This window comes from Rhinolophus sinicus, linkage group LG03 (genome assembly GCF_036562045.2).
Source record: "Rhinolophus sinicus isolate RSC01 linkage group LG03, ASM3656204v1, whole genome shotgun sequence".
Classification (NCBI taxonomy): Eukaryota; Metazoa; Chordata; class Mammalia; order Chiroptera; family Rhinolophidae; genus Rhinolophus; species Rhinolophus sinicus.
This window is the reverse complement of record NC_133753.1, coordinates 9,495,244-9,565,598: the sequence shown is the minus strand read 5'-3', so window position 1 is coordinate 9,565,598 and position 70,355 is coordinate 9,495,244. Positions and strand designations below refer to the sequence as shown.

The 70,355-nt window shown below is 51.7% G+C and overlaps 2 protein-coding genes across 21 annotated transcripts in view; one reads left to right on the top strand and one right to left on the bottom strand.

Annotated features, from left to right (window-relative positions):
• The window catches only part of UNC79 (unc-79 homolog, NALCN channel complex subunit), a 233,123-nt gene extending 227,069 nt beyond the window's left edge, over nucleotides 1-6,054 (top strand). For all 17 annotated transcript variants that reach the window (XM_074327017.1, XM_019745590.2, XM_074327014.1 and 14 more), the window contains 2 exons: nucleotides 3,151-3,192; nucleotides 4,878-6,054. In XM_074327017.1, coding sequence (XP_074183118.1) covers nucleotides 3,151-3,192; nucleotides 4,878-5,078 — 243 coding nt within the window. In that variant the 3' untranslated portion in view covers nucleotides 5,079-6,054. The remainder of the gene's footprint in view (nucleotides 1-3,150; nucleotides 3,193-4,877) is intronic.
• An 8,643-nt stretch (nucleotides 6,055-14,697) lies between these two features.
• Nucleotides 14,698-69,255, bottom strand: PRIMA1 (proline rich membrane anchor 1). Of its 4 annotated transcripts, none has more exons than XR_002138516.2 (6): nucleotides 68,554-68,650; nucleotides 67,770-67,894; nucleotides 60,206-60,341; nucleotides 28,298-28,427; nucleotides 21,154-21,298; nucleotides 14,698-17,823 (listed from the first exon to the last, which is right to left on the bottom strand). XR_002138516.2 is itself a non-coding variant. In XM_019745648.2 (5 exons), exons 2-5 carry the CDS (start codon nucleotides 67,860-67,862, stop codon nucleotides 17,721-17,723), a joined length of 462 nt encoding a protein of 153 aa, XP_019601207.1. In that variant the 5' UTR covers nucleotides 67,863-67,894; nucleotides 68,726-69,255; the 3' UTR covers nucleotides 14,698-17,720. The 4 variants fall into 4 exon arrangements, 2 of the variants coding, with proteins under 2 accessions (XP_019601207.1, XP_019601201.1); XR_012494551.1 differs by lacking the exon at nucleotides 21,154-21,298 and adding an exon at nucleotides 19,248-19,340; XM_019745648.2 differs by lacking the exons at nucleotides 21,154-21,298; nucleotides 68,554-68,650 and adding an exon at nucleotides 68,726-69,255.
• Between the last annotated feature and the right edge of the window lie 1,100 nt (nucleotides 69,256-70,355).

The following is a 70,355-nucleotide window of genomic DNA, read 5'->3' as shown; positions in this document are numbered from 1 at the left end:
GAAATGAACACAGTCCAACCAAGCAGGACAGCTTCGATTTATCCTGTAGCATAAACCAAGATAAGAGAAAAAGGTGTCACCTTTATTTGGTGAAAAACAATCGAGTTTTTTAAATGTCCTTCAGTTTTTCAGATATTGTTTCTGGAGAAGAAAAATCAAAACAAAACAGAACCCAACCAACTTTATCATAACATTACAGAGCTTAAAATACATTAGATCTAATTCTTACTGACAACTTTGTAGGAGCCAGTAGCAAAAGGGAACTGAAATGAATGTTACTCAATAAGTCAAATTAGCATTCCTAAAATAGGATGACTGCAGATTATATAATGCTATCAATAATCATGAGATTTAACCTGAAGCTTTAGTCATGTGATTTGTAAAGCATGAACCTGAAGGTCCTTTGGAGGTATATTTTAGAGTCTTATGGTTAGATGGTACATGAATGGGGAAATAAAATACAAAAAAGCCTTCTAAAACCAACCTCTCTATTGCCTTGATTGCCTCACAGGCCCTTAACCCCAGGGACAGCACTGGAAAAGGTGTCCCCCAGGGTCAGAGTACTCAGTGCTCCCTGGTCCCTGCCCTCCTGGTCCCTCAGGGTTCTTAACTAGAGGTTAGTTCATGTATTTCCCTAAATATCAAGAGACATATGGGCCTGCTTCCATATCCAATATATCAAAAGTCAGTAGAAATCTGTAGACGTTAGCACCCTCAGGGCTTAGTTCTTGATGTATAAACATTGTGGAGGAAGCGGTTAGACTCATTAATTCTTTTCGCATTGAGAATGCCTGGATGAGCCAGTTCTACCAAGAGTCAGGAGCATAGCCTTATCTGGCACAGACATGTGTAATCCCACAGTTCTATTATGAGTGTTGGTGGCAGAGGGAGGCAGGGAGAGGGTGTCACTTCCTGATATTTTGCATTTTAGTCCCATTACATCTTCTGGGGCACACCATCCTTCATTTCTACACACAGTATTTATGTTAGAGGCTCAGTAGTAACTGGCTGCCGCGTAAACACTGTTTTTAGGCGTAAACCTCACTGGAAGTCAAATTAGCAAATGATACACATCAGCAGACTGTTGAGAGCAGAACAACAGTCACATTTAGCCTTGGGAACAAAAGCACAGAGAGAAATGTCATTTATCACTTCAGCAAGTTTTTTTTTCTTTTTTCTTTTTAAAGTTTTGTTGAATTAAATGAGACCAGCAGCCTATGGCCATGACTAGTGAAGAGAGAGGTCATTTATACACTGTCCCCCATCCCCAAGGCTCTCTTCCTGGTTCTCTCATTTTATTCATTGCATCGCTGTCTTCCAGTTTGCCACGGCGACAAACCTCAGCCTTTTCTTTGGCTTTTCCTCACTCAAAGAGCAAACTAGTCCTCAGATGCTCACAGATGATCTCTGCAGGCAGCATCCTGCTCCATCCCAGAAGCCGTCTCTGCTCTTACCTGGACCATGGCGGCAGTCTCCACCCTGGGCCCCTGCCTCCTTCCTCCATCCTTCCTCAGTGGTCTTGGCCCGTTGGAGCACGGTCTGCTCGTGCTGCGTGGGCTCACCCATTGAATTTGGAATAAAATCCAAGCTCCTCATGTGGCATCCCAGGTCATCTGCCGGTAGATGACGAGAGGCCTCCCCTCTGCTTTTCTAACCTTGTTTTCCGTGGCCCTCCCCTGAGACCCATACCGTCCCGTATCGTGTGAAACCCTACCACCTCCTCACCTCTCCACACACTCCTGCCTCTAGGGTTTGCTTCCTGGGGTGCTCTTGTATTTCTTTGCTACAGCTGCTGAAACAGTTATGACACATTAGGTGTCGTAAACAACGGAAACTTATTATCTGCCAGTACTGGAGGCTGGAAGTCCAAGATCAAGGCGTCGGCAGGGCGGGTTCCTTCTGAGACTGGGAGGGAGCCCCTGCCCCAGCCTCTTCCCCAGCTCCGGGGGCGGCTGGCAGTCTTCAGTGCTCCTTGGCTTGTAGGTCTCTGCCTTCCTCTCACATGGCGTTCTCCCAGAGTGTGTCTGTGTCCAGACTTCCCCTTTTTATAAGGGACACTGGTCATACTGGGTTAGGGCCCATCCTACTCTAGAATGGCCTCATCTTAACTAATTACATCTGTGGTGACCCCATTTCCAAATAAAGTCACATCTGAGACGGGTAGGTTACAATATCTACTTGAGGGGACACAATTCAGTCCATAACAACTGTACTGTATTGGAATAGAGGGTTAGGAGGAGCAGGGAATGAAGTGATGTGATGCATAGTAACGTATTGAAGATCCAAGCAGCACTGAAATACAGAAACTAAAGAAGTCTGGTCCAAATCCGAACTCTTCGGACCATAGCCCCCCACCCCATTTAAATCCCACCAAACTAGAGTTCCGTGGGACACACGTTGGGCAACGTTGTCTTCTGTCCCTGACTTCCGGGTTTAGGAGGGCACAGGTATTTATTTACGTTCCAGAGGGCTGAAGTGTAGCTGAGAGCAAAGCAGACAGAGGAGCGCTGCTGCTGGAGGCTCTCGAGGGGCCGGGCACCCTGGGCCCTCCTGGGAAGGGCCTCAGCAGAGGGGCTAAGGGCCAGTCAGAGGTGGCAGAGGGCAGGCACCGCAGCCCTTCACTCTGACAGCCTCTCTCCCCGCCCACACTGCACAAAGCCCTGGCCTGACTCACTCTGGCCGTGTCTCACCTTCCACATCACAGCCAGGTGATTTCAGGGCTCGTCTCTTCCTGTCACTGAAGCATTTCAACCAGCCACTTCCCGGCAGTATTTTCTTAATGACTATGGGCAGATAGAGTCGCCACGCTCCTCGGAAACTCAGTTCTAAAGCTCCGTGGAGGAAACTGTGTTTCAAGAAAGTGAGGATTTAATTAAGTAAATACACATTTAGTTTCCTGTGCTTGGTCTCTTTCGAGAGACAATCCGTCGTTTAAAGTGTGTGTTCCAGGCACTCATAGGGTTCTGATTAATCACCAAATGCCTCCAGCTCAACAGGGTTTGGCCTCAGGGAGACGTTTTTCTGGTAACGGGTAACTCTGCAGGAGGGGCCCACATCCTTTTGCAATGTTGAAGGGATCTGTTGTGACCCGAAGCTTAGGTGGGAGAAGGGAGACCAGCAATAACGAAGCCTCTGTGTTTCTCCACACAGCTGATCCCTATGTGGTTGCCAATGATTCAGTCAAATATCAAGGTGAGTCATGCCCGTGGACCAGAGGCTCAGTCCCTCCAGAGAGTGTCACGACATCACAGGGCTCGTTCATGCTCCACTTCCTGTGGAGAAACATGCATTCCACCTGCCCCTGGTCTTAGGGGGCTGCTAGTGCAGCAGACCCTGTGGGCCAGGTCAGAGGCCTGCGGGCTGAAGTGACAGTGGGAGCCATTGTCCTGCAGTTCACTGTTGATGAGGATGGAGGGGGGGCGGGGATGCCAGAGTCTGGGTGAGTCTCAGTTACTGACTAGAATGGAGGCTGGACAGCTGTTCTACCTTCAAAGGATACCTGTGGGATCTGGGCCCAGGCATGTCCAGTGCTATTTCCTGGCCACTGAAATTGACTTTTTGGGATGGGAAAAATTCTATTAAGAAAGGATAGCTTTGAATGAATGGCAGAATTGGGCTCCAAGGAACCTGCTTGCCCTCTCATTCTTTTACACATGAGAAAAAGTCAGACGAGAAGGAAGAGTCGCTTGGACAGGGCCCTGCAGGCAGGAAGGAGAATAACCTGATAAGTGTATTTCCCACAGCCAGGTCCTACCTCGAGTGACACATCATCACGGTAGGGCCAAAGCTACTCCATGACCAGTAAATGCAGTTACTGGGGCTTGACATTAAGATGACAGAGCTAGCCACCAGCTCCATCCAAAACTGGGCCCTGTCTATGGAACTAGGAATATGAGGGTGGGGCAAGGGGAAAGATGGAAACCTTCTTGCTAAATTTCTTCTTAGAGTTGGGGAGGGATGCTAGTGGAAGGAAAGCGGGGACCTCAAGGTCCCCAGACACTGAGCGAGAAACGCAGCTATCAGCAGTGACTGCAGGCTGAGTCCTCATTCATGACGTTGTCCTGTTTGTGGCCACGGGTGGGTGCGTTGGCACTGCTAAAAACCTCATCTCATTTTTATTGTGCCAAGTGCTTGTCCTTCCACCTCAGGACATTCTAGGTTGCCTCTCACCCTGCCTGTTGGTAACCTGGTGGTTGACATTGCACGGACTGCTAAGAGTAGGCCCGCAGAATTGATGAAAAGCTCAGAAAATAAGTAGTTTACCACCTAGCTTCTTTGTGGGCATTAACATGAGAACAGAGATTATAACCATCACTAAAATGTCGTGAGCACTTACTGTGCGCCAAGTTTTGTTCTAAACCCTCTGTTAACGCATTTATTTTTACAAAAACCCCATGAAGTAAGTGTTACCAACCCCACCCTTTGCCCACGAGAAAATCCAAACAGACCAAAAAAGCTTGTTTTTAAAGTTGTCCACAGGGAAGCCAGGATTTAAACACAGGGAGCCCGGCGACAGAGCCAGGCCACTTCACCACGACACTAGGCTCATATGGTGACTGGCTCCTGGGGGACAAGTATAGGTCTCAGCCCCATACCTGGATGTCCGCTTTAAGTTCCTGTTGCAATAAATGAGTCAAGATGGGAATGGCATGGTTTGGATGGATTTGGGTCAGATTGATTTTACAAACATGGTGCTGGCCCATGTGCCCTGCCCAGAGCATTGCCACATTTGAGAGTGGGCCCTCTTCAGGCCAGACAGCCCCTGAACCATGTATAAGTTCTGCCTGCAGAAGTAGTCCAGGCGGGCAGTCCCTGGGTTGACAGTGAACGTTAGGGAAGCAAGAAACTAAATGGAATGCCTTGCCCTGTCTTAACAGCACCTATCGGCGGGACTCCAGCTTCGCCTCCAGGCCATTCAGAACAACGTCAACCACCACAGCCTGAGGACGCTGCCGGGCTCGGCCCAGAGCAGTGCCGGGTTGGTGGCCCTCCGCAAATGGCTGCAGTGTACCCAGTTCAAAATGGCGCAGGTGGAGATCCAGTCCTCAGAAGCAGCCTCTCAATTTTATCCTCTATGAGTGGACTCCTCGGCTCTCAGTGTCAACACTCTGGTTTAGCAATAATGGGTTTAAAAACAAAACAATTTGATCCAAGCAGGTTGGGGAACACATTGGTACTGTACATTCTCTTTCTAGTTTAGTAAAAGACGTGCAAAGGCCGGAGAGGGCCAAAAATGAAGCTTTCTTGCTACACATATTTCTGATGACTCCTTGGGCTATCTGATTAAGTGTTTCCTTACATTATTTTTTAAAAAACCAAATCATTTTTCTTTAACTAACTTCTATTTTTTTTAAGAAAAAAAAAATAGACTGGTGGGTACTCACAGAAAAGTTGTATAAGTCCCCCTGTTGCTATTTTTGATGATAGAGAATAAATAGGGTTTTTGAAACCTTTGTAGTGTTTTTTCTTAAAATCCACTCTTGGCAATGCAATAAAAAACCCGTCACCATAAGCCAGTGACACTTGACTGAAGCTTTTTGTCATTATCCTGGGAAAAGTGGCAGCTTGCAAGGACCATTACAAAGTGCACTTAGAAATTAGGTGGTTAAACTGTGCCAATTGGTTTCTTTGTTTTATAATATCATTTTCCAAAAGTGTCCAGTGAGTTTCATTCTTTTTCAAACTAGTTTTTCAACTCATTCGTTCTAGGCTGTACTTTCTTGTAAGCTTTATGATAACCACTTTAGTTTTGTGAATAATAAATTTTATTCTTTTGTTAATACTTGTATACAATTCAATTTAAAACTGTAGATTGCATACTGGACCAGACGATTCCCCACGCTGGCACAGAGCACTGCACCTGGAGTTATGTTTCATAAAACAGAATTTTAATAGTGTAAGAACACCAAGATTTAGCAGCACTGATACTTAGCATTTGACTGTGCATTCACAAATGGTATTTCTCTTCTCTCCCTGTAATGCACTGACTAAAAGAAGACTTAATATACATTTAAGCTGTGTACTGACATGCTATTAAATGCATTTTTTATTATCTTTGTGAGCCTGGGGTTTTTTAAAATCAGTGTATAGAGCTAGAGTTCAGTTCCTGACAACCATTTCTTCTAAACTTTTAAAACTCCTAATGTCCCTTAAGTACTAAAGTACGATTGTTGAGGATAAGGCTTCCTTTCAGATCATTTGGTGAGAGAAATACACAACTGATTTGAAGTCCATTCTCTCGGAAGGACTATAAGTGCATGAGACATTTTCTTAATGTTGGTGATTAAGAGGCTTCTCTTTTCTTCTGAGAAGTCTGATTAGCTTCATGCTTCTCAGGGGAAAACAAGTTCTCAAATGTTTAAGTGTTTCACGAGTTCTAGAAAGAGAGGTGGTAGATCATTCACCAGTGCGTCCCTATGTTGAGGGTACAGAAATGATCGTTCTGATTTACTAACGAACTCTTCTGAATGGCCTTCCTGCAGTCAGGACGCTCCTCTGTCCCAGTTGTGCTTGGTCATGCTTCCGTGAACATTTTATCTGGTATTTATAGGAAGTTGTGCATATATTCATCTCACTTGTAGACTCTGACAGCGTTCAGGGTATGTCCTGTCTCTGTAGCCCCAGGGTTTGGCATGTAGTAGGTATTTAACTAATGTCTATTGAACTGAATGGATTTGATGAAGCAACAGGTCTTTCTTGAGCTACCCAGTGGGCTCAGCAAGGGCTGAATTGTGGCATTCTCTTTTTGTGCAGAGGAGGAGGCCCTGGCTACTTTTCCTGTGAGGGTTTGACTGGCTTCCCACCCGGTCTCAGCTGGAGGCCCGGCTCTTGGCTAGTCCTGAGCCCACCCTGCCACGGGCAGCCTCCTGGATCTCGGTGGCCACCTCTTACCAGTAGACAAGGTCCACAGTCATTCACAGCTTCTCCAACCCCCTCTTTGCCTCATTCTTTGAATGGACTCTGCCTCAGTTTCCCTTTGTATTTGCATCCCCCCCCAAGGGCTGGAGATGAGCCCTTAACTCAGCCTTCTTGCCTCAGCCACCATCTAATGCTTCCTGTTTCCAGACCTATTCCTCTGTCCAGTCAGAACCTGGGGTCTTGGTCCTACCCAGGCAGGTCTCCCTCCTTGCTCCTGAAGACTGACCCATTTTCCTGCCAGCCCGACCCAAATACTGTCCCTGCTGGGACTCTGCCACTTCCCTGGCTGTTAGAGACCAGCCACCTTCTCTGGCCTGCGCTGTTTCCCATCCCCACGTCACCCTACGTCCTCATCTTCTTTCTTACCTCATTATGTCAGCCTCTCCAGCAAGTGGGGCTCAGGCCCTTAGAAGTCAAAAGTCAGGGAAAGGGGACAGATGGATGTTTTGCAGGATTGGCCCTAAGAAGTAGGAGAAGCCCTTCACCTCGGTCGGGGGTCAGCAGACGACAGCCCACGGGCAACCACAGCCCACTGCCTGTTTTTCTCAAGTTTTATTGGAACACAACCCAACCCGCCATTTACATATTGTCTGCGGCTGCATTCGTGCTGCAACGGCAGAGTTGAAGAGTTCTGACAGGCTGTATGGCCCTGAAAGCCTAAAGTATTTACCGTCTGGCCCTTTACAGGGAGCGTCTGCTGACCTCTGGCTGCTGAAAGCCAGTGAGGAGCGCTGAGCTGAACCTTTGCATGGATGTATTTTCCCTACCACCTCAGGGTTTTTTGAAATTTCACTATTAATGTTTCCTCATCTGTAAGATGGGGACAATGACACATTCTACCTCATACGGTTGCTGAGATGATAAAAGAATGCAAGCAAAGAGCTTAGAGCTATGCGTGGCCCATGGTAAGCACTCAATAAAATCTATCAGTTGCAATTTTTATTTTATGTGAAAGCCTCGAGAAGTAAAGCTACTTGCCCAAGGTCACACGGCTTGTAAGAGGCAGAGCTGGAACTCGACCCCAGGCTGTCCGACCCTCGGACTCTCTCTTACCATTGCCCGTGTTGGCTCCTGCAGCTCCACCCCCAGCCCCAGGTGACAGCGCTGACAGCAGCGAAGGGCAGAGAGTCCCCCAAACTATACCTGATTCTGATTGGCCAGGACTAATTATTGGCTTGGAGAAGGACCAAGGAATAGACTCAGTTTTCCTTCCCTCATGGAATCCTGCTGGTTTCAGAGTGTGAACAGCGTATTCTGAGATTCCCAAGGGTGGAGTGAGCCCAAATCTTCTTCAAATGTGTAGATTCCATGATTCTTTACAACGGGCATGCCTCTTACTAGTTTGGTGACTTTGGACAAGTTATTAAACTCTCTGGGCCTTTTTTGTCCTTATCTGTAAAATGGCACTATATACCCATCCCCCTGGGGCTGGTGCAAAGCTCAAACAGGTGGAGGACTGAGATGGTGCCTGGAGATTGTACCAGAATCTGTGAACCTCCAGGAAGACTGCTGCCACCTTATGAAGACCACACGAGGGGACAGCTCACAGCTACAGGCTCATGTGGTTTTTCCTTCAGCCGATGCCTCGGAAGCAAGTCCTACAAGACCCATGGGAGCCAAAACTTGGTCATCAGCCACGGTGCCCAGCCTCCATTACACGCCATCTCTTTGCCAGCCTGTCCTTCTGCCTGACTTTGGGATGTTTTCAGCAAATCTCTGAGAGTCTCATCTGGGGCCAAGTGGTCGCAGTGACTTCATCTCCATTTCCAAACTAAGTCAGGCCAAAGAAGATTGGATTGGATCGGAGAAGACGGGTTACCCACCAAGACTCTTGTGAGCTAGGATTGAAGGGCCTCTGGCATTAATTGGACAATGCAGATCATTTACTATACCTCTTTGATAGAATTAATTTGCAAATATGTATATCGGGCACATTGGGTATTTTGATAGTAATGGTCTTTAGAAGAATGAACGGGGTGGTTGGAACTCAGTGGAACAGTACCAAACTGTGTTTTTCTGAAACTCAAGCCCTTTGGGAGATGGCTGAGTATTGTTAGTAAGAGGCTGGCCAGTTCCTTTCTCGGACAGGAGCAGCAAGCAGTGAGCCTCCTGTGAATTGTATTCTAGAGAAACTTCCTAGCCACCATTTATTGAGTGTCTACTGGGTACTAAGCCTTTTACATACATTGTTTACTCCTCTTAGCCCTCCCTTCCCCATGAGATAGGTGTTGTTATTCCCATTTTGCAGGTTAGGCAACTGAGGCCCAGAGGCTGAGTGACTAATGGAAGGCCATGCTGCTAGTAAGTAGTAGCATTAGGACCAGAAGGCCATCTGACTCCCAAGTCAGAGCTCCACTCAATAAATATTAATTTCTCTTCCCTGTTTTTGGTTCTGGGCTCTTTTGGCTGAAATGTGCCAGGAACATAGGATAGAGAAATCTGAGGGCTTCTTCTGAGGCAGCTGCATCTTGCTGGTGTCTCTGCTTATTGATCTTCTATCATAAATTTCCATCAAGCCAACGTCACTTCACCTGACAAAGGCATTTTCCCCTTGGCTTTGGGAATTCATTTATTTGAAAAATAGTATAGCCCACAAATTAAATCATACTTAGTGTAACACTTAACATAATAATTTTATGGAAAAGAATAAAATTTAATGAACTAAAGATTGTGGTGATGAACTCTATTAGATTGGGGGCCTAGTGAGAGTTCACTCAGCCCGATGGAGACTTGCTCCTAATTAATTATAACCGTAGCTACCACAGCTGAGGGCTTACTGCGTGTCAGGCACATTAGAGACAGTAATCTCATTCAATCTGTACAACAATGATGTTGAAATAGGCACTTTTGTTATTCACCCCATATTACAGATGAGGAAACTGAGTCACCGAGACACTGAATATTTGCAGGAGTCCCTCAGTAAGAGGTAGAGCAAAATTTGCACCCAGAATGTCTGCCTCCAAAGCCCTGGATTTTTCTAATACCTAATTCTGGTAGTTAAATGACAGGTAAAGTCCTTTGCTATTCACCTGACCAACAAGGTCACCTGGAATCATGCAGACCAGAAATCACCCGGCGGCAGCCTGCTGGCTGAACTTGGCCCATGGCCTATTTCTTTTGATGAGCTTGAACGTTTATTTCTCCTTTGGTTTTGAATACCTTCAATGGAGCATACAGGCTGCAGTTTTGTACAGTTCTCACTACTGACCTCTGCTTTCCAAGCAGGAAGACTCCCAAAAGCCTCCCGGCAGAAGTCCTGTTACCTCGGGTTAGTTTGCAAGGCATGGTGTGCTTCACTCGTTCACCCGCTCTGCTCTGCAGGCCTGCAGGTTGCCACCCAGACCCCAGTTTAGACTGACACCCCCCTCCCCCCATTTTATGGGCCCGAGAGGGGATAGGATTTACCCAGCATCACTCAGCAAGACAGTGGCACAGCAGGATTTGGAGGCATGCTGTCAGCCCCATAGTGGTCCTTCCCTTCCTGGCCATGGGCTGGGGGCCCTGCCCCTGCAAACCCCCACCTGTCAGTCTGACCTTTCATGTTGGGGCTGGTCTGACTACCATCGGTCCACTACCATCCTGGTTTCTTCCAGTTCAAGGAAGCTGAGGTGAGGGGAGTGGCTCCAGGTGAGCGGAGTGGCTCCAGGTGAGCCCCTGGCACGACCACTTTCCTGTAGGGTGCACCGGACACTAGTGAAAGCCATAGATGTGGTTGAACAAAGAGCTGGCTTTTTAATTATGCAGTCCAGACAGGCCCGTGCCCGCAGTCCAGACAGGCCCCTGCCCGCAGGCCAGTGGAGAAAGGAGCCTCCTGGGGCTGCCTGGCAGACGCCCTGATTTCCATTCCTTCAAGTGGCTTCTTGGAAAAGAAAGCAACCAGCAAGTAATCAAGCCTGAAGGACAGAAACACTCCAGGTGAGGGCAATCACTGGGCCCAGCTGGGGGGAGAGGGGTTGTGGGGGAGGGGACCTGCAGAGGGTGATCTTGGCCAATTCCAGAAGGCAGGGTGTGTTCCCAGAGCTGTCAGCTCAGCACTGGGCGGGGGCTGCGGGAGGCAGATGGTGGGGACATAAGACAGGCTCTGCAGCCAGGTCAAGTCCAAAACTTCCCACTGACCTGTTTTCTGACCACAGGCAAATCACTCAATCTGGCTAAGCCTCTGTTGCAACTGCAAAAGGAAGATGGTAATTCCCCTCCCCCAGCGTTTTTGTAAAGCGTGAACGAAGTGATGCCGGTCTGGTCCTCAGCCCAGAGGGAAACAGAACGAGTAACGGGGACACCTTTTAGCATTCACTGCTCCTAGGTGTGCCAGGCTCTGTGCTGAGCACCTGGCACTGGTGCAGCCATTTCCTCTTCAGACGGATGACAGCTGGTGTTGTGCTGAAATGAAATCACAGCTTGCAGTGGGAATTTGGCCCCCGTCCTCTTGAGAGTGGCATTCTTACACTGCTGTACTTCATGTGGTGACTCAAGCCCCCTCCCCCACGTTTCTCTTTGAATGAGCAACTGGGAAATCCTCCTCCATATGGCACATTCTGTCATCATTTGGACTTCACAGCCTTGTGTTTGTAATGGGGAGAATATTTTGAAAATAATAAATGGATATGTTCTTTATTCTCCAGGAAAGCCCATTCCCCAGCATAGGTCCACGGATGGCATGGGGCAGGAGGAGGTTCAGATGTTGGCAGAGGTCTGGTCAGACAGGATGAGGGGGCAGAGAGCACAGCTCTTCTGGACCCAGGGGGATTATTGGCGAAAGGAAAAGGGAGACACATGCAGGACAGGTCTGAGAGGCTAGGTGGGTGTTCACCTTCCCTCTTAGATGAGGACACCGTTGTAGAAATGCCCAGGTGAGCCCCCAACGTGGTGGCACAAAAACCTCCAGAACTGCCTGCAGCCCTTGGCAGCCTTGGCAGGGGAAGTGGCTGCAGTCAGGAGCCTGTGCCCCAGGCTCGGGCAGCCCTCTCCCGGCCTGCGTTGGGTTGGCAGATTCCAGAGTGCCCATGGTTGGTGCTGAGAGAGCAGGAAGATGGGCAGAGCCTGTGGTCACAGGGGCAGAGAGCGCTATGGCCTGGATATTTGCAACTGGACACGGATGCCAGCTGGTCACCCTCAGAGACGCAGTCGCCTGGCTGGGAAGTAACGCAGGCCGGCAACTGCATCAGAGCGCTGCCTGAACCTGATGACACCACGTGGTCTGAGCCGCGCTCCCCTGTGCTAGACACCAGACACCAGACACCTGCCCAGCGGCACACTTGGGTGCCTCCTAGAGGGAGCAGACCCGGGAAGACGGCTGACAGACTGAGAATCTATCCAAAAGAGACCAAGTCACTCAAGAGACTTGTTAAACCGGAAGAGGCCCAAGTGCCATTAATTTGCAAATTTAGGTTTTTCTATCCCCCCATTTTCCCACCCGCAATGAGGTGAGGTCTCTGAATAGTTATATGAAATAAATTGCTACATTCTTTTCTTTATGCTGCATGTGTGGTACTAAATGTGTGACCCACGATTAATTAATTCTACAACTATTCTTGTGCCAGGCATGGGAGGAGGAAGACAGTAAACACACAATCAACAAGTGCTCTTAGGTGGAAAGAAGTGCTGTACTGAAAATAAACGAAGGTGCTGGAACAGAGCATGACTGGGGATGGTCAAAGAAGGCACCACCAGGGGCAGAGTGTCTGGGAAGCAGGTGCCAGGTCAGGAAGGGCCTTGGCACCATGGGTAAAGAGGGTAGCTTTGATTTGCAGTGTGAAAAAGTTGTGGGCAAAATTTTACCTCATGCATGATCTGACATGTTTTATAAAGATGCCTCTGGCTTTTGTGGGAGCAGATCGTGGGGGCCCAGGCAGGGGCTCTCATTGCAGTCCAGGCTGGAAGTGACGGTGGCCCGGACCAGGGTGGTGGGAGCCAAATGAAGCAGATGGATTTAAGTGTTTTGGAGAACGATAGGCCTTACTCACTGGTCCAGAGCAAAGAGGAATGAGGACGGCTGTTAGGGTTTGGGCTGAGAAATGGAGGTGCGCCATGAGGCTGTGTGTGGAGATGAGGGAGATGGGACGAAGAGGCTGTGGAGGTGGAGCCAGGAGTCCTCTGGGGCAGTGAGGAGAGGCCTGTCACAGGAAGTGGGCACTAGCAACAACTCAAATCTGCAGATGAGTGGGCAAACTGGCACTGCAAGGTGCAAACTTGGGAGTCAGACGCGTTTGATAGGATGAAGGAGGGAGACAGGTGCCTGAGACATCGGATCGGTCAGAAAGGGGCAGACACTACAGTGTCTGCAGACCGGGCTGGGTGGCCCACTATGTCCCAGGGATGGAAACAGGGCATTGAACCTGTGCCAGGGGTTTTGTCAGGTACTTTCCTGTGAGCTGAGTTTGGAAGAAGGAGGACAGAGCCCAAAGGCACTTAGTGTCTGTGTGGGAGATGGGAGAGGAGGGGACGTGGGTGGTCCAGGTGGGCCGGTCACTGCCATGTTTCCCCGAAAATAAGACCAAACCGGAAAATAAGCCCTAGCAGATTTTTCAGGATGACATCCCCTGAACATAAGCCCTAAGGTGTCTTTTAGAGCACAACTTAATATAAGACCTGGTCTTATTTGGGGGGAAACACAGTAGCCAGGTGGGGTAGGTGAGCGTGTCCAAAGGTGAGGCCCCCACTTGGAATCAGGTTGATGCTCACTGCCTCCCAGGACCGTCTTCCGTGATGCCACACGAGGAGACCCTCTGTGCCGCTGCTCACTGGTCAGAGGCAGGAATTCCGCCACACCTCTGGATGCCATGTGGGGACACCTGTGGGTCCCACTGTGTCCCACGCCTTGGTGGCACCAGCAGGACCCAGCGCAGTTGGTGGGCAGCCCAGGGTGCAAGCATGGATCCTGCAGGGTGTGGAGCATATACTATTGTTTGCTATGTTGGTCAGCAGAGCTGGAACGAGTGGCCAGAAGCCCCAGAGATTCGAGGTGGAGGTGGGAAGTCGCGCTAGGAGGGTCTGCTGCTCGGTTCTGTGCTGACAGCCCCTCAGCACGGGGGCGGCTGCCCCCTCCTCCCTCTCTGAGGTGCTTGCCTGCTGCTCCCTGCCTCGTGGCCGGCTGGGGTACACAGCAGTGTGTGCAAGGCCAGAGGTGCCCCACCAAATCCTCACCAGCCTCGAAGGGAGGACCCATGTCACTGGTCAGGGGGCAGAGGCGCTCCCACTAAAGCCAGAATGGCAGACTTTTCTTAATGACAGAGTGACAATAACAGCAATGACGCTGCCACCTACTGCATGGCATGCCTAACGTATGCTAGGACCTGTGCCAGGTGTCGACAAATGGCAGCTCACAGAACCCCAGGTGGTGGGGGCATGAATGGCTCCTGGGTCTTGGCGGGAACTTCCACAGCTCCCCTCCACTGCCCTGACCCCACATGCCTGGGACACGGGCCCTTCCCCCAAAGCCTCTGCACTGAGCTGCCCCCCCACCCCCCGGGTCTGGGGGCCAGGTTGGGGATATAGCTGGCTAACTATGGCTGGCCAACCCGCTTCTCAGCTGAGTCCAGGATCCAGGTGGCTGGGAGAGGGCACGAAGGGCAGGGTCAGTACCTTAGGAGCCCCATAAATGCCGGCCTTGGGGTATTAGATAAAACCCTACAGGATTAAGTCAAGCAAGGTACCCGGCCCAGCCCTAGGTTCCTAGCAGGTTCTCAAGGGACAGTCACCCCCCCACACTCAGGCTGCTCTCTTCTTCCCATCCCCGGCCCAGGGCCAAGCCCCTGCCCCAAATGACAAGTGGCAGCCGCCTTTAGAAGTATATTTTTATTGAAAATAAAAAAGGCATGGTGCTTTCTTCTCGTAAGTAGCATACAGCCCAAACCCCAACGCTGCCGGTCCTGCTTCCTGTGCAAAGTCTCAGCACGAAACCAACGTCATTGGCTCCTTGGTGGACGAGACGGCACTGACATGTCTATTTGTCCGTTGAGACAGAACTCCTAGGAACGGGAGCCAGCTTCCCTGTGCACTCGGCACATTGTTAGGAAGGCAGATCTCAAGTATTTACATTCATGCATTAGGTATCGCACACGACCTGGGCTGTTTAAATCATACGGTGCACAGATTCAGAGAGTACAGTAATTTTGTATATATGTTGATATTTCTTTAAATATATATATAACGATATATAATCTATATGTTTATATTTTTACAGCTATTAGCCTTTCTTCCAAAACTGGCTTTAGAAGCTTCTAAGGAACACCTGAAAACTCTGGGAGGTCCTCTATGCCACTCTAAAGTTGGGGTCAACTAGGAGACACGGTTGAAAAATACCTATTTGAGAAAATGCAGAGAACGGATGTGTATTTTGTTCTCGGCCTCAAAGTTCGGACTAGTCTGAGGGCTGGTCAGCGTTTGGGGCTGCGGATACATGCCTTAAGTAAAAGCTCTAAGCTCAAATACCAGGCTGGTGAGGTTTTAGGGAGATTCTGTCTCTTAAGCTAAAAAATCCGATGGGGCTGTCTCGCTGCACCCCTGAGAGCTGACTTCTGAATGGCTGGTTCTTGGTTTGGGGGGTTCTCAAGCAAAGTTTTTTTTTTTTTTTTTAAACGGCTCTTCTCTTGGTTTTCACTGACTGGGTGAGAAGAGATTTTACAAGCCCAGTTTGGGGGAATTTAATCTCAAGGGTTAGCTTTTCACGGAGCCTTGGCTATGTCCCCAGGGAAGGGGATACTGGCGCCAGAGCCTGATGGATTCGGCTAATTGCAAAATCTGGGCCTCTTAGGTTGAAGCCAAGGTGGGGGGAAGGTGGGAAAGTGGGTTTGTGAAAAGGGGGGCGGTGCCTCTCCCACTTGCCGTGCCCCTAGGCTGGCTGCCCAGCACTCCACCACCCCTGACCTAGGATCCTCCCCTCCCCTGTGGCCGAACTTTGCACTCACCCCTTCTGCACTCAGGGTAGCATGTGCTTAGGGCCGGTCCTGCCCAGGTTCTGGTGTCTGCGCAGGTAACAGGCAGGGGACTCACAGGAGGTACAGGCATGGGGAGAGAGCACTGGGGTGGGGGCTGCCCTGCTGCGGACCCACATCCTCTGGTCTGGTTGTCACCCTGCTGTGCGTCCCTTGGGGAAATGAGGGCAGCGACCAGGAGTGCTGTGACGTGCTCACCAGGTAAGGAGAGCATGAAGGCCACGAGTGGCACATGCTAAGGTGCGCAGGGAAAGCAAAACCCACGTCCAAACCCACAGCGAGTCCTCATGCTGAAAACTGAAAGGAGAAAACCCTTTCTGGGAGGGTATGCCTGGGGCCTGTCTGCAGCCTTTGCACGCTGATCAGGATGGCAGCAAACTCGCCTTCTCCCCATTTGCTCCCCAAAGAACAGTGGTGCACAGACAACTCTGTGGGCACAAGGGCTCCAGGACAGTGGTGTGTCAAGGCTCAGCCCAAACGGGGACTGGCTCTCTTTTAGTCTGTCACTCTCACCTGGATGTGAAAGTCTCACTTGCATCCCGAGACCCTCCAGAGAACTAGAGAACTACACTGGTGATGTGAGAGGCAGACCAGGTCCACCTAGCTAAGTTCCTACGTGGCCAGAGGTAGAACCATTTCATGGGTCTGGTTCCTTTCTAGCAAGTGTGTGGGTGGTGAGGGAACCACAGCGTCAGAAGCGTTTCCCCAATCCACCGGGGATGCAAAATCACAGGGCCACCGTCTCCTGGGCCTAATGATGTACCCACAGGGTGGGCAGCCTCCTGGGAAACAGGCTTGGAAGGTCCCTTTCCTCTCATCCCCTTTCCTTCCCTTCGTCCACCAACCACTCTGGAGGGTTTAGCACTTTTAGAACATAAGACCTCAGAAAGAGACATTCGAGGAAGCCACTGGATGAGGGGAGGCCTGGGGGTTCTCAGCAGAGGGTCTGAGTACCCACTCAGGGCCTCAAGGAGAGTCAGGGAGGCTGGGTCAGCCCAGCCCAGAGTGCCCGCAGTGGCTTTGGCACAAATGGTGGCCTCTGCCAAACGAAGGCAGGGCCTGGCTCACACAGATGCATCGGTTCCAAAGGGTCAGGTATGGGAATGACTCTGAGAACAAGTGTAGTGACCTCTGTTCTTCTTGGGCTCTTGGCCTGGGCTCAGGAGTTGTTTTGCCCCTAGAAGGCCAGGTGCTACCCCCAAGTGTAAACGGGCCCCTTTGCCTGCTGAGTGAGGAGGGGACTTGGCAGGCCAGGCTCACAGCCTTCCGTGGCAGGGAGTCAGGATCCAGGGGCCCAGGTGTCAGTGGGAACAGGAGGGAGAGGCCAGGCCATGACGGCTGAAGACGACAGTAGATGGGGCGACAGATGTGTGGGGAGCACCTTAAAAAAGGGACGTCTCATGGCTGTGCCAATGGCTTCTGTTGGGAATGGCATGGTCAACGGAACAGCAGGTGGGCTTCCTGGGAGGAAGGAGAGGTTGTCTGGCAGGGGAGTGGTCCCTGGATTACCTTTCTCTTGGCTAAAGGGGGCGCCTCTCCGCTGCAGAAAACAGACAGACCCTCTGGCTAGGACAGAGTGCGTGCTTTAGACAGTAGCTGGGAGACGGTGGATCAAACACAAGACAAGGAAGAGGTGTGGAGAGCCTTGGGGGGTGGTGCTGCCCTGGGGGCTGCATGCAGGTGGGCCTGGCTCAGCCTGGGGGCTGCGCTGCCCCTGCTTGTGGGCTGACCAGGGGCAAGGCCGGGAAGAGGATGGTTTCTCCTTTGGGAGGCTCGAGACCGGCAAGGCAATGAAGTCTGGGCAAGCCCAGTGTCAGCTCGTGTCCACTAGTGCCACCACGGTTCCCCTCCGTCCAGCGGGTCCAGGGTTCACACCACTGCGCTGTTCACATCCACAGCTTTGTTGCTCTGCGAGGACGTCATGGGATACTCAGCAACACTGGTACCATTCTCCTCTTTTCTCAGGGGTTTCCTGGGAGGGGGTGGAGGGGCAGGGAAGGCAAAGGAGGAGAGGGTCATCATTAGCTATCAATGCCTGGCGGCGGGTGCGATGCCCTTCCAGTTAGCCCACCAGACTCTGTTCTGAGTTAGCATCTGAACTGCTGGTCTTTGAGGGGGTCACTGGGGTGGCCATATGTGTCATGCAAACCAGGGCATAGCTGAGAGGAAAGAGGAGGGCAATTAATAATGAAACAGGCACAAAGGCATGATTGGGACTGTTCAGGACAAACCAGAACGCATGGTCAGCCTAGAATGGTGTATGGTCAGGCTTTGATTACCTCTTTGATTATTAGCAAACAGACATGAAGGTGAATATTTGGGGGTGCAGACGGTTAAAAGAGGAGAGATGCTAATGGTTGGATTCTGCAGTCTTGCCTCTGTGTGGTCAAAGGAAAATGAAAACTGTGACAAAGTGGATGGCGGTGATGGTGACACTGGTGGCGGTGATGGTGGGGGAGGTGGTAAAGGGACGGTGATGGTGGTGGGTGTGGCTGTGCTGGTCATGGTGGTGGTGATTGTGGGTTGAGGTGGTGGTGACAGTAATGAGGATGATGGTGATGATGGTGATGGTAATGGTAGGGGTGAGGGTGATGGTGGAGGTGGTGATGATAGTCGTAATGGCAATGGAGATGGAGGCACTGGAGGTCACGGTGCAGGTGGTGCTGGTGGTAATAATGATGGTGGAGGCGGTAATGGTGGTGGTGGTGATGGTGGTGAATGTCCAAACTAAATGCGTACTCGCTAGTAGTTCTCAAACACTTCATGTTGAGCCATTTGAAGCTCATTCCCGAGGGCATTTGACCCCAAGAGCCATTCCTCCTTTGCATACAGGATGTCGAAAGGCTGGGAGGGAGGCTTGAGAAGGCTCTTGCTCGCTTGCTGAGGTACTGAACTCGCAGTAGTACTTTCTGGTCTGGCTCAATTCCCACCTCCTCTCATGAGTGGCTCGGGAGGACCGCAACCCCCAGCCCTATGCCTCAGTGGCTACAGCCTCCTGAGCTAGGTCACACGTCCTGTGTAGCCCAATCCCAAGCCACAGTTCTGTGACTCTTGGTTGGATCTGAGGCCTATGGGGCTGTGGCTCAGACACCTCCCGTGTCCCTAGGAATGCTGGGGCTGAGCCTCAACCAGACTTTTTTGTATGTTGTCTACATTGAATGTTTACAGTCCTCACCGAAAGCCCGGGGCCTGACTGCTTCTGCCTTCTCAAACGTCCTCAGAGCCTCCCCAAACCCAGCGGGAGGACTGGTGCTTGGTGACCAGTTTGATATGTATGGGATAAAGTCCTATGCGAATTAGTTTAGGGACAGAGGGTCTGGCGGGTGGTTGTCAGTAGTTTCACAGGGTGGGATTATTAGGCCTGCCCAGACAACACCCAAGATCAAATCTACTAACTTCCTTTTTCTCCTGTAGCAGACGCAGCTCACAAATCACACGAAGAAATCCAAGTGCACTCCGTCTGGGTGTCAGACCCAGACACTGTGGCTCCTAGAAATGCAAGATGTGAACCAGCACGCCCTCCCATGGTGTGTCATGCTTTGTGCGAAGCACTCTCAGCCACAGATTTTCCTGTCCCCTCTCACAATGGTCCCCTGAAGAAGCTAGGCCTGGAGTTAAGAGTTTCATTTCATGGGGAAACTGAGGCTTAGGGAGAGCTGTGACTTGCCCATGGACCCTCAGCTGCTTTATGGTGGGGCCTGGACCACCACCCACGACTACCACGACCTGGTCCAGACATCTTCCCTTTAAACCAGCATTCCAGCAGGCATTCCTTCCAAAATGAGCTCTGTGGTCCAATCAGCTTGGGGAGGCCTTCCACCGCCCCCTTCCTCCTGGAGATTCCCAGAAGTTCTCAAGAGGCCTCCAAGAAACTGGTCTATTTTGCTTTAACCCAGCATATTCCATGTTCTGGGGTCCAAGAACCCCATTTATGTAGATGCTCACAGGCGCTTTCTGGAACCCCCGGGTGTGCAGGGCTCAGACAAGTTGCGTTGTTTATGACCCTACGGGAAGCTCGTGGAAATGACAGACTCTGAGCCGACCTCTGCCCTGGGCCTTTCTCCCTCTGTCCCCTTTATCTCTCCTCCCATCCCACCGACCCTTTCCAGGGGCCTTCGGCAGCTCTGACTTGGTTCAGTGGGCTTGATCTCAGACTCAGTGAGTTTGCATGGCTTGGAAAATTGGGGTGTGTGCGATGCATGCGTTTTCTTACATGAGTCTAGAAAATATTAACAGAGAAACATCTCTGGGCCCAAACCCACACTGCTTTTCTCCCTAATAAATGCTCAATCTTGGGATGGGTCTAGAAAATCTGCTGTAACAGGTTCGGGTCAGGGGAGAATGGGCTTGAGGGCCTTGGAGGGTGGGTAACCAAGGGATGTAGAACGGGATCTGGCAAAGCCTGGAGGCATCGAGTTTCTGCCCTTTTTAGATGAGGGTAGGAAATCAGCAGGATTTCTTCTGCATGGAGAAAAGCGGGAGATTTCTAAAGCCAGGCTGCTGGCTAGGACATGCCTTTGTATTCCTGGGGCCTTGGAGGAAATGGTGGCTCAGAGGGCCTGGCAGGAAACCAGCCTGGCTGGAGGGACACTGAGAACACAGCAAGGAAGCAGCCCCAGGGTCTTCTCAATGACTCTGCCAGCTTTCCAGGCCGGAAAGGATGGAGGGGGTCTGGGAAGGGACTCCACCCAGCAAAGAAGGCACTTGTGGCTGGTGCAGGGCCCCCACACGAGTACTCCAGAGTCTGGGCATGGCGAGGAGAGAGGGTGGCTGCCGAGGGCTCCCCTAAGAAGTGGACTTGGTCTGCTCCCCTCCTCCACTGGAGCTCAGCCCCAACCACTCTGCTCCCCAGGCTGCTGCCTGACCCACTCCTGCAGTCTTTCCGGGACTCATGGGGGCCCAGTGGTCGCTGGAGTTGTTCCTACAGCAGGAGATGGTTCTACCTCGCACACCCCACTCTGTCCTTTCACCAAGCACAGTATCAGGGTGACACTGTGGAAGTGCTGGGAGGCAGATGTCATGGCTCAGTAAACGCTGCTTCTACCACTTTCTAGCTGTGCGGCCTTGGGCAAGCCACTTAACCTCTCTATGCTTCAGTTTCCTGGCCTATAAAATGGGCACAAGAACGATGTCCGGTTCATAGGCTTGTTGGGAGGATTATCTACGTTAATGCACGTGAAGCACTTCAGGAGCCTGTGGCATCCAGTGAGCACCCGTCAGTGTTTGTTAGCTCTCAGGACAGCTGTTGGAAAGGTGTCAGTGGGCAGCAGCCACCGTTCTTCCGTCTGCACAGACTTCCTACCTAATGTGCTCCCCGCGGGGCTCCACAAATTGTAGAGAGACTTGCTAGGACCCAGCCAGGGCCGGTCCCAATGAACCAAAGAAAGGCATTTCCACCCTGGTATAGGCAGAGATGGCTACAAACGGTGCCCTACAGGGCATGGTTCCTAAAACCAAGAGAAAGGGCAGTGAGCTTTTCCTTGGCCACGTCCAGGATCCCGCCCCGAGCCTGGCAAGCAGTAGGCAATCCACGTTCTCGGCTTGGAGTGCTGCGCTGACAGCTCCAGGCGCAAACACCAGCAGTCACGGGCCTCTGCAGAAGCGGCCTCCACTACCATGTCTGGCCTGGGCGGGGAGCGCCAGGGCCCAGGCGCCCCTCTTGGGTCCTGCTGACAATGATGTGACAGGTCCCACCCTCAGCCTGCTGCCCTGCTGGGGAAGCAGGAGACAAAGAGCAGCTCTGAGGAGCCTGAGAAGGGAGCCGCTGGGTGCTTGCTTCTTGTCTCCTGCACACCCTACCAGAGGGTCTGTTACATTAAAAGGCGGTAATGGATGTGCAAAGCCCTAAGCATACTTTCTACTCATAAGCACTAATGAGTCTTTGGGTGGGTGAAGCAACCCCTCTTCCACCCTCTTTTTCTTTCCCCCAATACTCTGAATTCCCCCCACCTTCATAGCCCTCACTGTTTTTAAAAATACCTCATTTATTAATTTGTTGTTGGTGTGTGTGTGTGTGTGTGTGTGTGTGTGTGTGTGTAATCAGCTTCCTCCACTGGTGGGGGTGGGATAGGGTGATGGGGTGGGAGTGGGCAGGGACTCAGTCTTGTTTATCTCTATATCCCCGGCACCTAGTCTAGTTCCTACACACAGTAGGTACTCAATAAATATCTGTGAACCAGCAGTGACTCGCTGTGCAGCCCTGGGCCAGTCAATGCATTCCAAGCCTCCATCAAAAGAGACTTGGGGGGCCAGCCTGGTGACTCAGGTGGTTGGAGCTCTGTGCTCCTAATGCCGAAAGCTGCCAATTCGATTCCCACATAGGCCAGTGCCAGATGGCTCAGTTGGTTGGAGCGCATCCTCTCAACCACAAGGTTGTCAGTTCGACTCCTGGGAGGGATGGTGGGCTGCGCCCCCTGCAACTAACAACAGCAACTGGACCTGGAGCTGAGCTGTGCCCTCCACAACTACGATTGAAAAGACAACAACTTGACTTGGAAAAAAGTCCTGGAAGTACACACTGTTCCCCAATAGAGTCCTGTTCACCTCCCCCCTCCACCACAAAAAAAAAGAGACTTGGGGGTTCAGAAGTGCCGGCTGTACTGCAAGAGGCTCAGCCATGAAAGGCCGATGACACCAGGGCCCTGCAGTCGTGCGCACGCTCCGCCACAGCAGGCAGGGCACCCGGCGCTCACTCCCTGCGAGCACCACTCGATTACTGCCTGCAATAATGGTCTGCAGGGCCGGCCAAACTGTTCCGCAGCCTTTTATTGGTCTTTTAGCCAACACTTTGTAAATCAGAAGGAAATGGCTGTCAAGTGGCTTAATGGCAAATCAATGGAAGAAGGCGAAGGACCAGTGCCATGGGTGGCCAAGGAGGCCACTGCTCTTCCTGTGCTTAGAGTGTGGGGTGGCTCATGGGAGAGGCCTGGATGGGGTGGGGGCATCATCTCTCCACAAACAGGGCTCTTATCTGCATGAAGGGTGTGGCCTTGGGGGTGGTGGGGGGGCTCCCTCCCCTCCCCCGGCAGGTCAGAGGCCTGGCCCTCCTCCCGGGGCAGTGGGCACCCTGGGCCTTGGCACTTCATCTCTATGACTGGCACTGTTAGTGCTTGTTTGAGGGGCACACCCCACCCGGGACCAGGGGTTCTTTGGTGTCTCGGCTCACAGAGCCTTGGTTTTCCCTTCAGCTACTCCTTTCCCATTGTAATACACGGTCCCTGGGGGAAGGGTGTCCGATTAACAGCCACTTCTCCCCCACAGGGTGTGTGTCTTGAGGGCAGGGCCTGTGCCTGAAGCACCCCCACCAAAGGGCCGGTACCAAGCATCGCTCTAGCATTAGGCCCAGCCAAGCACTTCAGTCAGCATTTATACGGCTGAGCAGTGAACTGACCTAGTGGCGGTGGTCCCCCTGCCATCCCTGGACAGGGAAGCAAAGACTCAGGGAGCTGGGTGGAGACTTGGAGGTTGCTCATTTTACAGATGAGGAAAGCAGGCCCAGGGAGGGCAGCGACACTCACTGAGCTGGGCTGGGGCGGGCAACTGACTCCCAGTCCAGGGTCCTTTAAACACCTCCAGGCTGTGTGATGACAAGTGCATGCCAACCTGGGTGTAGGGAGCAAGCTGGGTGGGGGCACGAGGGCACAGAATGCCCAAGGTCTCTGGGGCCTGATCACCCTGTGGCTGTAGATAAAGAAGCTGTTCACAGAAAGCTCAAGGCAATGAGGCCACTGAACTGCCAACTGCATGGGCTCCCATGGCAGGGGACCCTCTGCAGTTTGGGGTATTTGAGAGGGGACATGGGGCCACTGCACATGCTGGTCTTACTGTCAGCAATGCCCCTTCTCAGCTCCCTGGCCTGGTTAACATCCACTCTTTTCCAAGAAACCTCTTGGGCCCCAGGTCTGGGTGAAGTGCCCCTCTTTTGGGTTCCCCAAACCTCGGAGCCCCCTGAGCACCCTATCACCCGCACAGAATTGGGACTTTGGGAACGGTTGTTGAGTCACAGATGAAGATTGGTTCACTGAGTGTGTGTGGGAAGTGCCAATTAGAGGCCCCTCCCACCAAGGTCAACACCCAGTGAGGGCATCGTGGGGCTCTGCTTCCCCATCTGCTCCTTAGTCTCCTCCCATCCCTGCAGAGGCCTGTAGTCCCCAAGGCCCACACTCCAGATGCCAAAGCAAGCTGGCATCTCCAGAATCACCTCTTTCCTACCCCAGCTGATTCTAGAACCATCCTCCCAGCAATCTGGTTCTGAAAAGCTGTGTTTAGGCCATTCACAAAGATTGCTAGGTTCCTTCCCTAGGACTCCAGGCTCCTCCCCTCGGACTCCAGGCTCCACCCCTAGGACTCCAGGTGGTGAGAGTTTTTTTAAAAAAAAAGCAGAGTTTAATCACTGACTTTTCTTTTTAATGGTTTCACAGTGACATTAAATGCTTTTGTTTCCTGAGAGAAAAAGGCATGTTTCAGATAAATTATTAACCAAAAAGAATTGGCCGTGAGCAAGAAATCCTCCATATACCCCGGAGAGAAACGCACAGACAGCTGGCTCGCGTGGTGCTGTCTCTTACAGCCCCCAGCAGAGGTCAGCCCGGGGAGCAGTGAGGGGCACTGGCTCTCCTACACCAGGTGTAACTTATGCTGCCACCTTTCCCTCCTCCAAGGTGTTACTCCTCCTCTCTGCTCAGCCTCCCTCCAGGTGGGTTCTAGGCGTGCTGGCCTCTGTTTCCACCTCCACTTGACGGTGAGCAGAGCCCCCTGTAATAAACATCTGTCCTTGGGGGCTGGGATGCGCCTTCTGGATTATGAGGGTCTTGGGCAAAGGGCTGGGTCTTATTCCCCGGTCCCCAGGTCTTCCCCAGTGCAGGAGATAGATCACGGTGTTGGGGCAGAAAAGGAACCGTGATGCGGTCTCATTTACACCCCCACCGACCCTGTGCTCCCAGGTGCTGATACCTAAGACTGTACTTCCTCAGCTCGACGGTTTCTTGGCTTTGATAATGGGCAGCGGGAGACCCTGGAGAGAGGTTGGGGCATGTCCTCCCCCTCCTTCCTGCTTTGGGGCTGCATTTCTGGCAGTTGAACCACAGCTCCTGTGGATGGGCCCCTCTCGAGTCTTTTGTTCTCTACGTTCCCGTGGTATCTTCCCTTGCCCTGGTCCTAGGGGGCTAACCGCTCCCACTGCTGCTGGTTGTGGCGTGCTTCAACAGCTCCACCGGCTCCCTGCACCAGCCCACACCTTAGGAGGGAGCTCCACCCACGCCCCAGGAGGAAAGGATCCACCCCCCCACTCCTGGCAGAAGCCCTATCCACCCTCTTGGAGGGAGTAGCGCCCCCACTCCTGAGGGAGCTCTGTCCATACCCCTGGAGAAAAGAAAGGATTGATGCCCACATCCCTGGAAGGGATCCACTGAGCCACCTGAGGTGAGTTTTCTTTCCAGGCCCCTAACAGACCCTGGGACCAAGAGCTCAGAACCTGTGGAAGGGGTCAGAGGACAGACAGTAGGCCCTTCTGGCTTTCTGAGGGGAGGGAAGGGTGGCGCTCCCACACGCCTTCCTGGGTGATCCCTACCCCTGCTGAAGCTAAGCCCAGCATGCCACAGCTGGCTGACACTGCCAGTTGGATATATTAATGGGAGTTTGTTCTCCACATGTGCTCCCCTTGCCGAAGCGGGCAGCACATTTCTGCAGAAGTTTGGGACAGACAGGGAGACAGAAGTGATTGTGTCTTTTGGAAGAACCTTAACTTATTAAAACGATGCTTTGCCTGTCTCTGAGGGGGAGGGGAAGTGGGAGCGTGGTCCTTGAGGGCACTAGTGCCACTCTCTGGCAGTGACCCAGGCGCGTCTTACACACCCTTCCTCAAAACCCTACTGTACCTCCCAGAGCCCACAGAGTCACAGGCAGGCTGCTCAGCCTACTGGGACAAACGCCCCCCCCACCCCCTCTCCCCCCCACCCCCCGTCTCGCTCATGGCGCCCTCCAGCCTCATAGCCCACATCACAGGGTCCACCTGTGCTTTTGCTCACAGGGTGCCTTTGCCAGGAGTGCCTTCCCTGTTCTGATTCTTAAAATCCTCCCATTGCAGCAGCTCCCAGCTCAAATGTGGTATCAGCCCATCAGGGTTAACAGTGCTGCCCTTGGGCGCCCACAACAGGCTCCTCCCACAGCCTCACCCACCTGCCTCTGCCACCTGCCTTATCACACAGTCATTCACACACCTGCCCCCACAGCCCTGCAGTCAGGGGAGCAGCCCGTGGGCACAGCCTGGGTCTTACCTGTCTCTGTACCCACAGAACCTGTACACTCAATAGGTGCCCACAAAATACTTGGGTATTGGACTGGCTGTGTCCCCTGGGAAATTCCAACACATCCGCCTTGATTTCCAAGGCCAAGTCTGCTCCTGAATTACAGGGTCTTGGGACATTTCTGTCTGTCCTTCTGGCCTCAGAGGCCCCAGAAACACCCCACCACACCTCCTTTCCAGGCACCCCTGAGGAAGGGCAGACAGGAAGAGCGAGGTCTGTTTTCAGCTCAGTGCCAGAGTGGGACTCATCAGTAACGGATAGGGAGCTGTGGTCGGGGCTGGGCTTTGGAATCACAGGTGCTGGGTACAAATTCTGACTCCACTGCTCCCTGGTTGTGCCACCATGGGCAGTTCCCTTAACCCTTATGAACCTCAGTGTCCTCATCTGTAAAATGGAGCTGATTGGGAAAAGATGAGGTGAGATGAACTGAGAGAATGTTGGTGAGATGAGCCCAGGGCTTGACTGAGGTTATTCCCGTTATCTATCTATGATCTATCTCTCTATCTCAGTTTTTGGAGATTGATTTGCACACGAGTGTTGGGGGCAGAAAGGGCTCTGGCTGGGAGGCAGATCCCAGGGCATGGCCTGTCCTCATGGAGGCGTGGCACCTGGGCCCTGGACCCGCCCCCGCCCCACCATGTTTTGCCTGGTCGGAGCAGTCTCCAGGACAGTCCCAGGCTATTGGCTTGACTTGTCCCTTCACCCTTTGTGCCTGACCACGCATTTACTTAAGACTTTAACTTGATATTTTACTCTTTGTGCTTTTGAATTATTAAACTGAAATCACACAGAACAGCGGATTAAAAGGGTCAGGTTAAATATTTTAGGTGTTGTGACCATTCTTAATGTGGATACTGTAACTTTGGGCCTTAGGGAATTTTTTAGAAAATTGAGAAATATATTAACAATCCTTATGACTCTTTGGTGTTTTGCAACATTTCTCTTTGTCTTTTGACTCTAGCTTCCCCCAAGGTCCCTGTGCTAGGGAGGCCATTTAATGGAGTCTTGATGATAAGACTGGAAATCAAGGGTTGCAGCCAGAGCTGCTATGTTATAACTCCAGGGGGCGCCATTCACACCGTGGCCTACTCTGCGGCACTTAGGGACCAGGGCACGGCCCAAATCGCCTCAGATCCCAACAATAGCCACACTGTGCAGCAAATCCTAACTCAAGTAGGGGATGGTGCCTCGTAACCTTTTTTGAAAGGCAAAATGACATGGTGGTTACAATATTACAGCAAATGTTACTGAAAGATAGTTTGCTGTTTGAATCATTCATGACTTCACTTGGAACACTCCTATTCATCCTTCAAAACCCAACTTGGGTGTCACAATTACTGCAAACTTTCTCTGAAGCATCTCAACCTCTCTCTTCTCGCAAGAGAAGCACTGCTCCCTCCTCTGTCCTCCTTCTTCCTCTATCTGCGACTATTGAAACAACAGAAGCTGGTGCAGTACTTGCTGAGTACTTCCTGTATACCAGGCACTGCAGAGTACACATATTGTGCATACTATTTACAGCAGGCACCTCTCCACTCCTCAGAACAGTATGAGGTTGTCATTCTTTTCTCTCATTTTACAGATAGGAAAACTGAGGGTCAGAGAGGTAATGTGATTGCTTCCTGGTCACACAGCTCGAACTGGAGCCTGAATTTAGATGTGACTCCAAAACCCAGTCCCCACTCCAAACCAGCATGGCGTCTCCCTCCACTGGCTCCATCACCCACCCTGCAAGGATTATTTCCAGACTCCCAGGCCTTGAGTGAGTGCCCAGGGGTGGGGCCTACGACTTACAGGTAAGGTCACTTTATCCTGCACTAGGCCTGGCATATAATTGGTGTTCATAAAATGCTTGCTGAACTGAATTCCCTAAAAATGATGGAGGTATAATGTCTGAGAGCAACTTTAAATGATTTCAGCAAAGAAAAGCTAAGAGGAAAAGTTGAAGAGATGTAGCAAATATTAGCCAAATCTTGATAACTATTGAATCAGGGTGAAGGTGGACGAACGGCCATGGTACATCCTTTCTGCTTCCTATAGGCTTAACAATTTTTATAATTACAAAAACACACGTGGGGGTGGGTGGAGGAGCCCCAAGCCCAGCTGGGGTCCCCTGAGGGCTCAGAGCCGGTGGGCACTCACCTTTTTATGGCTTTGTAGCAAATGATGACAAGCACAGTGAGAAAGACCAGGGAGGCACAACATACGGCGACGATGATCACCAGCCCTGACCACCAGCTTTCCTCAGCAGGGCACGAGGTAGAGTTGGGAGCTGAAAGAGACAGGAGCACCCTGAGTCTCCCCTGGGTGAGCGGGTCCCGGCCGGTGTCACAGGTGGACCATCATGGGTGACACCAAAGGTGGCCTCACTACCATCCATTGCCCAGATGAAGGCTCCCTGACCTGTCCTGCTGTCCCCACCCCCACTCCGGCAGTAGGTGACATCATGGCTGGCCCCCAGCCAGGCGGCATGCTCCAAGCAGGGGTTAAGCACCGTGCCACAGACCATCCATCCTCCCTTGGCATGAGCTAACTGACAGCAGGGTCAGGTTTAATTTCCCATGAAAAATAACAGAACATCTCATTCTCTCAGTTGAGGCATTAAATCTGTTTCCTCTGCAGGTGGGGGTGGGGAGCAGGGCTCATGGGGACACTGGGGGAGGAAGGAGAGAAAGGGAGGTTCGTCAATATCAGTTCTTAAGCTAATTTCTTGAGAGGGGCAAGCTGTCTGCCTTCTTGGATTTGGCCCATGTGGTGGGTGCCTGCAGCCGTCTCAGCTTGCATGGGGTGGCCAAAATTTGGAAGAGTCTGTCATTGACAAGGCATCTAACAGTGGATGCTCCAGGACCCCTTTGTCATTACTCAAGCCCTGGGGTCCTTGGGGTGAACCTGTCCTCCCCCTTGGCACAGACTGGAGTGGGTGCAGCGCAGGTGTAGACAAGGCTTGCAATAAAGCCGTTCACTCTTCTCTGAGAAAAGCAGACATCACATAACCCCCTCCCAGAGGCCCTGGAAGACTTGGACACAACTGGAGGGAAGCAGAGGAAATGAGAGAGGGAGGGAGGGGAGAAAAGAAAGGGAGAAAAAGGGAGGGAAAGAGAGAGGGGCTGTTGGTGGGGGATGGATGGATGGATGGACGGACAGACTGATGGATATGCAGACACTACTACTAGCTTTGGTCTTGAAGACATGTGAATACATGCAAAAGTATCAAAGCTGTGCCCTAGACTCTGTATCCACTTAATAATAGACACCTTGAGGGGTCTATTCCCCACAACAGTATGTGGGGAATCAGTGAATGATTTCCCAAAGGATACTGTGGATGGCTTCATTATTATTGTTGCTGCAGTTGTTATAATTATCAAGGTGTAAATTACATATAGAGAAACGCACCCATCTTAAGCGTGGTCTGATCAGCTTTGACACATGCGTACACTAGTGTAAGCCATGCCTCTATTGTGACAGAATATTTCCATCACCCCAGCATGTTTCCTTGGGCCTCCGTCTGGTCAATCCCCACCCTGGAGGCAACCCTTATTCTGCCTTCTCAAATCATAGATCACATTTGCTTGTTCTTGACATTCATATGAATGGAATCATGCAGTGTGTGTTTTTCCTTTGCTTCCTTTATTTAGCAAAGTGGTTTTGATAGTCATCCATGTTGTTGCATGTTTCAACATCGCCTTCCTTTTTATTGCTCAGTAGTATTCAGTCTCTGCATGTACCACAATTTGTTTATCTGTTCACCTGGTGATGGACACCGAGGCTCTTTCTGGGTTTTGACTTTCATGAATAAAGGTGCTAAACATTCATGAACACGTCTTGGCATAGACACGTTTTCGTACTTCTCTTGATAAACATCTCGGGGCGGGCTCACTGGGTCCTATGGTGTGCGTATGACACGTTCTGAGGAACTGCCACGCTGTGTTTTCCCAGTGCGTATACTCTTGTACTCCCGTATTCCCCTTGGGAACAAGGAAAGCCAGAAAGGGAGTGGTTACAGATTACTGAATTGTTATCAACCTGGCATCAGCTGCAGCTGCATTAGGAGATCCAGGAAGCCATTATGTGCTTCCGGAGAACAGGTGTTAAAACCCATTAACAAGTGCAAGGTCCCCAGGGGTGGACCTCAGAGCATCACAGAGACCAAGCAGATTCAGAAATGATTCCGGAGAAATGGCTGGGACAAGGACGTCACCAAACCACATGGCTGCTCTCAGCTGGGGCGAGATCCAGCCTTTAGAGACCCCAACATTGAAAAGATGTAGAATATATTATAGAATTCAAATAGGAATAAACTCCGAAATAAGGGAAAGGAGATGCAAAAAGATTTTCATTTTCCCGGTAATGAACTTCTCCAGTGTTTTTCTGAGTGTGTGAAACACCAAACACAACCCCCCCCTCAGTTCCTCAGGCAGTGTTCTTGAAGGTACCATCATTTGCTAAGCACTGACTCCAGGGCACACTGCTGGTCTCAATGGCACAGAGCCCATTTACAACCCACTTTTGTCAGTGGGGAGACTGCGGCCACATGGCCAGGGGCCTGCCGCTTCTGTCTCCTAGTCAGAGCCGGCCGTGCATAGGAGATGTTTGACTGACAGGAGGGAAGAGTGAGCAATGAATGAATCAAAGGAACAAGCTCAGTTTCACAAGATGTCCTGCAGCAGTTCTTAGAAGAGGGAGTGATAGCCACGCGCTTTGCTTTAACTTCACATCCACTGTGAGATGGACGCTACCGCTTTATCCCTGGCTCGGCCTCTTGACCTTGTGTGTGGCCGCCTTGACAGGCCAGCACTCGCTCACGTGACTCCCCGTTTCTTGAGTGTAGCTTCAGTACCAGACACTGCTGGTGACACCACGGGCATGCAGTGGGTCTGTGGGGCATCATTACACATCTCTCCTCTCTGTCAAAGTCTTTGGTGATTCACACCCAGAATGCCTGAATGGTTTCCTGGCCTATCCCCAGGAGATGCACTGGCCGGGTACTTATAATTGGCCTTAATCACGGTTGGGTGAGGAGGTGCCGCCTGCAACGGTTACCCTCTCTGCACGTGCTTCTCGAAGCCCAGCTCCCAGCCCATCAGACAGGTGACAGCCACGGACAGTTCAGCCCAGCATGGGTTGGTTGAGGGCTCCTGAGCTGTAGAGACCAGTCTCCTTCAAGGGGGCAATGTCCATGGATGTGCTTCCTGAACCACAGACGACACACTCAGCCTTTGCTGTGGGACACTGAAGTCAGAAGCCAGCCCCGGTGTCATGACACTGCCTGGTACTTGCCATCATTGTGTCTCAGGCACTGTGCTGAGCACGGGGGACAAAGGTGAAGGGGGTCACACAGCCCTGTTCCAAGGGACAGTCTCATGGCACAGTTGGCCCTTAGGGTGTATGGGGTCCCTTTTGGTTCCACTCCCTCCAGGCCACATGAAGGTTTTTGAAGCTGTCCGGCACATCTAGGAAGGGTGCACGTGCTGGATGCAGAGCACACACTGCCTGCTGAGGAGGTGTTGAGGGGGATGGGGGGCTCTGACCAGCACGTTTGCTCCCGCCCCGTCTCAGCTGGCTCACCTAAAACACCTGCTGGTTTTATCTAGCTCACGAGGACAGCGAGGGGTCCAGGAGCTTTGCTAAAACACCCATTAGTGGCAGGACCTGTTTCATAGACCCTGTGGACAAAGGAGGACACTGAGGCTGAGGAGGGAGGAGAGACCCTGGTCATCACGTCTGTCAGCCCTGCTTTACATGCTTCCCCCAAGTACCACGAGGACATGGGTTCTCAGAGGTTCCATCGTGGGCTGAGGGCCCTTCTTCTTTCACTGCCTTGGTATCTCCAGCACCAAAGTCCACTAAGAAGGAGGAGGAGTGGGGGGCAGGGCCCTCAGCCTCCTCCCTGTCTCCCCACCCCCACACAGAGCCCATTGTCTGCCAACACAAGGGGCCGACTCAGGCCCAGAGCTACCCATTCATGGGCACAGGGCATCCATGGGGAGGTCTGTGCCAGGGCGTCCACCCTCCACACGGGCCGGCTTGGGTGTGGGGCCTTTCACTTGTTTCCTACCCCGAAGGTGCCAGAGTGTGTGGCAGGACTTTAAAACCACAAACATGGGATCAGACATGCACTTTATGCAAACCTCTGGAATGAACCTCTCCCATTTCTAGAGAGAAAGAAGTCGCCTCCTTTGGAACTGGTCCAGATGAAAAGAGCGAGTATCTGTATCTCAGCTTGCGGGGCGGGGGGGGGGCACCCCTTCTCTGCCAATGGGAGTCTGGCTCAGGTGTGGGTACAGCACACAGATCCCCCGCTTTCATAAGTCTTCCTGATTCCTCCCTCAGACCAGAGGTTCCCACAGCAGGAAACCCCTGGCTGCCCAGTAGGCAGAGGGCATGAATTCCCTGCCCACAGAGCTCCTGGGTATGTGTGTGTGGGTGGGCACGTGCCTTTTCCAGAAGCGAGGGGCACCCTCTCTCCACTCTGCGGGACAGAAGCAGGTTGAGGACACAGCAGCCTGAATGAGGTTCCCTGCAGTACCAGGGAGGCAAGGCTGTGTGTGCTTGGCCTGCTTTGGGGGCCATCTGTCTTGCCCACCACCCCTCCCGTGGTCCTCCTGGAGGGGGGCCTTCCAACCCCAGCCCAGGAGCCCCTTCCTGCTCTAGCCAGCTGAGCATCTGGGCTCTCATGCACTATGGACAGAAACTGTTGGCCCCCGGAAGTGCAGAAGGTGAGGGGTCCTGCCAGAAGACAGAGCGAAGTGGCAGTATGCCACCAGGACTGTCTCAGGGCCCCAGGGGGGCCTGAACTGTGTGGTGGACGAGGCTGAACACCTCGCTGGGCTTCAGAGGAGACTGGCCCTACCCTCACAGCTGCACCAGTGACCTCCAAACACCCTCTGCCCTCGGCCACTTCTCAGCAACTATCCCATGTGTGCAGCGCCCCTCAAACCCCCATCCCCTGTGCGGGAAGCATCTGACAGTGAGCTACCACCTCCTCCAGCTCAGGCCCCAGCCTGGGGGTCAGCATTCCCTCTGCTCCACGGCCAGGCGACAAGTGTCCATATCCTGTGTCTGCTCCTTCCAACCCCCTCTCCACTTGGCCTTCCTCTCCCCTCCCCCTCTCCCTGACTCCAGGCCTGCACTGGCTCTTGCTCTGCTATGATTGTCACCGGCCGTCTTCCCTGGGGTACCTCCCCCAGCTGAGGGCAGTGATCATACACCCTGGCTTTGAATCGGAAGGACCTGGAGTTCAAGTCCAGATTCTGACCTTGGGAAAATCATTTACTCTTTTAGATTTAATCTCAGTTCCTTCCACTGTAAGTTGGGGGAAAGCAACAGAACCTCCTCCACAGGCTGGCACGCAGCAGACACCCCTGGGCTGCCCACTGCAGAGTCACCCTGGGCATTAGAGAAGCCACTTGGAGGAAGGGATACTTAGGTTGAGCCCTACAGGGTGGGTGGGGGAAGGAGGTTCAGCCTATGCAAAGTCCCATCTGGATTGGCCTGGGCTAGCCAGGGAAGGGACAGGGGCACAGGCTGCTGGCACCCACAAGCCTCTCTGCTCCCCCTGCTGGTTCCTGCGACCTCCTGGCTGAAGGGGCTCTGGGCCCTCCCATCTGTGACTCCCAGCCTGTTGCCCGAGCGCCACGGGACACTCACTCCTCTGACTGATTGATTTCTGCCCGGTGTCCTGGGCATGGAGCCCAGTGTGGTGGCAGTGTGGCTGTTATCATCAAGGACATTGTTCTCAGGCTCGGCTCCTAAGGGGAGCATTAAAAAGGACCCAATCCATTATTAATAACGGTCTCCATCATGCCTAATTAGGAAACCTATGAATTGGGTTTAAGTCTCTAGGGCGGGTGCAGCCATGGCTTTTCCCGATGCCAGGGTTATTGTGGGGGGAGGCTGGGGCAGGAGCCGAGGACAGCAGGCTGCTGCCTGGGGTCATTCATTCTGCTTCTGGTGGCGACTGCTGAACACGTCTCCCCTTGTTCTCCACCCAAACAGCCCTCTGTGTGAGGCTCCCTGAAGCCAGGACTTGTTACTCAACAGCACTGCTCTCTCTTGGTGGCTGCAGTCCGCCCTTTCTCTGGTCCTTGCTCTGCACACCCTCCCCAGGTCTGCCCAGCCTTCTGTTCCCACCCAGGGCTGTGGATGTACTGCTGCCCAGAAGGTCCCCATCCACCAGCTTTAGAACAGCGCATTTCTGTCGAGAAGTAACGAGATGGTGCCACTTCGGGAAAGCTCTGGGGGACCCCTTGAGTCCACCCTCAGTGCCCTGATGTCATCATTCAAGCGCTCACCCATTCACTCACTCAGCACATATCTGCTAAGAGCCTGTGATGTGCTGTGCACTGTGCTAAACGCCGGACTGTGATGGTCAGCCAAACAGACAGGGACCTGCCCTTGTGATGCTTGTAGTCCGCTGGGGAAGGGACACTAATTCTGCAATCACTAGATGAATGCATGCCAGGATTCCTGCCTCACCGAGACACTGAACTGTGCACGTGCCTGAGGTACAAACAACAGGAAACTATACGAAAATAATACTTCCCTGAACACGGGTGCGAGCCAGCGTGAGTTGACTGAGAATAGTGAGCTTGTTTTGTTTGTGAGAGGCTCATGACCTTGGGACAGGAAAATGCTCCTGGTGGTAAACGCTAAATGCCGAGCAGAGTCCCAGTACATAGTTGATACTCAGTAGACGCTGGATCACTTTCTCCCCATCCAGGGGGCACTTAACAGATGATGGGGCCTCAGAAATGCCCCATCAGTAGAATCTGCTCTGTCTAAACATCTGTAACCATTGGGAGGAGGGGTTCAGGACTGACTCAGGCCATTGGTTGATAAACTGGCCCACAGGGCAATCCGGCCCACCACCTGTTTTTGTAAATAGTTTATTGGAACATGGACACAACCCATTTGTTTACATATTGTCATGGATGTTTTCTGGCTACATCAGCATGGCCCCCAAAGCCTGAAGTATTTACTTTCTGGCCTTTTACAGAAAAAGTGTGTCTACCTAACTAGGCTGGTCTTCACCTGAGATTCTTAGACACGCTTAAGAGAGCAGGCTGAGGGCACCCTGAAATTCTACCCCCAATTTTTATTTTGCAAGGGAACATTCCATTCCTTCCATTTTAGTTTTAGAATGGCTCTTTCCTCCAAACATCACACCAACACCCTGGTGGGAGGTCTCCAGGCATGTGGCACAGGGCGCTGCCCTCTGGACGTTTCAACAGTGACAATGTGGGGACAAAAGCACAGAGGACAGGCAGAGCCTAACTTGGCCATACCACACCTGCTAAGTGATGCCAGACAAAGCACTGAAATTACAAGCTCCTCATCAGTCGATGGGGTGATGGGGAAGGTTGGTGGGATGCATCTACCACAGTAACGTGCCAACTCTCATCCTGGGTCCTGCAATCTATAAAAGGTGAGGTGATCACAACAACCTTCTTCCAAAGGCAGGTCTGGGGTCCTCGAGTAGAGGCGATGGGATTTGGACAGATTTAGGACTGACAGCCCCAGGAACTGCCAGCTCTCTAACTATCCTTCAGTGTAGCAGACTGATGCCTAAGGCAGGGACAGCTGCCACTCTGGTGCCAGGTTCCAAGACTCTGGCTCCTAATGTGATGAGAGGCTTACCCTCAGTGTTGGCAGCTTGGTTCCGTTCCTTCTCTGCAGGTTTTAAGCAAACAAGAGAGCCGTTGGCCCCTCCTCCTTCTCTTTGGGCCTCTCTGGGTACATCTTGGGGTCTGTTTATTGGGCATTCGGCCATCAGCTGCTGCAGCCACCTGCCCAGGGTTGGCTATGGAGGTGCACATACAATGTGGGAGCTGCTTCCCACCAGCCCTGAGGTGCAGAGGACATGCAGCGACATCTGACCTTCCCAGGCACCGGGGACAGCAGCAGCCCCTTCTTTGGAAGACTGTCCTAGGGCTGCTGGGACAGCCAAGCCCACAGGGGAGAGCCTGAGGACACCCCAGATAGTCCTCAACCAGTGACTGACAGGTGCCAGGGGGGACAGTCTGTCCCCTGCTGCCAGCTGGAGACAATGTGAAGCACAAGTCACCTCCGGTCCCCTCCGGAGCAGGCGCAGGCCCTTTGCCGGACTGGGCCTGAGGGCACGTTCTCACCGGCCTCCTCCCGTGCCCGTTCCTCCTCCTCCACTGCCTCCCATTCACCCCTGGGAACATGTCCTTTAAAAGTCCTTGTCTCGGGCTCTGAGAGGAGGTTCCATGTCGGGAACCTCAGACATGAGGTCACCGAGGTGCTGGAATATCCTGGCCTACCTTCTAAAGAGATGAAATTACATCCCAGAGAGATTCCTGTGAGCTTCCTATGTTCCAGATGATTCCTTTCCAGAACCACCCTTTGCTATTTCTCTGGACAGAGCCTAAGTCCTGTTAAAAGGTCCCTGTTAGGTTAAGCCAGGAATGATTTTTGTCCAGATTGCGACCACAAAGGGGTGGTGACACAGCTGAGAAAAATCACTGCTGCTCAGTTGGCCTTTGTTTAAAAAAAGACAAGAAAAAAGAAAAGAAAGGAAAAGAAAAGAAACCTGAAATGTTTCTGGCTTTGGGACAAAACCATAATACTAAGGAGAAAAAAAGAAACCAACTCTTACTGAGGGTCCAAGGTTTTACTGATAGAGTAGCCACTAACCACATGCGACTACTTAAATTTAAACTAATTTAATTAAGTTACAATCAGTTCCTCAATTGCACTAGCCATATTTTAAGTTCTCCATAGCCATATGCAGCTAATGGCTACTATATTTGAAAGCACAGATATAGACGGTACATCATCGCAGGAAGTTGGTTCAGGGTGAAGAGAGGTGAGATGTTCCACTTTCCTTTCCCAAAAGGCAGCCAAGGGAAGTTTTCATACCCCATGGACAGCAAAATAAGAGCCACAATATATGCCAGCAGTGCTACCCTGTTTCCCTGAAAATAAGACCTAGCTGGACAATCCGCTCTAATGCGTCTTTTGGAGCAAAAATTAATATAAGACCCGGTATTGTATTGTATTGTATCGTATCGTATCGTATCGTATCGTATCGTATCGTATCGTATCGTATCGTATCGTATCGTATCGTATCGTAGACCTGCTCTTATATTACAGTAAAATAAGACTGAGCCTTACATTAATTTTTGCTCCAAAAGACGCATTAGAGCTGATTGTCCAGCTAGGTCTTATTTTTGGGGAAACATGGTATTTTCAAAGCACCTTTTTCTTAGATTTTAAAATTTTATTCTCATGTCCCTACCCCCCAAGATAGACAAGGCAGGAATTATTAGTACCATTTTATAGGTAAGGAAACTGAGGGCTCCTAAGGGCTAAAGAGACAAAGTCACAGAGCTGCTAGAAGAGTGACAGAGCAGGAGCTTCTGAGCTGTCAGGCTTCTGATACCGCTGCCGGGCGCTCTAAGACGATGACGACAGCCGTGGGAGGACCCTACAGCTCAGATCTGATGAGCTGGGGCATTTCTAACGCCCACGCTTGGCAAGCACACTCACTCTTTTAATAGCCACATTGCTTGCTGACTGGACACTTATGACCTAAAAAGTCTTCGAGATAATAACAGAGCAGAAGGCTCCACTCTCTGTGATGAGCGTGGAGAACCTGTGGCCAGGAGAAGCCCACTATCACTACCCATGATTAACTTCTGTGCCACTGGCCTGTGCAAAGGGAGGGCATGCTGAGACTGGAAGGAAGTCTCAACGTGGCAACCAGCTCCTGCCTGGGAACTTCATTCTCTTTCTGGACAAGCAGCTCAGTCTAAAGATTAAGGCCACACAACCTGGCTTCTGGCATTGCACTGGAAACCCTTTGAACTTCTGCAAGCACTTTATCAGTTGGGACCTCAAATGCCCATCTGCCAAATGGGAGTCGTGACCTTGGTCTACAGCAGGGTTCCCCAGCCTCAGCACTGTTGACATTTTGGGCTGGATCGTTCTTTGCTGTGGGGGGCTGTCCTATGCATCTCCAGCCTCTGCTCAGTAGCACCCCTCTCCCAACCGTGATGACCAAATGTTCCCTGGGGAACAAAATCTCCCAGTTGAAAACCAGGGGCTGGGAGGTCTCCAGGGCTCTTCCACGGCTCCTACCCTTGGTGCAGAGACAGAGCCTTCCTACACGGGCACAGTCAATAGTGCAAACCAGGCTCAGCCTCCCAGAGTGCACCACACTCCAGCTGGATGGCCTTCCAGCTAGAACCTAAGATTCCAAGCCAATTGCCTCCATGATGACCCTTGGCAACTCAGAGGCTGCACAGCGGAACCACCTATAACAGTGTCCAAGAAGAAGCAAACACATTATTTTCCAAGGCATTCATAATTCTCTCTGACAAGTCAAGAGACAATGTGACTTGCCACCCACAGTCCAGTGCATTCTAAATCTGAGGACAAGGAGCCCATTCACTCTCCAGAGGGGCACAGGGCAGGCCAACATCTCTTCCAGGAAATGGTGGCCTTTGGCCTTCTCTGATTGCTGGCAAGGGTGACACAGAAACTTGGGAGCTAAAACAGACACTGCTCATAGTGCCTTGTTTATCTCTGATGGAAGAAGGGACATAAACCAATGGATGTTCCTTCCTGACCCGCTTGGCAGAGATTCGTCATCTTTCCCAGGCGGAAGGCCCAACAATAGGGGTTCTTCTCAAAGTCCACTGGAGCCCGACCCTTGCCTTCAGGAACAGGACTCGTATGATAAATGGAAGGCACAGTGGAGCACGGCTCCTCTGACCTGTTCTGGGCAGAGCAGCTCAAAGTTGCTGCTCATAGAGGGTGCCAAACCCCAGGAGGCATTAAATCCCCAAATGGGAACTAGGAACATCTTTCCCCTTGGAAAAAGATGCTACAACCTCCACCCACACAGTCATGTCCACTATTGCCTATGTTCCTGACAAATGCCACACCTCTGGGCCTGCCGGGCTGTTTCTTATTTGTCATCTTCTGGCACATGAGCAAATGCCTAAGGTTTCAGAAAATAGTATGGAGAAATATTTTTATATTTAAAAAGATTTCAATGCGCTTAATAGAAATATAATAACAGTCACTGCCTTTGCTAAGCATTTGTTAAGCACCATTGTATGTGTGCTGATTTAAATGATCTGACTTAAGTCTCCTGATCCATCAGGACACGTGGATGTCACTGTCCCCATTTACGGAAGTGAGAATAAGCTCAGTGAGGAGCAGTCAATGGCGGAGCCAGAGTTCCAGGACAATCTGAGGCCAAAGTTCATCTTCTTTCCACCACATTCTATTGCAAATCAGGCAAAAACCATGGTCACTGGATTTTAGCGGTGGGGTACCGTGGTCCAGCTGGAAGAATAGATTTTAACATGGCCTAGGGAAGCCGTGACCTCCGACCTATGGCTTCCATAAGGAGTCTCCCTAGTCACACTCCCAGCCCTCTCCAGCCTTTTATTTACAACTCTTGAGGGAAGAGGACAGGACTTAGAGGAACAGTTTGTAAGAAGTGAGTAAGACCTGGGAGTGCAAAGTTTGCTTCGTGTCCACCTTGGATGCCAGGAGTGATGCAAAAGGTAATGTAATTCCCAGCAAAGGAGAAATTAGGGAGTGACTTATTGTATCACATTCAGGATGAATCCTCTCCCTTTAATTCCTAGAGTCACGAGCTCCCTGGACCCCTTCTTCCAAAATGCGGTGGACGCTGAGCATCGCAGGAAGCAGGCCACTGTCACCTGTTATTTTTTCATGACAGCTGGCCACACACATCACCATAACCGACTGTGCCATCATCTTCCTTTGACAGGAACATTAACGGGGCCTTGGAGGTGAGGATTGTCTCACACAGACCGGGTGACACTTCAGGAACCAGCCACGTCCACCTGCTTTAGAAAACTGAAGTTACCAGAACCAGACACCATGGTAGCCAAGGCCCCAGGCGAGGCTCTGCCGGCTCTGCCTGCACCCACCCCCTCACCTGACACAGACATCCCCCAATTCTAGAGAATCTCCTGGACCGTAACATATGATCGGTAACCCTGAAGGTCCTTGCAACATCCAGAAGCTAAAAGGAAATGGAGGCCTAAGGGTTAGGCCAGCCGCCCTGTTCCCCTCCCCAGATGCAACCACTACTGTAACTGATTTATGATGTTTCCTTTGAGACAGCAGGTCTATTTCTATGTATTCCAAGTGAGACCACTTGTTATGGACTGAATGTGTCTCCCCGCAATTCATATGTTGAAACCTAACCCACAATGTGATGGTCTTAGGATGTGGTGCCTTTGGGATGGGATTAAGCAATAAGGGTGGAGCCCTCATGACTGGGATTAGTGCCCTTATAAGGAGCCTCAGTGAGCTTTCTCACCCGTTCTGCCGTATGAGGACACGGCAAGAAGGCACCTCCCGTGAACCACGAAAGGGGCCCTCACCAGACACCAAATCTCCCAGTGCCTTGCTCCTGGACTTCCAACCTCCAGAACCGTGAGAAATAAGTTTTTGTTGTTTATAAGCCACCGAGTCTGTGGTGTTCCATTATAGCAGACTGAACAGACCAAGACAGCACCCCAAATACACACTGGAGATGCTCTCATTTGTGAGATGTAACATATATTCCACTTCATATATTTGTCAGTGTTTTCACGCCCGTGTGCACAGAGCTTCTTGCCCCCCCCCCCCCCCCCCGCCACACTCTCTTTCTAAGAGCTGAATGGAGTGCCTCTATATGAATGTACCACAATTTATCTAACCAGTTCAGGAGAAGCTGTTTTTCAAATGCAGGACCTCAACTCTTTATTTGTCATTTCCAAACCTGAAAGATAGTTTTGGTGCCCAAACTAATTTAGTAGCAAACCCTGAGCTGCTGAGACGTGGGGTTCCTTACGGTCTTGATTCATCTGTGTAGCATGATATCCACATTTTTCGCTGCAGAAATAGAATTGGGTGCTGACATGCTGGCGGTGTGACATCATCTACAGTGTGTACATGATTGTTTTTCTAAAACCTAAAGCATTCTGATTTTAGCCCCGTTCCAATACGGGACATGGAGCTTTCCCAGTACTTCTGTTAGATGGAGATACGTTAAAGCAGACATGATGGGCTCCTGCCCCAAACCCACCCTGAGGCCAACACAGCATCTCCTACCCCGAGCCCATCCACAGCAGTGAGGAGAAACGGCCACTTACTGAAGGTCTCCTGGAGGGTGAGCAGACCAGAGAACAGAAGCTCACGCCAGTCCTTCCAGGCCACCCTGCCCTTTCCCCACCAGGAAAGGGGTCCTCGCCAGGCACCAAAGTCCTTCGAGACACCTGCAGCCACCTTCTCTCTCCTCCCCTCCCCTGCCCACCTCCACCCTGTCTCAAACTCCTTGTCACCCTGACCTGCTCACCCTTCCCATTCAACCGCATAGTGAGATGCTGATTTTTAAAAGAGAATAAAGAGATCAGGATTTGAAAAATGTAAGGTATCTTTCTTAAGTCCTGTTTCCCTTTTTGTCTTTTAAAACATTGGGTGTGGCCTGTGTTGCATCTAATACAGCTGCCATTCCCAAGTTTCTGAAGGGAAGTGACCCGGGCAATGGCCTCAGTAATGGATCAGTTTTCATCTGTCTCTTTGGGAATAAAGGAGGGAATGGAAGCTGTCATCTTGACAAATGGAAAGAAAAGTGCAGTGATCTTAGGTCCTGGGGCTGCCGCCAGCCTCTCCCTGGCTGCCTCGGCTTCTTTCCCCAGGATGGGTGAGTGGAAAGATCCCACAGCCTTTGTTCCTGCCCCCACCCCCGTCTCTATCCATACCTTTCCCAAAAGATCTAGCCAGTCCTGTGGCTTCAAACCCAGCCAGATGCCAAAACTCCACTTTATAGCTTTAGCTCCAGCATCTCCCCCAAGCTCCTCACTCAAACTTTCAACTGCGACTCAGCAGCACCTCTTGGAGGGTCCACAAGCCGGTTCAGACTTGACGTGTTCAAAACTGTGGTCTGCCTGCTTCACCCTCAGCCTTGTTCTCTCCCACTCATCCGTTCACCCAGCTGCTCAATTCAGAAACCTGGGGTCTTTCCTGACAACCCCCTCCCGCACCCCTGCCTCCATTCAATCCAACAGCAAGTCTGTCATTTCTTCCTTCAAATTTGGCCTCCTAACTGGTCTGTCCCTGCCCCCAATCCATTCTCCACACAGCCACCAGAGGAGTCCTTGTAAAATGTAAATCATATCATGTTACACTCCTGCTCAATACCCTTCAAAGGCTTCTTACCAAACGTAGAATAAAACCCACGCTTTTTACCACCGTGTTCACTCCCCATTTTGGCCACGCAGGTTCAAAACCTTGTAGGGAAGAATCTAGAAACTCTCCATGCAGTGACAGAACTGCCAGAGCCAGTGGGATAACTTCCAAGGGGAGGATGGATAAGTTGCGGGATGTGCTTTTTTTTTTTTTTTAAAGCAAGCAAGAAAGGGATTAGTTGTCTTACTTAATGGCTGCTCCTCAGAGGCAGCAGCACTCAATAAAAGTCAGTCACCACAACCAGCTCCTGCTCACATTCCTGCTAGCTTCTCCCGGAATTGGGTGGAAACGTCAAAGCCGGCTAATCCCACGGGACTTTAAGTGGCTCGCAGAAAGCATCTTAGCGTGGAATAAGGAGATCAACTGCTTTTCTGGGTGTAGGGCTCAGAATGTTCTCAGAGATGAGATGAAAATCCTTTGTGTATTTCTGCCTGTGAAGGAATGCAGGGTTCCAGCCTGGGGGCGGGGCCCCAGGAAGCGTGGCTGCTCTCCTCTGAGGCTGTGGTTTAGGGCTATGGGGACGGATGGCCCTCCAGGGCACTGGGCTCTGTCTTGATGGGAGCAGAAGTTCAGTGGAAATGGGGAATAAAGGAATTAAAGGGGAGAGAAACATTTAAAAAAAAAAAATCTCAAAAGTAGTGAGATCAAATTTAGTAGGTCTTTATAGCAATGGGTTCTGCCATATTTGGGCCAAGAAATGGAGAGCACGTTGTGCATTATTGAGCTGGTCGGGGATTCTCCTCATTTCTGACAGGAATGGGTAGCAGATGCTGTTGGTACCCCCCACAGATCACTGGGGCAGTCAGTGGTCCATGACTCACTCATGTGGCCAGCAGTAGGCTGCCCGTTGCCTCAAGGCTTCTTCCCCAGGAGCTGCTGGCGCTCCAGGGCTCCTTCCAGCTGAAGCCATGCCCCTGACAAGCTCCTTCCCCATTCCTGTCCTGCTTCCCTCACTTCCCTCACTCCTCCTTCAGTAGTAACGCACACCTGAACCCCTGCCTCAGGCTCTGCCTCTAGGGGACTGGATGACTAATGAAAATTTAAAAAACAAACCCTGACATCTATAAAGACACAGCCTAATACAAGTACCTGACCACATGAGACTATGTGTAAAAGCTCAAGTCCATATATCAGCATTCAGAACGTAGAGCAGACCAAGATCCTGGGTGGCGGCCACAGAGAGCCCTGGCCTGCAGCCAGCTGGAATGCCCACAGCCAAACCGGAGTCCTGGGGTCCACTCAACATGCTCAAATTAGCGTACCGTGAGCAAGGCATCGTGCGGTAGGCTCTGTGGGGTGGACGCAGGGGTCAAGTGGACCCATTCTCTACCTCCCAGGGGCCTGAAAGCTAGTAGGGTCATCAAAGACCACTCATCCTGCAGCAATGCTAACCGCAAGCCCTCCGAGAACCCAGATCAGATTGTGTATATTTTGCATCTCTCTGTTGTTAGCCTGGTGTTTTGTATAAGGTTGATAAATGAAGGTGGACTTGCCCCAAGCCATCAGACAAGAGTGAAAGAGAATCATGGAAAGAGATAGGAACTGTCGTCCACGGTAGCAGTGTGTCACTGACGTTTCCAGAAATAGAAAGAATCAACTGTCCTTGGGATACCAGGTTAGGACCTGAAATCTGGTTGCTTCGAAACAAGGCTTGGTGGCTGAGCAGTTTCTCAGCAGGGTCTCTATTGTGTTCTTTGTGGAAAACTGTCCCTTGCATGACATTTATCACCCCTGGCCCCTTCCCTCTAAGTGCCAGTAGTGCTCCCCTCCCCTCTCCCCAGGCACTGAAAAATGAACACCTCCACATTTCCAAATGTGCACCAGGGGGTGTTTTTACCCTTGGTTGAGAACCACAGGTAGGATAAAGTCAACACAAGGTGAGAGAAACAAAGAGTGAAAGAGGGCGGACGCTGCCAGTGTGTGTGTGTGTGTGTGTGTGTGTGTGTGTGTGTGTGTGTGTGTGTGTTGGGTGGGGGAGAGTCATCTGAATTTGAAAAAGTATCAACTTGGAGTATGAGGGAGAGGGCTTGACAGGGAGGGGAGGGGAAGGAGAAAGAGTGCCTGTTGGAAAGAATAAAAACATTCTCTGCGTATTTGTATTTCAATATAAACGCAAAGGTAACTTAGTATTTCCAGCATAACCAGAATCAAAATGTTCTTTAAGTCCAGCAGTTCTCCTGGGGGAGTGGACTGAGACAGCAGCTGCTTTGACAACCCCTCTGAATCCCCCCGCCCCCACCCTCACACACACAGCAGCCCAACAAGCCAGCTTGAGCTGCCTCCGTAACCCCAACCTCCAGACCTGCAGGAGGAGAGGCCTTCCTGCAGGAGGAGGGCCTCAGGGCAAGGACTCAGGGTCACCACCGTGCTCTGGACTCCGGCAGAGGCCGGCCCCAGTGTGAACATCACGGTTTGGAAGCTTCCCACACAGGCTAGTCTGAGACACTTTGAACATTTACTGGGTTTCTTCTCTAGAGGCCAAAGGACAAATGCCTCTGCTGGGTCATGGCCAGTCTTGATAAACAGAAGGAAGGCCCAGGCTGCAGGATTAACAGACAGCATCTCCATCTGCAACCTAACCATATTTAGAGAGGGGAATGGGGCAGCATAAATCAAGTCCCCATAAACTGGGCTGAGAAGGGGAATAGACAAGGCCCACATCTTGGCACCGTCTTAGAAAGAGATGGCTGCCACAGTCAGTAACTGAACACAGATACACAAGTGCACAGTGGACGCGGCCCCCTCCCCATCTCTGTGAGAGTAACAGTCTTCAAACACCATGTGGGTCGCTTACGCCAGCTGCTCAAAAATCTTCAGCTCTTCCAGAATCACATCCAGACCCCTCAGCACATCCACCCCAAGACACCCCACTCCCACCACCTTCCTCCACTATCCTCCACACCAGACAAGTAGGCTCTCACTCAGGTTCCCATAAGGCCCTGGACTCCTGGCTCCCCACCTTTGCTCATGCTGCTTCTTCTACCTGGAGCACCTCCTCCATCAACCCTCATACCCCTCCCCGCATCTGCTCTTTAAAACCCGAACTGCTCTCTGAGATGCAGTTCAATGCTGCCTCCTCCAAGCAGTCACCCCTGATGGCTCAGAGTTTGCTGCCTGTGCGCTCCTGCAGCACTTGGTACCCATTACACTCTCCACTGTATCACAGCTTCTTGCACCCCTCCCCTCCCCTGAGCTCCCCCAGGACCCAGTACATAGGAGATGCTCAGTTACAGTAGCTGAGCAAATCAATGTCTTGGCTCAGCCGATGGCCCCAGGGCCACCAAACTCTTGCCAGACAGTGGTTGGCATCAACTCCTTGTCTTCGCATCTCCACCCTTTGACTCCTTCCTTTCCCTGCCCTCCACCTCCATCTCATCCTGCTGGCTCTGTCTCCAAACTACATCTGGGATGTGTCTGCCTCCCTCTCCCCTCAGCCACGGCCTGGTTCAGGCCCCCATCTCCTATCACCTGGAAAACTGCCACAGCTTCCTGACTGGTGCTCCTCACAACCTTTACGCCCCTGCAACCTATTTTCCACTCAGCCACCAGGGAGTGTCTTAAAAGCAAATCTGTTAATGTCCCCTCCACAGTCAAACCTCTTTAATGGCTTCCCATGCCACTTGCGGGGGGTAGGGGGGTGGGGGGGAATCTAGCTCTTCACTATGTAAACTTTGGTTTACAGGGTCCTGTGTGACTTGGTACTAACCTCCCAAGCTGATTTCATATCACTGTCCCCCTTGATCACTGTCCCCAGCACAGTCCTGACAGTTGTTCCCACCACAGGGACTTCGTACATGCTGTTCCCTCTGCCTGGAATGTTTTTCCTTCTGGTCTTCACAAGGCTAGTTCCTCTCCTCCTTCAAGTATCAGACAGCTCGAGAGGCCTGCCCTGGCACTCTGTCAAAGGCGGGGCCCTCTCCAGCGTCTCCATTTCTGCCCTGCAACCTCCACTGTGTCCCCCCGTCTCCAGCTCCTACCATGGCATCTGGCCTAGAGGCAGTGCTCATTGGATGTTTATTGAGTGACTGAGTGGCCGAAGGGACCTCTTGGGCACCTGCAGTGATCGCCCACCCGGCATCCAGACTCTAGTTTCATTAGGCTCTTGACTCACAAAGTTGGAATTTGGGGTTGTCAACTTTTCTTTTCTTTTTCTTTTTTCTAGGAGGATGCAGCTCACAGCAGCCCATGGGGGATCGAACTGGCAACCCTGGTGTTCTTAGCACCACACTGTAACCAACTGAGCTAACCGGCCACCCCGGTTGTCAACTTTTCTTAGCAGAAACCAAGAGGGGCTTCTTGTTTCTGAGTATATGTTTAGCATCCTTATTATTTTCTATTTCTTTTGTCAGCACTGATTGGCTTCAGAGAAACTATGACCATGCTTCTTACAGATTTCAACTCTCTTCCTGTATCCACAGAAACGAGCACCCACGAGGGTCCCTTCATGATGGGCCTCTGTCCTGGGCTGGGCCTGGGTGCCAGAGGAGGCCCGGGAGGCTGCTGCGGGAACGCCAGTCCGGGGTCCCAGGAGGACGTGGGTGGGCCAGGTCCAGCTGCACAGCCTGGTCACAGCACTATGATCGTGGCGAAGTACTCTGGGCTCCAATCCTGGAAACACTGGGTAATGGACATCCACCCCCCAGCCGGCAGAAATCATCTCCGCCTTTACTTACACCGACACCACCCCTTCCTCAGAGCCTAGTTGGAATTAGAGCAGTCATCGAGGGGCTGGCTGGCACATAAAACTAATGGCTCTGTCCTGGGGCCCCACCATCCTTGGGGTCACTCCAGGGAAGACCCCACAGTTGCTGCTTGCTTTGGAGCAACTGCAGGGTCTATCTGTCCCTGTCTGACCCCTGTCCTGGTCCCCCAGGACACCAGCTGTCAGAACCCAGCTTGTTCAGAAGTGCAGTGGTCTCCCATCCGGAATCTGACTATGTCACCACCCCTGTGGTGCCACCTGGTCCCAGTGGCCATCACCTCTTGCCTGGATTACTGCCAACAGGCTCCTAACGTCTTCCCTGCTTCTGCCCTGACCTTCATGGTCTGTCTACACAGCAGCTAGAGCGGTCAGGAGCAAGTCAGATCATGCCTCCCTCAGCTCAAAGCCCTGCTTGACACCAGGTACAGATGACATCCTCATAGCAGGCCTGTCTGCCTCTCCCCATTCTCCGTTTCTACCCCCCACCCCACTCTGCCCCAGCCTCACTAGCCCTGGTGACTCCTCAACCTCCCCAGGCCAGTTCTCATCTCAGGCCTCAGCCTGGTTGTCCTCTCCCCAGGGACCCGGGTGTTTCGCTCCCTCACCTTCTGCAAGCCTTTGCCCCCATGACATCTTCTCTGCAGATTGCCTCCTGGCCCAGCTGCAGCTTGCTCTAGTGCTTTCCTCACAGCATTCACCATTTCTAGCCTACTATACACTTCACAGGTTTATCGGCCATATTGTTTTCTGGTCTCTCTGCCCCATCAGAGTGTCAGCTCTGCATCTATTTTGTTCCATGGTGTATCCCAAGCTCCTAAAATACAGACATGCTCAAGAAATGTTTGAATGAATAAAGGTCTGACTGCCCTGCCTCCCCAGCCTCAGCTCCCAGAGTCCTGGGGACTCTACCGCTGAACCCCCATCAGCACACGCCTGTGACAACACTGAGCAGACTGTCCACTGGGGCCCTTGGTTGTTCCCAGCCACATGCACACTAGGTGCCGCACGTTGCCTGTGCCTCTCCCCGCTCTGGGAAGCCAGCTCACCTTCCTAAAGCCAATTACACCTCTCCCCACCTTGCAGGAGCACAGTGAGTTCTGCCAACGCCTCCCTGAAGCCTCCCTGGATTATACTAGTTTACATGACCATATACCTTCCAATGATCCCTAAGTGGGAACCACGCGTTCGTCGTAATTCTTAAGGCTCCCTCCTACTTCCGCTTGCCCCGCTCTGGGAGGAGCAGGTGAATGGATGCAGGAGGGCAGATGCCAGTGCCTGGTTACTGATCACGGGAACTTGCCACCATCCTCAGCTGATTCCTTTGCCCCCCAGGTTACCTCACGTGGTTCCCCCCCCACCCCCCGGCTGCTTTGCTCAGGCTCATCTTCCTCCCGCACCCCAGGCTCTGTCCTCCCCACGCTCTCCCTGGGTGATCTCCAGCGTCTTTGTTGCCATTGCTACTGGTGCCCCCAACCCCCATCTTTAGGACCAGCTCTACCTCTGCCGTTCAGCTCCTGGTCCACAGTTGATGCCTCCCCCGCTGTCCCACAGCACGTCCCATGGCACCTTCTATGTGACAAAACCTGGAACTCCTGACCCCACTGCACTCCCTCCACGTCCTGTCTCCACGGGGTCCTCTGACCAGACACTGTCACTTGGCAGTCTTCTTGTTCCCTTACTCCCGACAACAGTTGGTCTGGAGCCCTTGTCCCCCTTGCCCAGAGCCACTGCCTGGCTCAAGCCACCAGCCTCTCCCCTGGGCCATCACCTTCTCCCTTCCCTCTGCCTTCAGTCTTCTGCCACCTCAGCCCCAGCCAGGGCTGTCTAAAGGCAACTTAGATGGTAACTCTCCACGCAGACCCAGCACTGCCCAGGGAATACATCCAAGATCCCCCAGACGCTGTCAGGCTTTGCCGCGCCCTCACTCCTCTGGCTCGTCTCACTGCACCTCCCACGCACTTTTAATCCCTGGACAAACAGGCTGTCCATGGCCTGCAATCCTTGTGTGTTCTGCTTCCCCGAGCTGTCCACAGGCATCCCAAACTCCACATGACAAAAAGCAGAACGCCAATCTTCTCCCATGAACCCTCCCTGTGGGTTCACCCTCTCTTACCCACTGCGTCAGCCTCGGTCTGTGACCACAGTGGTAAGCCCTGCACATATTTGTCGAATGAGTAAATGCTTGTGAGTGCTTTACTGCTCTTTAGATATACAAATTAGGTATCTGTTGGGTAGGAGAACCCTCATTTGGCCGCTGATGTGCTTTCTTGAGGGGGAGAGAGAGGTATGGACTCCTAGCTAGCAGGTATAGACCCATCTGGGTCTGACCAGGTGGTGGCAGCTTGTAGCAGATGGTGCTGGTCCTTCCTGGGCTCGCTGGCTCAGCTCCAACTGCCAGTGCTGCATCTCTGCCTGGGGAGGTCGACCTCCTATTGCTCCCCAGATCAGCTCTTAGCCATGACCGATGGGAGATGGTGTGTGAATACCCTACCTGCTCCTTTGGACCTCGGGTGGGTCACTCTCAGGTGCTGTGAGTGACCCCACCATTTCCCAGAGCTCCCTAGTGGGCCTGGGCTCTGTCCAGCTGCCCACAATGATAACGGGCTTGATATCACACCCTTTGCTGATTGCCTTCCTTTCCCTGTCTCCCACGTAACCACCTGTACTTGAATTCTTGTCTCAGTATCTGTTTCTGGAGGAAGCCCAAACTAAGACAGGGTCCCAGGTGCTCCCTGGCAAATGACAGGCTCTTAAAAATTGTTGGTCCCCTCCTTCCCCTCTTTCTCCTGGAGAATTTGTGTTCTGTCTCCCTCACCTGGTTACACATGCATTCATTTTTTCAAACACTCAGTGGGAAATTTCCATGCGTCAAGCTGTGAGCTGTCTCTGGGGACAAAGATGAATCAACAGTCCCAGGCCTCAGGGATGGGATCAGAAACTTAATAGGTCAGACTGCTTTGTCCTGGACACAAGCGAGACACCCTGGATGAATTCTGTAATAATATGAAATAGCTGACGTTGACAGGGCGATCACCCTGGCCGGCTCTGTTCTATGCATTGCTGCCTACGAACACATTTGACCCCCTCAACAGCCCTAGGAGGGCCACCCTAGGCCAGAGTTACAGGGTGCCGGAACCAGCCCTTGATCCCAATGCGACAGGTGAGGTCTTTTAGCCAGGATCGTGCCCCCCACCCTGCAGGATCCCCTTCCATTATGAGGCTGCACCCTCTGAGCACCTGCCCTGTCCCAGGAAATGGGCCCACCCTACACACGCCGTCTGGATTCTGCCTCTGAAGAAGGAGGCTTGGCCCCACTAGGAGATGAGGAAACTGAGGCTCAGGCTGCTGGAAAACACCCAGGTTTATGTGAAATGTTCAGAATAGCAAATCCACAGGGACAGGAAGTAGAGTAGTGGTTGCCCTGGACTGGAGCAGGGGGCTGTATTGGGCTGTATGAGGTTTCTCTTTGGGATAATGAAAAAGCTCTGCAATTAGATCATAGTGATGGTGACACAACACTGTGAAGATACTAAAAGCTACTGAATTGCATATTTTAAAATGGTGAGTTTTATCTCAATGAAAAATTTCCTTTTTTAAAAAAGAGAGCGCCCAGGAAGTACATATCTGGCTTGGATGCGCACTCCTGCTGAGACGTGTGTGTCCCTATTTCCAGCTCAGCATCGAGTCCAGACTCCTCACAAGATTCCAAAGTCCTGGGGGGCAGGATCCAGTTTGGCCCCAACTCTGGGAACATCCCCGCACTGATGGCAGTACCAGGAGGTCACTCACTGATGTGCAGGTCTCACTGGCTTTTTGGCCCCAAGTCCCATTGCATCTTACTTCTTCCTCTTTCTTGGCACTGATCCATTCCTGCCTCGTGCCTCTGATGATAGCCAAGAGTCTCAACCTTGATTCACACAAGAATCACTGCCCTCTACGGTGGGCCAGGACATCAGTCATGTTTAAAGCTCTCAGGTGACGCCAACGTGTGACCAGCACTCAGCCTCCTTGAGGGCAGGGATGTATATAGTTCATCTCTGTAGCCCAGGACCTGCCCCCACACAACCTTTTGGCAAAGGTTTGCTCAATAAATCAAGGAATACAGGTTTACCGAGATAACGAAAGTCCACGTAAACCTGTGTGATCTTTTATTTGCGGGATACAAGCAAATAAAGGGAAGACAAACAATTCCACTTACTGAATTGGGAAAGGAAAAGTCAGTACTTAATAAAGTATATAAAATCACTTTTTAAAAGAAAGCCAGCAGCTATTAAAATTCTTATGATGTCAGACGCTCAAGTGCAGGGACAAAAATCGTGCTCCCCAGTGCACTGTGCTCAGTACTGAGCAAAATTCAAGGCAGAACCAGCTCTTTCTATGGAAGGGGATGCTGAGACCAGTCTGGATAAAAGATGTATTCAAGCAAGAATTATATCGACAAGAGCCCATTTACTGAGCAGGAATGTATCGGGTGCGGGGCTGGGCCTTCATATGTATTATTTGTACTCACAACCACCTTTGGAGGATGGAATCATCATCCCTCATTTGCAGACAAGAAAACAAGCTCAGAGAGGTTGAGCAACTAGCACGCAGCTGGTGAGAGCCAGGGCCAGGCCCAATGTCAAGGTCTTCCTACTCGCAGACCAGGTAAGTGGCTCAAAAATAACTGGACAGAAGCCCTGCCTCCCGAAAATGATGAGCATCCGATACCCCCAGGTCCAAATTAATGGTGACAGTGAGGACAATCTAGGCACCAACACAGCACATGAAACGAGATGTTCAAAGTGACACAACCCGTGTTTGGCACCCACAGTCCGCCATCACGGACTCACTCTGGGCAAGGACGACACTGTGGGGTTCACTCTTTCATAGGAGCCTGGTGTCCTGAGGAGTCGGCAGGTCCCCAGGGGTGGCCTCACCTGCTGCACCCATCCTCAGCTTCACAGGCTTCCAAGGGCCTCCTCTTCTGCTTGCCCCAAACTTGTCACAACCCAGAAGAAAATCTGGTTAGCACCAGCGATAGTTAGTCCCAGAGATTGTATCCTTAAAATGGCAGTTGCTAAAACTCTCTGGGGGACACTTGAGCCGCAGCTAACCCCTTCCAGGCACCACCGGGGTCTGCTTCATTGGCCCATTGGTGAGATCACAAACATCCTAGAGGACCAAGGAGGGAGCACTGTGTGTGACATCTGCTCATTTGTCCCACAGAACCTAGCAACATCCCTGCCTCCCCTTCCCCTCTACAACCACAGCCATCATCCTGCCTCCAAAACCCTCTTAAATTGGACCAGGGCTTAACATGGCCGCCTCCCCCCTCACCTCCATCCAGGCCACACCTTGGGCTCCTCCATCCCTCTCTCTTACCTGGATCCAATTGACCGCCTCCTCAGTGGGGAGCCAGTCTCTGTAAAGTATATTTGAAGCCACCCCACACCCCTGCTCAAAATCTTCCGGAGGCTGGTACTTGCACTAAGAGAAAAGCCCCACCCCTTCCCTAGCCTCCGCGACTCTGCACACCCACGCGCTTCCCCCAGGAGGAACTTGCACGCGCTATTCCCTCTGCTGTGCTGAGGAGCTGGGGTTGGAAGTGGACACAGCAGACATGGGGCAATTGTCTGTATCTAGCAAAGGATCCAGACATTAGTCAAGTAATTAATTAGGTGTTGAAAGGGTGGGGTGATTGCTATAAAAGAAAGAGAAAAGTTCAAAGAGTGTGTGCCTGTCTGGGTGTGTGTGCATGGATGGAGGGTGGTGTGGTTTTAAAATGGACATAAATTCTCTGACGCTCCTCTATCATGAGATGAAGTCCCCACTCCTCGAATATTCACTTGATTCCAAGGAATAGTGTAGCGGAAGTGACGCTGTTCGATTTCCTCAGCAACCTCATCAAGAGGGGTAGAGCCTCCACCTACTTCTCAAGCTTGGAGTGCAGCCGCCATGCTGTGAGGAAGCCTTGGCCAGATGGAGGCATCACGTGTCGGGGTTCTGGCAGACGGGCCCCGCTGGGGACCCAAGCAACGGCAGCACCAACCACCAGACACGAACGAGAAAGCCTCCAAGGTGGCTCCAGCCTGGCCGACTGACTGCAATCACATGAAACACCCCAGGCAAAGACCTCCTAGTGGAGCCCCAGGAGCCCCCATAACCGGGAGAGGAAAGAACAATACATTTGTGTTGTTTTGTAACCACTAACTTTTTGGGTGACTTGTTCCATAGCCATGGAAAATCAGAACAGGGAATGGTGTGACCTCTATGAAAGTCAGGGAATGTTTTCCTGGAGGACATTTGAGCGGAGATCTGCATGAGTTAAAGTTACTTTGAGGGGAAGTCTTGCAGACACAAGGAGTAGGATACACAAAGCCTCTGAAACAGGATGGAGCAAAGCCCATTCAAGGAAAGGACAGGGGACCCTTGCAGCTGACCTCAAAGATGGAGGGAGAGAGTTAGGCAGAGGATGCAACAGGAAGTAATCAGATGGCCTTGAATTACCTCGTCCCTTTACCTGCTGGGCAGCCTGGAACAAATAACTCACCCTCTCTGAGCCTAGGCTCCTCACAGAAACTGGGGCTTATACCACCTGCTACAAAGGAGTGTTTGAGGATTAAGTGAGATGAAGAAAGCACAGCTGCCACCTCAGTACCGCGAACTAAATATCAGTTTCCTTCTAGCGTTCTGGGTGAGTAAAAAAAGCATTCTAGAATTTCCACGGTCCCGTTTGTTTCTTTCTCTGTTAAAACTTGCTCCTTGGCACATAGGAGGGGAACCAGGTGACCCATTCCTAGCTCCACCACTGCTGTGTCACCTTTAGGGAGTCACTTAACCTCCTTTCGATTTTTCTAAGAATAAAATGCAAAAACTAAAATCTATATCAGTACTTTGAACCCCTTAAAGATAGGCACTATGGAAATAAGGCAGGCTCACGCCTCTGTTCTGCCACTGCTATTTTTGGCCCAATCATCCTCAGAAGCAGGTCTCACAGAAGGGGTATATGTGCTTTTCCTTGAGGGCTGGTACACGCCTCCTGCCACAGCCTCAGCTGTCTGAGTCACAGCCAGGGGTAGTGGGCCATCTCCGACATTTACAAAGTAAGCCCTGCTTGGTCCTGAGCTCTGGTAGCTGTTGTGGGCTTTTTCTTCAGGCCATCGAGCAAGCCTTTGTCTTGCCTTTGCCAGGATTCACCTCTGCCCACGCTTTCCAGAAATACCTTCACCCAGGGGACTCTGGTTGACTTTGACAATCACAGGCCTGGCGAGGACTGCCCTGGAAGAGACTCTCTGAAAACCTGCTCTTTTCTGTTGAATACCTAGAGGAGTCTACACATCCTTAAAGAGCCCATTTCATCCTTGAGTTTCTAACTGGATGTTTCTTTCTCAGCAGATGGGTGCCAGAACCATGTTTAAGCAACTCCCAACCTGACGGTCACTGACCTATTATTATTATGACTGTTATCATTAGTATTACTCATTAGGTGGCATTTATTGAGTGTTACTTGGGTTCTAGGCTTTGTTCTGTGTAAACTTCATGGCATTGGATCCTCACAACCATCCATACGTGGCACATATTATCATTTGCTCCATTTTACAGATGTGGAAATTGAGGCCCTACGCAGTTAAGGACACTTTGCCCAAATCACTTAGCTAATGAATAGGGTTGAGCCCAGGTCTGGAGAGCAGGAAAGCCAGGCTGTGAGCCACTGCACTCACTGTAGCCCTTTTCAAACACGTGGTTTCTGCCAAGGATAGCGAGTATAATGTCCAAACTCACAGCAATCCCATCTCAGGTAAGGATCATCAGCCCCACTTTACAGGTGAGGAAACTGAGGCTCTGAGCGGGATGCGTCGTGCCCAGGGTCACAGAGCTAGGAGTGGGTCTGACACTAAAGCCCCCTGATCTGATTGCCATTCTCAAAGTGTGCACCCCAGGCCAGCACCATCATTATTACCAGAAGATAGGTTAGAAATGCAAACCCTCCGGCCCCACCCAGACAGACTGAATCAGGAATTCTGGGGGTGGGGTCCAGCAAGTTGTGTTTAAACAAGCCTTCAAGGGGGTTCTGACCACACTCATGTTTGAGAAGCACTGGTTTAATGTCTCCCTATGACCCACACATTGCAAAAGTTTACAAAGTGTAGCCGCCACCTCGTCTGAGGTGGAAAGGATTGTGGACAGAGTTTGGGAAACAAAGTGCAGAAAGTGGAGATGTTGGTCAAGACTCTTCTACCTCACAAGACCCTTATCTGTGCCCCTTCTGGATGCAGGCAGGACTCAGGGCAGGACTGTCTCTACAGACTTCCCAGGGCTGCTGGGAGGGACTTCACAGAGCTGGGCCCCCATGGAGGAACGCAGGGCTGCACTGCCTCCACAAGCAACGACTTCAGATGGAGTTGGGGGGGCGGTGCTCTAGAAAGTTTCATGGTAAGACAAAACAAAACAAATACACCAAAAACAGGAAAAAATTAAAAAAAACACCACATTGCCTTTGTCAGAAGAAAGGTGGTCCAGCAGTAGGGTGACCAGCAGTCCGGTTTGCCCAGGACTGAAGGGTTTTCAGGGACGCAAGATTTTCAGGGCTAAAACCAGGAGAGTCCCAGGCAAATGGGGACAAGTTGGTCATCCTGAGCCTGGCCATGTGAAGGGCACCCAACAATTCCAACAAATGTTTCTGGCAGTGACTTCCAATGCAGACTTTACAGGTCTGCGTGGATACGTGTAGAGGTTTCTCTCTCCCCTCTTTCTTCCTTTGTCCCAGACACACATGAGCCACTCCTGCAGGTCAACGTTCATCAGCAAGAAGTCTCCTGCCTGCCCCTCAGGCTCCTAACTCCGGGTCTTTGTTTCAGCCACCCCCCTCCTCCATGCCGGTCCAGCCTCCCTCACTCCAGCCATCTGAGGTCTGCCTGGGAATTCTCCCACATCTCCCCAGATCTTCCCTTCCCGCCCCTTCCAGAATTAAATATCCTCTCCCCAACAGCACCTTTCACTCCCCAGGTCTCGCACGCACATGCTGCTCTGTATCAGAATGATTTTCACAGGACGATTGGCAGCAATGGATACCTGTCCAGTTTTCAAAACCCCTTTTCACTTACAGGAATCCTCAGCCCTGTGGCGTGAGTGTAATCCCCAAACCTGGTTTATAGGAGATGAAACAGAAACTGAGACCGTGTTTTCCCGAAAATAAGACCTAGCCAGACCATCAGCTCTAAGGCGTCTTTTGGAGCAAAAGTTAATATAAGACCCGGTCTTATTTTACTATCATATCACACCGGGTCTTATATTAATTTTTGCTCCAAAAGACGCCTTAGAGCTGATGGTCTGGCTAGGTCTTATTTTCGGAGAAACACGGTATTAACCAGCCCTCTTAAATCGCACAGTAGTGGCAAGGCCAGCATGCCAACCTAGGCTCATGGATTCAGCCTTCTACGCTGCATTCTCAGTCTCTTCATTACTGAGCCCCTGTGCCTCTTACAAGTCCCCATGTGCCTCTGTGCACCTCCAGTGTCCCCAGCATGGGGCTGGACACAGCAGGCACTCGGTGAAAGAGAGGCCCTGTGAGTGGCAGGGATGCAACGCACATCCAATGAACAAACGGCCAAGGGATGAGCCTGGACCCAGGGTATCCAGGAAGATGGTGGGAAACGACGCTCCTGCTGTCTTTTGCAAATGATGGTCCATTGGACCATGAGCTCCATGAGGGCAGGAGCTGCCTCTCTCTGGCTCACCGCTGACTTCCCAGCCCCAGCACAGTGCCCAGCACCTGGTGAGCTCCATGCACACCTGCTAACTGAAAACGGAGGTGTCACAGCACTGAAGCCTGTGCCCCCAGGGAGAGGCTGATTCCTTTCAATTACAGAACAGGCAGAAGTTGTGGATGTGGCCATAGCTCTGTCTAACATGTATTGGGCACTACTTGTGCACAGGATCTGCGCTGAGCTCACGGAGGAGTAAGAGAATGTACAAAACACATTCTCTGCCACTGGTGTAATCTGGCAGGCACATCATGGCTGTGGAGTGTATCCGCTGTCCTCTCTGCCTGGGGTCCATGTCCATGACCTTGGGTTGTAGTCCTTCTGCCCAGAATTTCCCTTGGGAGGCCACCACTCCCTTAACTTCTATCCATAAACCCCAACTCCAAAGGAAGTCACATGACCCAGGCCTGATCAATCAGCATATTCCATCCTGTAGGCCACCATGATTGGTCCAAGGATGGACATGTGCCCCAAGCTGGTCCAATGAAAATCAGCCCCAGGACGTTAGTGGACCAATTGCGAAATTGAAGCTCTCTTTGTAGGGAGATTACTAACTGCAAAGTTGATGGAATCCTAGAGTCTGGAGCCATGGGGACTGGGTCAACCTGAGAGAACAGGCAACCCAGGAGAAATCAGAAGAGAGGGAGACAGAGACAGAAATTTAATGCTATCATCATACAGGACTTGCTGTTGGAATAGCCTGATACATGAGCCAAAAAACAAATACCTCTGTTCCTAGTTTTTGTATTGCTTAAGCCACTTCCAGATAGATTTTTGCCACATGTAACTGAAAAAGTCCCGCCATGGGCTCAAACTACAAACTACCAGTCCTGCTCTCCTCTGGCCCAGAAGCACCCTCAGGCCCAAAGCTCCACATGAGGCCCGTGCGCCCTCACGCCAGGCACTCCCTGCCCACCGCCCCTTCTCTGCAGCCCCCAGCCTGGCTTCAGGCCCTCATGGGTCATCTGGGGACTGAATTATCTCAAGAGTCCCCCACTTGACTCCAGTCTGGTAGCTCACCCATAACCCCCCTCCATATTGTCAGGAAAGTTGATCTTTCTGAAGCAGACGATACAGAATCCTGTCACTTTCCTGCTTAACACCTTCGTGGGCTGATTGCTGTCCACAGCAGTTTCCTAAAGGATGGGGTGCACGTCCCCGCAGCTAAGTGAGCAGGTTTTACATGGCACAGGGAACTGGCACTCAGGCACAGTGAAACACAGGACGAGAAATCAGGCCCTTTTGATTCTCTTACAAACCTTCTGATTTCTTTATAGAGAAAAATCTCTGCATGGAGCTACTATGGTTCTGACACCTCTCTACCACTTGCTTCTCTCCCTTTTTAACAAAAAAGGAGACAGCCTTGAGCTCCCTTCCCCAGCAGGCTAGAATTCTAAAACTTTGGTTTGTTTTGGTTGCATTTATTTTTATAGTCACCTACTCTTTATGCAGGTGAAACTGGTTTTTCATTGACAGTAGGTACGTCAAGTTTTCTTTGGAAATTAATTTGTAGAAACCCAAAAGTGAGAATTTGGAAATTAATCTATAGAATACCCAAAAGTATTTAAAGAAAAAGGCAAATAACAGAAGATATTTGAATATGGTGAACGATGTCTGGTGACCAACTATTCACGGGATGAGATGTGATCTAACGAGACACACTCACAAGGCCTTGTGCAGTCTACCCCTTGATCATGCCTTTGAACAGATTGAAGGGCTTGCGACTCCCAAGAGGAGTCTCACAGCCACATCTCCAAGCCGTGGCCCCTGCCGTTCCTTCTGCCTGATGCCCTTTCCCCACAACCTCCTTACCAGCCTAGAACAGTCCCATTTATTCTTTAAGACACTGTCAATGTCACTGTTTACTGTGGCTACAGTTTGGCCCAACTACTCAAGGATTTCCAGGGCACCTGGAGAACCACTTCTGTGCTTTCTCAGTCCGCTTTCTGTTGGTTGCTGACAGGAGGGCCTTCCCTTTGAGGATGAGAGATCCCAGAACCGCAGAATGGTCTTTCACCTCTGTGTCTGGCACCGAAGTTCAGTTAGCACGAGATGAACAGAAGGGATTCTACCTGAAGGCCGAGGGTCCATCAGATTCAGTCACATCTGGAGATAGCACAGGCCTGGAGCCCAGACAGTGGGAAAGGAAGAGAAGGAATTCAAAAGGAAGGGAGGGGAGCAATCTCCAAGGGTAGGTGCCTGAGGCAGGGCCCCACCGTGCAGCCCAGGGATTCCTTAGGAGAGAGGAGGAAGTGAGCATATTGGGATGGAGAGATCCTGCAGATGCCCTGAGCAGAGCGCCCGCTACGCCAAGGCCTGCTACGCCAAGGTTCTCGACTTTAACTTGCATTCGAATGACCTCAGAATTTGTTATAATGCCGATTCCTAAGCCCCACCACAAAGACTCTGACTGGGTGTGTTTGAAGTGGGCCCCTGAAGCTGCACTTTAAAACAAATACTTCAGACGATGTTGAGGACCCCGTTCTGAGAAGCCCCAGGCCACAGGTATCAGGTAAGAACGGAAACAAGTAGGGGCCTAGAAATGCACACGAACTGCAAAGATCCCCCAGAACATTGCATCACGGCCTGGACACCAAGAGCCTGGACACAGCCAACCAGACAGCAAGCGTCGTCGAGGTTGTTTAAAATATGCCTAAATAACTCAACGGAGATGTGTTCAATGAGGGAGATCCACATATGATCACGGACATTCTACAGGCCCAAACATGAGTGATCGATCCAAAATATAAATCTGTTGCAGACTTTACCAACTAACAATTGTGAGCAGGGAACTTAACCCGTAGAGGTCAGGACTGAAGTCATGTCTGGCTAAAGAAACCCTCCTTTGTTTGAAAGACCAGAGAATTGAATTGTTCATAGATGAAATCAAGGCAAACAGGGGAAAGGGGGTGGGGGAGGTTAGTAAACGTTTGCTGCAAATGGCTGAAAAGCGTCCGAGTAACTTTGCTCCCAGAGCCTTCACTTCAGTTCTACACTAATTGCCTCCTTAACCCTGAATTAAAATCGAACACTGAAACCATGTGCGTGGGTGGGATATATAAGACTAGTGCCCAGCGCCTGCCCTCGTTTAAAGGTCTGGCTTTCAGAACAGTCTAGGCCGAGTCACTCATCAAATGGAGATTGAATTTTATCTGATTAACCGATGGAGAAACATCCTTCTCCATCTCACAAGAACATTCTGTGGGAAAGGCGTTTTGCAGACTGCAGGCAAAAGTTGGGCCTTGGCTGCCCTCCTGCTCGGCCAGTGGAAAATTACAAAGGAAGCAAGGCTGCCCTCTGCTATGCTCACAGCCCGGAAAACACAAAGAGAAACCGGAAACAGAGCGAACCTTCTCTTACCTGGGGCGGAGAGGAGTCTGGGAGGTGGTGGGGGCGGGGGTGGTGGGGGCAGCGGAGGAGGGGGCCGGCACTGGCAGATGTGTTGACAGCTGTCAGTCACCTTGGAGCAGGACTTCTGGGGCTCACCATGTGTCACCTGCAGAAATGGGCATATGTACCCGAGAGAAGACAATGAAGCAACTGGGAGCTGAAATGGGCCCACCCTACGCACTTGCCGCCTGTGGGACTTGGGGTTCTTCCCCCCAGACCACAGCAGGAAGAATATACAGGAGTCGTGTTGGCTCTAAGGAAACGATGCTGTGAGAGGCTGGCTTGGCGGGTTTAAAGGCCAAGATTTTATTTCCAGCTCTGCCAGGGACCAACTATGGGACTCTAGAGCTGGATCCCAATTCTTGGCCTACACCTGTTTCAGTCAGACACCACTCAACTTAGCGTGCAGGTCACCGGAGCAGGTGGAGAGTGAGGGGTAGGGTCCTCAGCCCTGAGAAGTCACAGTGCAGGGGATGTGACATCATCGTTCCTGGGGAAAGCTTGGGAGGAAATGGCCCTTCCCCCGTAGTGTCGCCTACTTGTTGCTGCTTCTGTCTGTGCATCCACTCGGCTTTCCCAGGGGCTGTACCTGGCTCCCAAATAGAGCAACTGCTTCCCTCCCCCTCCAACCCATTCAAGCCCACCATCTGCTTCTGAGTGTTGCACTACGATTTTTACTGCTTATTTTGAAGAGTCTTAATTCTTTGTTCCCAGACACATGACCCCTCTAGCTGTGGGAGGCATGGTCATGAGAAATCTTCCAGGGAAACAGAGCACAGAATGGACTGTTAGTTGGACACTTATGTCCATGGACATAAGTGACTTCAACATTAATGACAGGTAGACAAGAACTTGAAGGTTGACGCCTAGAATCTTCCCATCATACAGATGAGGAAACTGTGGCCTAGGAGAAGTGGCTGCCCAAGATGCTCGCAACTGGATGGTGACAATCCTGATTTTAGGTCATCAGTAACCAGACCCAACCACTTCTCCAGTCTTCTTCACTACGGTACAATGCCACGCCTTCACCTTCTCTCCAGCCACAGCTCCTGACCGCCTTCCTGGGACCACCATCTTGGGGGAGGAACCTTACCCGGCCAGGCCTCTGCTCTGGTGTCCTATATGACTACGGGGAGCCCAAGTGGTCTTGCATGAAACACTCGATCAGATCACCTGCATCCCTCAAATAACGCCTGAATGCCTCGGGATCATGTGGCCACATGGTCCTGCATGAGAGGCCCCAGACAACGTGTCCAGCCCCACCTCACCCCATGCTCTCACCCTCTGCTCTGCCCTCAATGGCCTTCTTCTAGCCCCTGAGCCCTGACCACGCTACGTCCCTTTGTGTATGCTGCACCAGTGGCCCAGAAAGTTCTCCACCCCTTTCCTCCTGCTGCCCCATTACTCAGCTGGTCTACCACTTTCTCAGGAAAGTGTCTCTGAGCTCCCTGGCCAGGTAAGACCTCCTTTTTATAGGCTCTTGAGGCACCAGGCTCCTCCGTGTGGAGCAGAAATCAACATTTGTTTGATTACTTGGTTCCTACCCATCTTCCCCACTGGACTAGAAGCTCTGTGGGGGCAGGAGCCGGGCCTTTGATTTTTTTCTCTCACTATCATGACCCTAGCACCTAAGGGAATGCCTGATATTCAATAAACATTTAGTGAATGAATCACTGAACAAACGAATGAATGAATATTAAACACTGGACCAGAATCTGTGCCTCTTAAATCCTGGTCTGGTGTTTTTTTCAACACCAGTCTCAGTTTCCTCACTTGTGCACTAGGAACAGTAGCGGAGCGGGCTGTGCTCAACCAGTGGCTCCCCATCCTGACGGCACAGCAGAATCTCTAGGAAGCTTCAAAAACTACTCATGCCTGAGCCTTACCCATGACCAGTAACATCACAATGTCTGCAAGTGCAGCTGAGCACGAGCTTCTGAGGTTAACCTTCTAATGCATGGCCAGCGGGAGAACCACCACTTTAGACTGACTGCCAGCGTCTCTCCCTAAGGCAGACTGCCACAAATCCACAAGTTTAGGATTTTGTGCCTGTCCCATGGAACAAGCTGATTTAAAGGCAGGAAGGAAAGAGTTGGTGGTCACCTCACACCTCAATGACACCCATGGTTAATTTCTCTGGCTGTCATCTTAGTGAGTTGAAACCCAGAGCTCCAATTTCCATGCAATAAGCCATGGGTGGCCTGCTTTCAAAGGCCAGTGCAGTCCCTTTGCTGTACATGGCTCAGGCCCGGCAGAGAGAGCTTCAGGGCTCGGTTGCTCCCTTTGCATTTGGCAGGGGTGAACAGGCCTGGTAAAGGCCACTGGATGACAGCACGAGGTGAATAGATTTATAGCCCTGACTTAATATCTACGAGGTCAAGAAGCTCCTGCTCACCACCTTTTAGTGTTTTTAAAGGACCATTGACTGCATTTAGAACTCTGGGAGGCAATCTCATCTCCCACTGGGAAGAGTGCATCCTCAGATGGTAAGTCTTTTCTCAATGATTTTACGGAGGCGATTAACTCTTTACATGTTGGTGGCAAATCCACTGACTTCCCCACAGTGCAGTTGTTGACTCTCCCATCATAATCCAGCCTGTCTTCTGGATTCTGATCTGCTAAGACCGTAGGAGTTGCTCAAAAGCTCCACTCTCCCAATGGCTGGCATCTGAGATCGCTTCTCCACTGAACTCTACCAAATGTGTGAACTTCAGGCAATGCCATTGGCAAAGCAATTACTTTCCCACTTTCCAAGGTGCAATTTATGCGAGAGAGTTCAAGAGCAGCACGTTTGTTTGACCTGTCCTAACACAATGACCTATTTTCGTGAGGATATAAAGGCACAGATGTATAAGAGTGTTTAATGTGATGAAATTATAGGCAGGGGAACTGGGGCCAAGTTTCAAGGCTGAAAGGGGAGGAAGTGAAGGAGCAAAACGCATTTTAGAAATCAATGGCCTCACTGAAAAGGGAGCCGGCACAACTGCCTTAGCCAACCATCATCACAAAGTATCCAGTCTGGGCTGGCTGCCCTTCTGCCAGAGGGGTGGGCCCCCCTTGGGCCCCTCACTGGAGTTTGGTCCAGAGCAAGCCTGTGGCCGCTGGGCTGACAGTTGGTCACTCAGACCCTTTATCCACTCGCCAACTTCTATTCAGCCTTCAAACCCAGTTCTTGCATAGCCTTCTCAGGCAAGCCATCCTGAACCCCACATCTCACCCGGAAAATAGACCCACCTGCCCAGTGCTGCTTCTTCATCTTGTAAACCCTTCTCTTTGGGGCACCTTCCCCACTGTTTTGTAATGTCTGCTCCCTGACTAAGCCGGCAGCATCTTGGAGCTGGTGGGCAGGGGGGTCTGTGCTTTCTTAATCTTGACCAAGTGTGGCTTCCTGAGCCCTCCTATGTGTCAGCCATAGGTGACAGGCTTTCATTTCACCATGAGGGTAATGGGAGAGGTAGGTGTTAGCATCCCACCTACTGGGTGGGACGACAGGCACAGTGAGGGTACGGAGTCTCCCAGGCTTGCACAGGGCCCGGCTTTCACTTGGTGCTCTATGAAAAGGGGTGTTGGGAGATGATCTCCCCACCAGTGGAGAACACAGGACCTATCCCATCCCCCAACCCTGGGTCCACTTTGAAGTTCTGTGGGTTGGTGGTGTTGCATTTAGACCAGTAGAGAGGAAACCCAGTGCTGGGAGCTGTCTCAACACCTGGCTTGGTGGTTTATATCCCACAAGGAGAAGAAACCTGCCCACCCCCGAAGTCACCTGCTCTTAGCTGGACGTGACTAAGAAGGAGCAAAGGCCCAGAGAGGTCAACAACTTGTCTAAGGCCCACAGAGCAAAGGCTGGTATCATTACTTCCTGGGACCACATTTTATTCCACCTTTGTCATCGCTTGCCTTTCTGCCCCGCTCTGCAGTGCTCTCCTGAGGCCAGAATCCTGAGGCACAGGTAGGTCCTACAGTCACCTGTTCCTGTGGTCTGAGGGGACACCATGGCTGCCAGTTCCCACTCCTAGCCAATCAGTTCATCTTTCCAGTCTGGTAGATGTTGCTTCTAAATAGTCCCTGAATCCATCCACTGTTCCCCTTTGCCACTGCTAGCATCCTAAACCAGGACCTTGTCATATCTCCACTGGACAGCCCTTACCTCTTACGTAGGGGCGCTAGGTAAAATACAGGACACCCTGTTAAATTTTAGATAAACAACCAATTTTTTAGTATAAGTATGTCCCAAATATTGTGTGAGATATACTTATGCTAAAGAATGATTTGTTGTTTATTTGAAACTCAAATTTAACTGGATGTCCTGTGATTTTATTTGATAAATCTGGCAACTTGACCCTCACCAGCTTCTTTGCTCTTTGCCTTGGCCCCCTCCGAGAATCCATCTTTCCTGCTGGAAAGGGACTGAGATTTCTAAAATACCAATCTGAGAGTGTGTCATGTCTTGCATAAAACCTCCGACAATCCCCGTAACCCTCAGGATCAAGTCCAAACTGCAAGACACAATGCTACTAGCGGTTTACAAGAGCGTCCTCACCTTTTCTCCTCCGGCCTTGGGGCTTTTCCCTTTGTCTGGACACTTCACTCGCTCTTGCACCCTGGCTCCTGACTTCACCTTGTTCGCGTCTCAGCTGAAGCACTGTATCTGTCAGACTTCTCTGTCTCTTCCACCGGATCCCATCACTAAGCTATTTGCTCCTGCTGCGCTCTCTGCCATTATTACTTGTTTAATTATCTCTCCAGTGCCAGACTCTCAATGCCATGAGGGCAGGGACCCCTAGGTCCCTGGCATTTAACACAGAACCTGACAAACAGGAAGCGTCCAATAAGTGCTGCTGATTAAATAAGTGAAGCTGGAGTGACTGGCCATAGGGGAGGTCAGCATTGCTTGGGTCAGGGGTGGCACTTGTCAGCACACAGAGACCCATAAGCTCGGATCAGAGCCTGTCTCTCTGATGATGGTTTCAGGAGGATGCCCACAAAGATGATGGCTTCTGGCATCTTTTATGGAGACAGGCCAGCACCACAGTAACTTGATGAGATACACTGCTGTCACACCTAATAAATTTGCCAGCCTGTCATCCTCTTCTCTTGCAAAAAAGGAATCATCTGGAAGTGAACTTAGAAGAACCCTAAATCACAAAAGCTCTAAAGCTCAATTCCAGACACATTAAAGAAAAAAAGGCGGAGGCTAACGGATGCCCCCACCAACCTTGCAGCAATTTAAGTGTCATCTGAGTTTAATGATTAAGTTTCTTATCATCTAGGCAGAAGCCAGAGGCTTCAGGATGATTTCAAGGGAGGAATCTGGTGCTTTGGGGACCACAGGTCTCTCGTCTCACCAATTATCTTATTAATTATAGGACTTTGTTATGTCAGTCTTAGCCTTCCAAATGTTTACAACTTCAAGAGATTCTTCTGGCAAAATGCTCGTGAAAGCACAGATAGCTCTGAGTTCTTTCTCTGTATTCAAGAAATTCCTATGACGTGACAGATTTTAATCTCTCCACTTGAAGGAAAGTACATGGCTTCGTGCACTTCCACCTTCCTTCTTCTCCCCTCAGTTCCCCTGTATTCAGCTCTTTTGATTAAGAACCAGATCCATCCGTTCCAAGGCTCTCTTCCCTTGGCTTCTGAGTCCTTATCATTTGTAGATTAATTTTTCCACAGACTGCAGCTAAGATGTTACCCATTCTGCTGTCTAGAGGATCCCTTTTCTGATTGATTTGCACAAAAATTGGTTTGTATTGCATAACAGCATCTGACGCGCGTGCGCGCACACACACATTGTGTAAGTACTGCTTGCTGAAGGACACTTAAAAAACTGAGCTGCTTTCACAAAAGTATTTCTTTGGGTGGTGGGGGGAGGTGGTGGGTCTTGTGTTTCGATCCTGCTAGTTCACACGGCAGAATTCTAGTCTCGGAGGTGGACATCAGGCTGCTAGTCTCTGCACTAGTGAAAGTCTTATGGAAAGCTGTAAACGAATGAGTATAAGATCGAAGTCCACTCAACATCTGAGGTTCAACTAAAAGTTGAACAAGGAAGCTGGTCCCAAACCGCCCAAGTGTTTAGAAGTGACACAATCCTACATCCTGAGGAGGCACAGCTGAGTTTAATAACTGCTGTTTCACACATTAAACAAAGCTGTCAACTCGGAGAGGAAAACAATTGTGAGGCAGAGGCAAGCCAGAGAAGAGAGCAGAAGACACGCCTGGTGCTAGGGGTGGGGGTGGACCCTTGTTGACCCACCCGCCCAACCAGCCTGCTCTGGCCAGCACTAGAGCCCTAGTTCTCTCCCAGGGGTCCCTCAGGCCACCATCCAAGCAGGAATGTCTGAGCTGGTTCCCCGCAGGGCTCCATTTCTTAGGACAGGTCATGGACCATGACAGACTCATCCTGTCCCTTCTTCTTTGGAGTGTCACCTCGTACTCAGATGACCATATGAATAATCCCCAACCCCCAAAAGACCACCAGGAGAACATGAAGCTGCAAATACCCAGAGTGGGGTATTTCAATGCCTGAAACAGTAAAAGTGTCCTCCAGCACCTGCTGAACCACTAACAATTCACAAGTGTTGGGCAGACTATGTAAGTGTCCCTGGCCACCCAGGAGAGCAGCATCACCATTATTAACGTCAATAATGGCGGTGGCAGCTACCATGTAGTGTTTATTACGGCCCAGGCACTGTGCTAAGTAATCTTTACTTGCTTTACCTCATCTACTTATAATAGCACAATAAGGAAGAAAAACACCAAGCCCAGAGAGGTGATGTGCATTGCCTAAAGTCACCCAGCAGATAAGGGGCAGAGCTGGGGCTCAAAATTCAGATCTGACACCAAAGTCCACCTCTTCACCACTCCACTGTCCCGCTGACTGTGTACATTATAGGAGGTACTAGGGAACATCCCACCTAATACTGTCTCTGACCTTAACAGAGGTAACTCTAGCTGGTGTCCCTCTGGCTTCTGCCAAAGGGCCAGGGGACCCAGGGTGAGGACTTCATTCTCAGGCAATCCTTATAGATGCACCATTGTTTCTTACGAGTGGCTACCACGTACAATCTGTCCACATCCCCAGCTCCACTCCACAAGAAACATAGCCCCTCCTGTGTTGAAATCCAGCGTAAGAAGGCTAATTTGAAGTTTACTGGTGGTTTCTGGTGGGAAATAAAGGATGTTTATTCTTGGGATCTTTTTTTTAAGTTTGTAAAAGCTCTAAGGTTTCTTTTCCGGCATTCCTGCAATAGAACGTTGTCATCGAGAGGCATTCCCTAAGCCCTTTTTGTTTCATGGCCCTGTCCTGCAGGCCTTAGGCCACAACTGAAGCCTCCCTCTGGAGTTTCTCTCTTCTGGCCAGAGTATGGGGGACCCTAGCATCTTTTCTTTACCTAAACTCTCCCCAGGACCAGAGGGGCGGCTGCAAGAAGCTGGGGTCGTGGGAGTGAAGTGACAGCCGCGCCCCCATCGGGTCCTGCCCAGGAGGTCCCCAAGTCCGCGCAGCCTTCGCGGCGGGTCCACCACCACTCACCTGCACGAAGCCCCAAAGAGGGTGGAGCGCGCAGTGCAGCAGCAGCGAGGGCCAGCAGCAGCCACGGCGCAGCACCAGGTCCCGGAGGAGCATCTCGGCCCGCGGCACCCGCTCTCGGGGGCGAACTGTCAGGGGAGTAAAGCTCGGGTCAGGCGGGAGCCGCGCTGGCACCATCGCGGTCGCGTACCAGCACACGTAGAAGTCGGGGTTGGGCGGGTACGCCCGGCATCCTGGGGCACCCTCGTAAACCAAGGCTGCCCCTTCACTCCAGCTTGCATATTCGCTGACCCTTCGTGCACACACGCAGAAGCCGGTATCTCAGAACTCACACTCCATCCTGGTGCACATCCCCAGAAACCTGCGTGTGTACCTTGGCCCGCATGCACACCTCCAGAAACAGCCAAGCACACTTCCAGGTCCCCGTGCATCTCCCCATGTTTCTACAGCTATACACAACTCAGTCCCACTGTGAGCACACTTCAGACCCGGCGGGCACCACTCACCTAGCGTGCACACCTACAGAAACTGCGGCGCACACCTACTGACTTGCCTGCATACTTGATGACTCTTGCCTGCACCCTGCATGCACAGCACCATGAAATCCCACGCTGCGTGCACCCTCTTTGCCCCGCCGGCCCTCACTGCGCACACTGCAACATATGCATCTCCGGTGCGCACTCCATTCACCCTGGCGCGCTCTCCCGAGCCCCAGCCACCCGCCCCGGGGCGTGAGCTTCCCCGGTGTCTCCATCTCCGCCCGTACCCCTCAGGTGCCTCACACTACCTTGCCTGGCGGCGGCCCCAGCGGAACCTCCGGGCGGGGAAGGGAAGTACGCGCTCCCTCCCCCCCACCCCCCCGCGCTGCAGACTCTTTTTCCAGAGCCTCCGGACGGCCCCCATTTAAAGCCAGCCGCCTCCCCAGTCCTCCGCCCTCTAGGCGGGGCCTCGGTCCTCACCCTGGCGACTGCGCGGGCGCCGGGGGCCTTCACGTGCCAGGGAGGAGCGCCCGGCAGTAGAGCAAAAGTTTGCGCGCCGCTTGGGCCTCCCGGCGGCTGAGTCCGGGCCGGGGCGCGGCGCGCTCGCACGGGGAGAAGGGCGCGGTGGCTCCCAGCCACGCCTGGCCGCGCGCAGGGCGGGAGGGCGGCACCCGTGCCCAGGATCTCGGTGGGCTGTGGAGGCGCAGGCGAGGGCGTGGGAAGTCTCCTCCAAGAAGCCTGGAGCTGGCAGCGAGTGCCCTCTCCGGGTCCCTGCCCTTCCCAGTGGCGCCGCGCGGCTTTTCGGGGCGCGGGGGTGCCCGAGTTCTCCTCGTCCGTCACGCCGGCCCGCTAGAGGCAGCGGCGAGAAGCTCTGGCCGGGAGCGCCGGCTCGGGCAGCAGGCCCGCGGGGTGGAGGCGAAATAAATAATGCACGAAAAAGGAAAACAGACGTGAGCCGAGCCAGAGCCTCGCCCGCCTCCCGCCGGGGCTGCGCTCCCGCCCGCGCTCCCCGCCGCCGCCGCCTGCGCCGCTGCAGTGATTCCTCGTCTCCATCTAGCGAGGCTATTGTGTATTGGGCGCTTAATCATTTATTAATTCACCCGCGAGGAAGAAGACTCCCGGATCCAGGAGGCCCTTGCTCCTTACTTGTCCTCCCCCCAGGTTTTTCCCAGGCGACAGGAAGGACTTAAGGACTGACTCGTAGAGACCCCTTTGCTCTCGGTCCTTGCGGACTCTCTTCTCCCCTACCCATTGGGAGGGCGCGGAGGCCTCCCGGGTGTGGATCCTCGAAGGTGCATGGGCCAAGTGCCTGTTCTCCCTTCCGTAGTCCTGGTACCGGGACCTCCACAACCACAGGGCTGCGTCTTGGAAGGAGTTGCCAGTGGCCCTGGGGAGGACCAGTCCTTCGCTGCTTTTCATCAACCATCTCAAACTCCTCTGTCTGAATCAAAATTAGCAACAAGTTGTTGCGAAGTACCAAAGTACCGTCACGTTTCTTTCAAACAAGCTGCCCCTGGCCCCACAGGCTGCACAACAGATAGGCAAAGCTGCTCTGCTCATCTGGTGGAAGCGCTTGACAAGCCCTTCGAAGGGTGGCCTTCCAGAAGGCCCCAAAGACACGAGCGATCCTGTTTTTAGGTTGGTCGTAGGTACCAGGGGCTCAGCATAGACAGCGGTGGCAGATACCATGGCCCATTCATTGAAGGAACATTTACTTAATTCCTTTCCCCAGTCTCTATTGGCACCCTTAGGTCACCCGATATAAACACACACTCTAAGTATAAGCTGTTTGCTCTGCAAATCAGCTTTCAGACTAATTTCCTAGTGACCTAGAGCCCAGTGACATAGGCTCTTCTCCATATAAGCTCTGCAGAGCCACATCTGAACTAGTGAGATGCTGGAGACAAACGTGAATGAGGCCCTGTCTCTTCCCTCCAGTAGCATGGGGTCTGAGCTGGGAAACAGACAAAATCAGCCATTCCGTCTTACATTAATTTTTGCTCCAAAAGACGCATTAGAGCTGATGGTCCAGTGAGGTCTTATTTTCGGGGAAACACGGTATGAGAAAGGGACCGGCACTGCAAAGGGCACAGAGGAATGAGGATGGGAG

Coding starts and splice junctions, on each gene's coding strand:
- PRIMA1 (XM_019745648.2), bottom strand. CDS start 67,862: ATGCTCCTCCGGGACCTGGTGCTGCGCCGTGGCTGCTGCTGGCCCTCG. Junction 28,428..60,205: donor CAGACTCCTCTCCGCCCCAG/GTAAGAGAAGGT, acceptor TGTCTCTTTCAG/CTCCCAACTCTACCTCGTGC. Junction 17,824..28,297: donor TGCTACAAAGCCATAAAAAG/GTGAGTGCCCAC, acceptor ACCCCCTCCCAG/GAAACCCCTGAGAAAAGAGG.